At 33.9% G+C, this 72,089-nt stretch overlaps 4 protein-coding genes, 1 long non-coding RNA gene and 1 pseudogene across 5 annotated transcripts; 3 read left to right on the forward strand and 3 right to left on the reverse strand.

Moving 5' to 3' along the window:
• The first annotated feature begins 2,704 nt into the window (after positions 1-2,704).
• Positions 2,705-30,362, forward strand: LOC120129389. The gene is made up of 4 exons (XR_005516732.1): positions 2,705-2,714; positions 7,901-7,908; positions 18,808-18,818; positions 30,234-30,362. It is a non-coding gene; the product is annotated as an uncharacterized LOC120129389 (long non-coding RNA).
• Positions 29,255-31,602, reverse strand: LOC120129378 (protein PLASTID TRANSCRIPTIONALLY ACTIVE 16, chloroplastic-like). Its single transcript, XM_039146898.1, has 5 exons — positions 31,057-31,602; positions 30,477-30,929; positions 30,275-30,343; positions 29,963-30,021; positions 29,255-29,886 (listed from the first exon to the last, which is right to left on the reverse strand). The coding sequence occupies exons 1-5, from the start codon at positions 31,501-31,503 to the stop codon at positions 29,325-29,327; spliced, it is 1,590 nt and encodes a 529-aa protein (XP_039002829.1). The 5' UTR covers positions 31,504-31,602; the 3' UTR covers positions 29,255-29,324.
• Positions 31,603-48,422: 16,820 nt separating this feature from the next.
• LOC120129395 (transcription initiation factor IIA large subunit-like) lies at positions 48,423-57,465 on the forward strand. The gene is made up of 11 exons (XM_039146910.1): positions 48,423-48,790; positions 48,979-49,152; positions 49,246-49,395; positions 49,543-49,600; positions 49,674-49,732; positions 49,964-50,089; positions 56,168-56,320; positions 56,475-56,538; positions 56,630-56,799; positions 56,919-57,002; positions 57,133-57,465. The coding sequence occupies exons 1-11, from the start codon at positions 48,668-48,670 to the stop codon at positions 57,154-57,156; spliced, it is 1,185 nt and encodes a 394-aa protein (XP_039002841.1). The 5' UTR covers positions 48,423-48,667; the 3' UTR covers positions 57,157-57,465.
• A 665-nt stretch (positions 57,466-58,130) lies between these two features.
• Positions 58,131-58,490, reverse strand: LOC120130179. Its single transcript, XM_039147488.1, has one exon. The coding sequence runs from the start codon at positions 58,488-58,490 to the stop codon at positions 58,131-58,133; it is 360 nt and encodes a 119-aa protein (XP_039003419.1).
• Positions 58,491-61,779: 3,289 nt separating this feature from the next.
• Positions 61,780-62,515, forward strand: LOC120128838. Its single transcript, XM_039146464.1, has 2 exons — positions 61,780-62,130; positions 62,222-62,515. The coding sequence occupies exons 1-2, from the start codon at positions 61,822-61,824 to the stop codon at positions 62,381-62,383; spliced, it is 471 nt and encodes a 156-aa protein (XP_039002395.1). The 5' UTR covers positions 61,780-61,821; the 3' UTR covers positions 62,384-62,515.
• Positions 62,516-64,944: 2,429 nt separating this feature from the next.
• Positions 64,945-72,089, reverse strand: part of LOC120130189 — a 10,207-nt pseudogene continuing 3,062 nt past the window's right edge.

Raw genomic sequence — 72,089 nt, forward strand, 5'->3', positions numbered from 1 at the left:
GATGCCCCCATTGACACTATTACTTTTGAATACTTTTGGTATCAACCTGATAGGATAATCAGTGACCAAACTAGGTTGATTCTTTACCTTGAACTCTAGAATTCCATAATCCAAAATACTTTGAACTCGATGCTTGAAAGTGATGCAATTCTTAATGGAATATCCTTGAGCCCCGGAATGACATTCACAATAAACATTGACATCATACCAATTTGGATAAGGAGGTTGCCACAGTTTCACATAATGCGGAGACATTTCTTGCACTTTTAGTAGCTTTCCATACAACTCCTTATATGATATACGGATATCATCAAAATAAAAACCACCTTTCTTCTTGGATTGATCTTGAGTTTCCGATGTTAGGAAAAGACTCTTAAATACCGACGAATTCTGATTGCATGACTTCTTTTCATCTCTGGGAACTTCTACTGTTGTCACCATTTCCTTGGTATCTCCAGACAACTTGTTGATACGAATAATGATTGTGTGTAATATCTCAAATTGGTTAGGATCAAAAGTCCCTTGTATATATGAGATTGCAGGATTATGTTCATTGAGCTCTCTCTCTTTTTGTGCAAGAGTCTCTTTTCCTTTGGTCAAAACAGATATTTTATCCATCATCTTGGACATTTTCTCTCTTATCTCTCGTATCTCCTTTTTCTCTTCGAAAGACAGATGATCATTGGGTACATAGCCCTCTTCTATCCTTGAAGCTTCCTCAGAATGCCATTCCTTGGTTGCATTATAGTTTACTTGATCATGAAACCCTTTGTCCATAATGAAAATCTTTTATTTTGATGACCACTCTTGAATCAACACCCTTGATTATGCCATGATTATGCAATGCAAGTAAAAAAAATCAATATAAACAAGTTAGAAGAAAATAAAATGTATTTATAGAATATATAAGATAAGAAAAATGGTTAATAATATTTGGAAAGGAAAATATTATATGCATCCTAACCTCATGTTTCCTAGTTTCATACTTGTTTAGAAAAATAACCTAACCGCATGATTTCTAGTTCGCATGTATATATTTCGGAAAATAAAACAATACTAAATAAATCAACATGTTTTTCCTTGTATGCTAACATTACGAGAATTATTTGGGTCAGATTCTACCTAGACTGGAGCTCTAGGTTTACTATATGATGATTTATGGCTCTAAGGTTAAAAGGGTCAACGAATCGTCCTTTATTGGTGCCCCTTGGACTGCCAAACCCTCAATCCTGGTCCATTACAGACTTTCAGATCGAGTTCAATTCGAAGGAACACATTTCCTTATATCCATACGGAGGTGAAAAATAAGGTGTGAGCTCAAAGAATGGTCCCCTATCCCATACGGAGGTGAAAACCACATGAGGGAATAGTTTTTCATTCAAGCTAAATAGGATAAGAGCGGGGTTTTAGCTCATGTCATGAATGCAGTGCACAATATGTGAGCAAAAACATAAAAAGAAATAAATAATGTACCACACACAAATATAATCTTTAAATCTAAAGAAACAAATAATGTACATCAAATAAATTTATTCTTTCAATATAAATACATATAATTAAACCTGAAAACAATAGCAAACCAGTTCGTACAACTATTTATACAGAAAATGGTTATTAAAATAATCAAGGAATTAAAACAAAAATAAAACAAATTTATAATTTTTTATTGCAATGACAATTAATTAATAAATTGGTGGCTCAACTCTCTAAAAATATCCCCAGCGGAGTCGTCAAGCTATCGAGACGGTATTTCACCCGGCGAAAACAAGTGTCGTTGCTTTCTAAATCTCGTCTCGAAAAAGTAAATGTTTTTCTTATGGCATAAGATAAAATACAATTTTGAGGAGTAGCCACCAATCATTTTATCAATGTGTGATTAGTCACCAAAAATGCTGTTATTTTAATAAAATTTATAAAAATAATATTAAAATAACATAAAAAGGGTCTTTTACCAGAAAATGAGTCCGGGAGTCAGTTACGTATGGGGAATGATTAGCACCCCCACAACGCCCAATCATTATTCCATATTTAATCGCATAATTTTATTTAAAGAAAATTATAAGAAAAATTTAAAAATTAAATATCAAAATAAATATAATTAAGTTAAACATATTTTATTTTCTAGGTTTTTATAAACAAAACATTTATTCATTTTTAAATATTAAAATATGACATATAGTTATGTTAAGACAATCCTTTCTTAATATTTAAAAATAAATATTATCATTTAATCAAATTATGAAATTGATCAAGTTATGCTTATGAATTTTTCATATATATTCATAGGACTAAAATAAGAAAAAGTAATAGTCAAAGTATCAAATTTAAAATATTAAAACATAAGGATAATAATAAAAAAATAGAAAATTAAAGGTGTTAAATTAAAGGATTGCAATTAAATAAATGAAAAGATGCAAAGCTGAAATTAAAATATAAAGTAAAGAACTAAAATAAAAGATATCAGAATATAAGGCCCAGAATAAAATAGTTTAAAAGATTAAAATAGAGAATTAATATAGCTAAAACATAATATAGCAAAGAGATCAAAAAAAAAATATAGTAGCTAATTTCGAAATAAAAAAATGGAGAAATTAGGAACTAAAGTGTAAATATGCACATAAATTAGAGGGATTATTTCCTGATTTTCCCTATTTTAAGTGAATAAAGTAATGGACTCCCAAAGTGTAGGGACCTGACGCATGGTTTACCCAAAAGTTTTATAAACTTAAAACTCGTCTTCTTCTTCTTTATTTCACACGCAGAACACCCTAGAGCTTTCAACTCTTCTCTTTTCTGTTATTTATTTATTTATTTAACTTACTTTTTTCGAAAATAAATAAAAATAAAATATAAAGTTGAAAAATTAAAATCAAATGTAAAAATAACCTTTGTAGTGCTTTTTTCTTTTCGATTTGCTCTGTATTTCTCTTGATTTTTTTGTGTAAATTTTACATATTGTTCTGGGGGGTTTATAGCCCCAGTTTACAAAAGAAAAATCAAAAATGATTTTTCCGTTCTCATTGTATGTGTGGTTGTCGTAGAGGACCAACTGTTGTTAGTGGAAGCTGCTGGAATTTGTTGTGGTGGAGGGGGCTGCTGGGTTACTTGAAACGTGGAGGGGCTATTGGGTTGTTTGAAACGTGGAGAGGCTGTTGGGTATGAAAGGTAAAAATGGTGATTACAATGCCTACATTCTAATTTTAAAAGAATTGGTTTATGTCAGATTTTGTGAATGTTTTTATACGCAAAATTAGTATATGATTTTAAACAAATCCTATATTGTATGAGAATGACAGTTAGTGGTACAATACTATGTCATGAGGTGGATTGATATTTATTATCTAATTAATGATATGATCCGGTACATTTATGTATATATGTCCGGTACATTTGAGAGACTCCCTTATTTTGTAACTCGAACTACGATCTTTTATTTACGTTAAGACAAATGATTATCAATGTTTTATAAATTTTTTTAAAGAAATTTTTAGGTTGACCATTTCGATGGTTCCTTGTGGCATCGTAATCTATGGATCTTCGGGTCAGACTGGATTAGGGTGCTACATTTAGTGGTATTAAAACGTCTTGGTTTATTCGTTCCTAGGACCTGTGGGTCAGAGTCAGTAAGTGTCTGTGTGAGTAAATGCCCCTAGAGTGTCAAGAATACTTAAGTTTCTGGAATGGAGATATTGTTGGGACCGTCGGCACACCCCATGGCGCAGCGGAAACAAAACTCGACGGTCTCACCAGCGATCCAAGTACGAAAAACTGAAATCGGGAAAAAAAGATGCGAATACTTACAGCGGGTTCCTTGAAAAATAGCAAGGAAAGCAGTGAATTCTGGTGGTGTAGATCAGTTCAAATCGTAAGCCTCCACGAAATCACGTCTCGGCCTCTACTCAGTTCACCCGATTGAGAGCAATTTTGTTTTCCCCCAAAACAATTTTGAGAGAAAGTGGCTGAAAGTTTTGTGTGTTTTCTTACACAAATGGCTGCTAGACCTAACACACCCTTTTTATAGCCAAGCTGCACTAGTCATATTAGGGTTTTTATTATTTCAAATTAATTAAATCTATATTTAATTAATTGGAATTTAATAATCCTTTTATATCCAAGTTACCCTAATCATATCAGGGATTTTATTATTTCAAATTAATTAAATCTATATTTAATTAATTAAAATTAAATATTCGGGATTATTAAAATATATACTTAATTAACTCTAGATATATTTTAGTAACGTACAACAAATTGTACATCTTTGCTCGTTTCAATCTTAGGGTGTGACCCTGTACGTTCTTGTAACATTAGAAGTAATTATTAGAACAATTCTAATATTACATACAATGAGTGACATCTAGCAATATATCATTGTCACCTAAGTTACAAGAAAATATGATTCGGCATATCATCTTGGTGATTAACTCTTTTATGTATTATATCCTTATGTCCTTTATATCTAGAATAGGCACAAGTCTTGGAATAGTCACACTTGTATAGCCCATCTATTGTTTCTTTATTTCTAGAGTAAAATTTAATTAACGAATAGTTTATTATATCTCATATCAACTTATTCGAGCATGGCCATGCGTTTCTAGTCTTACTCAATCAAGTGGCCGGTGATATATTTCCTATTATGTAGGAAGGATATCCTATCTTAATCATACACACCCACTACATATATTGAGATATATTCAATAACAGTCTTTATAGAGCAACCAGTTACGGAGCTTGTTTAGCTGCATCAAAACATACAATAATATATGTTGGGATAGTATTGATCTCAAGTCTAAGGATCATACATATAGTCATCACCATGAGCAATGTTATGACTGTCACATAATAATCCAAGACATATGCTCATGGTGGGTCAATCCAATTCATTGTTCTCTAACAATATAATCATGTATCAATTCTGACATCTCTATGTCAATGACAACTCGTTGTCATCAATCAATAACATGTTAGTCTTAAGCGTATTATTATTGTCCATGCCCATAATAATACTTGACTAGGGATCTTTTAATAATAACAATTATGCCATTATATGGACTTTATTATCTTTCAGTTTATGTTAAACACATATATAACTGAAAATAATAGCGGTAATGCCTTTATTCAATAAATCGGTAAATAAAAGTATTATTACAATCATCATATGATTGGTCTTTGGGCATACTCTAACAGATATCGACCTCTCTTTCTTTTCTAATTGCAGACTTAGATCATGGCTGATGACACCATTCCTAGTCATAAGGGTCAGGAAAAGAGTCACGCCTCCCTTTCTGGAGATTTTGATGACAATTTTGCCCCGGACTCAAGAGATAAGGTACTTGTGGATGCAAGAATTGAGGTAACCTTCTTTCTTGATCTGACTTCAACCCTTAGGAAGATAGTCCGTGCTATTTTGAACCCATCAACTATGTTACCTCCCCCACTCGTACTTCCGGTCCAACTTGTTGTGGCACATTAGGAGTCCTCAGTTGAGAGGTTTCATAGATATAGGACTACTAACTTCTATGGATCTGGGGACGACGATCACATTTCTATATAGCAGTGGCTCAATGAGACACTCTACACCTTGCGACAGTTGCATCTCACTCCTGACGACAAGATAGAGTGCGTCACCACCCTTCTAAAGGGTGATGCGAATGACTAGTGGAAGACCGTAGAGTTGGCGATGGTTCCAGAGTAACCCACTTGGGAGTACTTTTTGTTAGAGTTCAGGGAGAAGTACATAGGAGAGGCCATTATAGATGATTTTAGAGATCAATTCCTATACATGACCCAAGGTGATAGGAATATACTAGATTACGAGAAAGAGTTCCTCAGATTGAGCAGAGATGAGTCATAGCTCATTTCGACAAAGGCTCACTATTGCAGGATGTTTAGGGAGGGCATCCACTTGGATATTCTCACTCATTTGGCAACCGACCTTCCTCGTGTCTTTGTAGAGCTAATCTGACAGGCAAAAGCAGTAGAGAGGATTTTGTGTAAGAAGGATCAGGCGATGAACAACTTAGTAGGTTTGAGCCAGAGTTCTCCAAAGGCAGCGAGGTTGTCACAGTAATCAGTAAAGCAGGCTAGGGTCTAGAGTTCAGGGAGATAACTATCAGGGTCGTCTAGAAGAGCAACTTAGAGTTCAAACGGTGGAGGTGGATATGGCTCTCGCAGGAGATCTTTTTCATCAGCTACTGGTTCAAGTGCCAGTAAGTTTGAGTGGACACCAGTTCACCCAATGTGCTCGACCTATGCAAGGAGGCCCCCAGAGATTGTAATCGAGCAATTGGAGATTGTTTTAGCTATAGGTCCTTGGACCATTTTGTTAGAGACTATCCCCGAGCTTAGAGTTCGACCATCTCATCATCATAGAGAGTTGCACTATCTATTCAGCGAGACTGAGGGTCATCTAGGGGCGGAAGAGTTATTTCAAGGTACTAAAGTAGGGGTACCGCCAGATCCAAAACTGGCTAGGAGCCTAGAGTAGCCTCACGCCAGTATGTCGTACAAGCCTAGGAGGAGTATGCTATTGCTGATGTGATTTCAGGTATATTTATAGTATTCTCAATTCCTATTACTAAATTAGTAGATTCGAGTTCCACCCACTCCTATGTTTTATATGACCTTGTCTAAGAGAGAAATATTACAGTCAAAGATTTATAGAAAGGGGTCAGAGTGTCTAGTCCCCTAGGGTTAGACGTCTTTCACCATCGATGCCCTACAGAGCTTCAAGCTGAGGTATTCTTAGCCGACTTGATGAACCTACTATTTTGGGAGTTTAATGTGATAATAGGCATGGACTGGCTTATAGAGAAAGACACTAGTTTGAGGTGCAAGGTGAGGTGGCTTAAAATTTTCAAGGATAATGTTACTAAGGTAGTGATAACCAATGAGAGATCAAGTTGCACTACCAAAGTGGTTTATGTAGTTAGGGCTTGAGATTGTTGATTCAAGGGTACGAAGCCTTCTTGGCTTATTTGGTAGACACCCGAGCTTCTACTGTAATGCTTAAAGATATTCATATTGTACAAGAGTTCTCTAATGTATTCCGAATGAGATATCAGGGTTACCACCTGATCGTGAAGTTGAGTTTGGTATTGAGGTGTTTTCATGTTCATCTCCAGTGTCAATTGCTCCTTATCACATGGAACCGACAGAGCTAAAGGAATTAAATAATCATATTCAGAAGTTATTGGAGAGGGCTTCACCTGACCGAGCATGTCATGTGGGGAGGAGCAGTTCTTTTTGTTAAGAAGAAGGATGGGTCGATGAGGTTGTGCATGACTATTGATAACTGAATAAGTAAACCATCAAGAACTACTACCCTCTCCTTAGAATAAATTATATGTTCGACCAACTCAAGGGAGCATGTGTGTTTTAAAATATATGCTTGAGGCCATGGTATTATCAATGAAAGTCAAAGATGTCGACATTGTCAATACCACTTTCAGAATGAGACAGGACCATTATAGTTTCTTGTGATGTCGCTTGGACGCACCAATACCTCGACAACTTTTCTAGATTTGATGAACTGTGTCTTCTATCCCTATTTAGATCATTTTGTGGTGGTTTTCATCTGTGAAATTCTTGTGTACTCTCGGTCCAAGGAAGAGTATGATCAGCACCTCGTATTTTTTTACAGACACTTAAAGAGCGTCAGTTATATGCCAAGTTTGGAAAGTGCAAATCCTAGTTAACCAAAAATATATTTTGGAGGTACTACTTGTTTTGGGAGAAGTGTCACATCTTTACAGAGCACAAGAGCCTTAAGTGTCAATATTTACGGAACACAAGAGCCTTAAGTATCTCCTTACTCAGAAAGAGTTGAAGTTGAGGCAGCGAAGATGGGTAGAACTACTAAAGGATTATGATTGTGTGATCGACTATCATACGGGCAAAGCGAACATTGTTGCAGATGCGTTGAGTAGGAAGATTGTGGCAGAGTTGTTAGTTTTTCTAGCGCGATTGAGTTTGACTGATTTGGGTAGTTTGTTAGCAGAACTGCATTTTGAACTGAGTTAGTGAGTGAAATTAAGAGATTGTAGAGTTTGGATGACCGATTGAAGGCCCGAGAAGAGCAAGGCCTTCGAGGAGAAGCCCCGGATTATGAGTTGCATGATGAGAGCACATTATACTTTAGAGGACGACTGTGCGTTCTAGTCGATAAGTAGCTTCATGACAAGATCCTTTATGAAGCACATTGTAGTCCCTCTTTCTTTCCATCCGGGTAGCAACAAGATGTATCAAGAGCTCTAACCATTGTATTTGTGGTTGGGCATGAAAAGGGAAGTGTTCGAGTTTGTTTCCAAGTTCTTAATATGCCAATAAGTCAAGGCAAAACACCAGGTTCCCTCAGGATTGCTGCAACCAATTTAGATACCACACTGAAAGAGGGAACGAGTGACCATAGACTTCGTAACAGGCCTACCGATGACAAGGTTTTGGCATGATGCAATGTGGGTTATAGTAGACCATTTGACCCAATCTACTCATTTCCTTCCGTTTAGATTGACTTCATGTTAGAGATTGTCATAGTTGTATATCCGTAAGGTAATGAGATTGTATGGAGTCCCTATCCCAAACATATCTGACAAATCCGCACTTCACCTCTCAATTCTTGAAATCACTACATGGAGCTTTGGGTACTATATTGATATTTTAATCCATAGAATTTTTATGGATCAGTGGAAGTTGGTGAAATTTCCATGTTAAAGTGGAATAGTGAAATTTAGTAACTAAGTTACATTTTTAGAAAATTGGAAGAGCAAAGAGGAAAATTGATCAATAGGATTTGTATACTTATTCAAGGTTATTAAAATAGAGGTAAAAAGGATGACATGGAGGTAGATATTAGGATTCATTAAGGGAGATTTTTTACTTTTGGACCAAAATGAATTTTAAATTAGATTTAATCCAAGTGTCCCCAAGATTTTTTACATATAAAACTCAAGAAAATCCTCTATTCTTCTTCTTCAATTGCCATGGGTCTCCATAGCTAGGTAAGTGAGTTTTTTCCATTTTTGATCCATTTTATTAGGATTTGGACTAAAGTGTGAAATAGAAAAATATTCCCCATTAAATTATCTATCATTTGGTGTTAATATTTCATAGAATCCTTGCTTGAATTGTGAAGTTGGTGATTATGGTGGATGAAGGGGATATTAAAATCAATGAATTAATGTTAGATTTTGATGTTGGGAGTGTTATGGAGTTGTATAAAAGCATAAAATTGATTGGAAATCATTAGGGGGACTATTGTGCAAATTCAATTATTATATGGAATTTGTGGAAAATGTTGAAATTGATTGTTTCGACATGGAATTGATTAGAATAGTTGAAATTCAATGGAAATGAATTTTAGATGATGAATTCATGCTAGAATCAAAGTTGAGACCATGGGAATTTGATCCCTGAACTTTCGACCATTGTGATAAAGGGAAATTTACAAAAATTTCTTAAGGCTTAAATTGAATGTTAGAATGTATACTTGGAATTTTGGTTTGGGTCAAATTGAAGCTTGATTCAGTTGTTAGGGACCATTTTGCAAAATTATAAAATTGATAGATTAATAAGAAATTGTGGAAAAGTTAGTGTACTATGCTGGAAATTAGTTAGAGTGTTAGAATGTTGATTTTGGATCAATATGAAAGTTTTACACGATTAAGGATTAATTTGCAAGTTGTTGGAAAGTTTGTTGTAAAATAGCAATTTTGCAATGTTGAGGTATTATTTTGGAAATATTGTGAAATTTTTTGACTATGATGATTGATATGGATTTGAGTGGATATTAAATGACCACTTTGGAACATTTTACGAAATGTTGGGTTTAATTGGAAAGAAAAGTTTATTAGTGACTATTGTGAAATATTGAAAAGTTTGGTGAATAGTTGTGAGTAACGATTAATTTAGTGATTTTAAAGGTTATTTTTATTGGGGTTTAATTAGTTCAATTTGGTCATAGAATTTGTATCAAATATGCGTTAATGATATTTTTAGAAATTTTTTTCGAATTCGAATTATTATATTAGTTGAAGTACTAATTCATGTTCGAAATTGTTTATGGTGGGGGAATGGATTAACATGTAGATTGTGATTGAAATCAAGCTCATAAAGAACTAAAAGAAAAGGATAAAGCCGAGAGTGAAGTGATCCTAGGAATATAGCGTAATGAGGAAACATGTGAGTGCAATTATCTTTTTATAGAAAATAATACGAGGACGACTTGTGATGAGTAATCCTCGATCGATTTAAAAAAGAAAATATTTTGAAATTGTATTTTGAATATATATTTATCATTGTTTTTTTTAGCATAAGAATATTTCTAGTAGAAATGCCCATATTCTGATTTTAATAGAATGTTATGTCAGATTTCTGAATATTTTTATATGCGAAATTAGTATCTGATTTTAAACAAAGCTCATTGTATGAGAATGACAGTTAGTGGTACAATGCCATGTCATGAGGTGAAGTGATTTATTATCTGGTTGATCTGATATGGCACATTTATGTACATCTGTCTGGCACTACATGTGCATTATAATATTTATGATGTTTTACGTCGTGAATTATCATATTGATTCTGATTTAGTATACTGATATTGTTATATAAAATAACTATATTTTGTTTAGCACTAAAAGTGCTATTTGTTACTGGAAGTAGATCTGCATACGCACACAAACTTGTTATATGATTCGTGTACCATATATTCTCATGAAAATAGTGGCGATGATATGATCTGAAATAAAAAGTATAAATCTGAAATAATTTAGTACAATTGATTTATAGAATTTTTATAGAAATGTTCTTATTATGAGCATTTGTTTGATAATTATACATATTTTATTTTTATAATGTTTTTATGATATCAATTATTTTATATGTTAAATATCTATTTATATTATATTTGTTGCCTCACCAAATGGAAAGCTTAGCGTTTTAATTGTTTTACACGTAGGTAAAGCAGAATCAAAGAAGTAGAGAGCCAGGACAGACATCCCATATTTTGTGAACCAGCTATGATATCCAAAGTCAGTATGACATCTTTCGAAGTTTTTTTTTTTTCTTAGTTGCACGTAATTTTATTTGATGCTCTGATTCAATATTCTTGAATTGTTTTTTTATTAAATTATATACATGTTTATTTATTAAATGAATAGTAAATCATAATTTATTTTAGTATAGTTATTAATTTGACTTGTAATTTTAATATTTTAATTATAACAATTGATTTTTTAAAAAAATTTTTTTATTTTTGAAAATATTTTTATTTTGAAATAAATGTTGTATATGTCTGATGAGATATTGACTTGTACGATGACGTATAGTTAAAGGTGTTACAGAAACTCTCTAGCCTTTCTCAATTTTGCTTGGAAATAAGTGAGAAAAAGAGGAAAGGAAATGTTTGCTACCAAAAAAATATTTGGAGACCTTGCAATTTGTGTTTATTTCTCTATATTGCTCTTATTTTTTGGAATCAAATGAGAAAAAATTCCTTTGTATTGCTTCACAGGAAAATCGAGGAAAAAGCCCATTACAATTTTTTGTGGGTTTTTCATGGTTTTCAGAATCGGATCGGTTAGCGAACCGGTTATGCTATCGATTCACTGGTTCAACCGGTCAAATCGGTCCGACCGGTAAGAACCGGACGACGTCATAATTATTTAAAAAATTAAATCAAAATACTAAAAATTTAAAAAAAATTTTTTATATCACAAGTCATATTCAAAGCAAGTCATAACATATATAAGTTAAACCATAAAATCAAGTGAAACAAATGATTCAAATTAACTACAACATAATATTTAAGGTAAAACATATTGAATAAAAATAATTATATAACTATAATTAAAAAATAAATTTGAGGTTAAAAATCATAACAAAATGATATTGTTTGGTTTAATTTTTTTTTAAAAACATCTCACATGGCTAAGAAACATAGAAGCATCCAAAAGTCTAAAGAGTAAAAATATGAGAATAAAACAATCTCACATTGCTAAGAAACATAGAAGCGCATCACAACTAACTTCTATAATAATAGAGGTAATTTGGCATTCAAAATCATGGAGCCTTTTGGTGAGCATTGATGAACTATTCTTTCACTTCAATTAAGCTCGAATTTTAGCTTCAATTGAGTTCTAATTTTTTTTAGTTTAAGCCTTTTTGAGTTCAAGTTTCAATATTATATTTCGAGTTTGAGTGAACTTGATAATTTTAGCTTGTGAGTTTGAGTTAGTTGAGCTTACTTTTAAAGTTTCAAGTTCGAGTCGAGCAGCAATACTCGAGTTCGACTTGGCTCGTTTAACAAACGACGTTGTTTGGTTTAATTTTTTTTAAACAAAAAACAAAAATCCTGATTTTTCCCGATTTTTCCAGTTTTTCCGGTTTTTAGCCGGTCCGGTTCGAACGGTTCAACTGTTATGGCCGATTCACTAATAACGATTCAACCGATTTAGATTAAACCGGACTAAGCAACAGTTCCCGATTGAACTAGCCGGTTCGGTCCAATTTTCAAAACAGAGGTTTCTTTATACCCACTTATTGTTATCGTAAATAAAAAGAAAAAGTCAAAGTAAAAAAATGCATTTCACTCATTTTTGTTTGTTTCTTTATATGTATGAGTAATCTGGAGCTGTTGAGGAAATGGGACATCTAGAATGCTTCTGGAAGACCAGTTGGTGTAGAGGAGTTGAGGTTACTGGCGTGGCTATAGGAGATTATGGAATGCTCAGTTGGGGCCACAGGCGCAAGAATCGGTTACTCATGTGAAAGGTAGAGGGACGTGGCTCGGAAGACCATGGGACACTGGCGGCGACTGAACCTTTGATGAGAATCAGGGTTTAGGTATAGCCAAACCTATCCTAATGTTTGGCTCTATGGGCCTCAATTCGGTTTCGGTTTTGGCATATAGATCAAATTGGCTTGGCTCTATTGGGCTTAAGGTTTAATTGTATAAACGGGCTAAGGATTTGGGCTTCAATGAAATGGGTCTGATGGGTTTATGTTAATTGGGAGTAATATGTAATAGCTTGAACCTGAAATGGATTGGATGGTTGTAAATGGACTTTATGTGGTCATTTAAATTTGGGAATATATTAAATTCTCAGCTAATTGATTTTGGTTCAAAAAGAATTTTAGTTTCAATTTGCCCCTTGCCGATCAATCGTTCGAACGCAAATGGGATCGTGACTTTATCTATTCTCTCGTCTCATCATTTCAAACTTCGTCCACACCAATCGGATTAACTTAGCACTCGAGTATGAATATTCACAAAATTAATTATCACTTGTCCTTCCACTAATTTAAAACATCCAGATAAAATTTGTGAATTTGTTAAATAATCCTTAGCGTGGAGCTAAGGTACTGAATGCAGACCTGATTTAGAATTCGAACCACTATGAATTATTGTGCCTTATTTTTCATATTCTTTCTCCTCAATTCTCAATTTTTTCAAAAACTAATTCACTCTCTCTTGGCTAAAAATTGGCTGTTTGTGGAGACTAAAAAACCCAATAATTGGTTTTAGAGCGGGTCACAATCGATGGTTTGACAATCTTGTGAAGATCCAAGAGGCACTTTATCAAATACATATTCAATCGAGAATATAACTTCACATCTTGCTCATACTACCTTGAGGATTTGCACTCTATCACTAGGCCACTACTTCAATGGAGAAATTATTCCTATTGGAAGAATATGATGATGTTATTCATCCATGCCACCGACATTGCGGTTTGGGATCCTATCGTTGGCGGGTCTTCTACCCCTCCAAGAAATCAATCGGAGTGGACAATATAGGAAGCTTGCCCAACTCAATACCAAATCCATGCACTTCTTCTTTTGTACTATTGGCTCGGACGAATATATAGTATTTTCATGCTCTAATGCTAAGGAGATTGAGATAAGTGGGGTGACCTATGAAGGAACAAGCCAAGTGAAAAAGTCCAAGATTGGTATTCACACTCTCAACAAAGAGAACTTCAAGATGAAGCCCAATTAAGAAATAAAGATAATGTTCAGGTCAGTTTACTTCTATCATAAATGAGCTTAAAGGCTTTGGGAAAGCTTATCTCAATGAAGAAGTAAAAGAAATGATCTCTTCGTTGTCATGTCTTGGGAAGGAAAGGTTATCACCATCGAAGAAGCTAATGATTTGGAGTTCCCTCTTAACGAGATCATTGGTTCTCTAGTCACCCATGAGATGAGACTCCAAAATAAAGAAATAAAAATAAGAGAAAAAGAAGAAAAATAATGAGGTAGGAATCAACTTCAAGTCCACCAATGAGTAATCAAAACTTAATTGAAGAGGTGGATGAAGACGAAGAGATGACCAAACTCTTCAAACAATTCACAAGATTCATGTCTTCTAAAGAAAAGAATTGAAGCATGAATTAAACAAGAAGAAAAATCCCTAGGTGCTTTGAATACCAAAGAACAAGACATGTCAAGTATGATTGTCCCCTCCTAAAAAAGAAGGGATCAGAAAGAAAAGACATTTATGGTTGCTTGAAAAGATGAATAAAACTTTAATAATGAAGAAGTAGCCAACCTATGTTTTATGGCCATCGAAGAATATTCAAGGTTAACTTCTAACTCTTTGATTTAAATTCTTATTTATTTAAAGAGTTACAATATGCCTATGATGAATTGTATTGGAATTTGTTAAGATTTATGAAGCTCGAATTAACCAAAATTGTGCCAAGAGGGGAATTGGCTTTTTGATAATTTTAGGGAGTAAGTAGATTTAAGGGATATAAATTATGCACAGGGATTTATATGGTTCCACTTTCTCAACCAAGTCTTCATTCACTACCTAAGCTCCTCACTTAGGATTTATAGAAAATCCACTAATTTGTCTTTCTTTTCAAGGATAAAGAGATAACCTTTACAAACTCCCTAGCTTTCAAAAGGTTTAGACAGAACCAAACTGTAACCCCCCTGATCCGTACCCGACTCGAAATACGAATCTGAGGTACACATTGACTTTTCCTCCTAGGCGTATCGTTAGGGACTACAATGTGCTTCATACAAATATCTCGTCTCAGCTCACAATCATTAGGGACATACACACGATTTTTGAAATAAACACCCATTCACTTAACCTCGAAATCTCTGAGTCCACCTTTCTCTACTTGCTCGAACCATTAAGCATTTATCATCTTTCTTCTGTAACTCCTTAATCCACTCTAACAACAATGGTTTCATCCTTAACTCATCCATAATCACCATTTTCTTTTAACACTATTCGAGGTCCAAACTACGCAAAGCAGTAAAAGTCTTCCGACTAAGAGCATCTGCTACTATGTGCTTTGCCGGATAATAGTCAATGATTGCATCATAATCTTTAACCAACTCCATCCATCTTCTTTGTCTCAAATTTAATTCTTTTTGCGTCAACTAATACTTCAAACTCTTGTCGGTGAATATAGCAACGCTCACCATACAAATGCATCCAAATTTCATGCAAAGACCACAGCTGCTAACTCCAAATCATGCATCGGGTAATTCTTTTCATGAGGCTTCAGCTGTCTCGAAGCATAAGCAATTACCTTCCTATCTTGCATTTAAAACACAAAACCAAACCATAATGGGAAGCGTTGCTAAATTATGAAATCCTTGTTTGGTTCTGGTTACACCAACACCGGAGCTTCAGTCAGAACTTTTTCAATGTTTCAAAGCTCTTCTGGCAATCAGGATTCCATTCAAAATGTCATCATTTCTTAACAATTTGGTTAAAGGCAGAGATATCATCGAAATGTTTTTAACAAACTTCGATAATAACTGCTAAACCTAAGAAACTTCGAACTTCTGACACATTCTTCTCGGAATCTCCCATTCTAGCACAGCTTTAACTTTTGAGAATCCACCCGAATCCCCTTAGCATAAACTACATATCCAAGAAATGTCACTTCCGACAGCCAAACTCACATTTTGAGAACTTTGCAAAATTTTCTTTCCCGCCACATTTGAAGAACTATATGAAGATGGATCATGCTCCTCTTTCGTCTTAGAATACACTAAGATGTCATCAATAAACAACCACGAACTGATCAAGGTACAATTGGAAAAATCTATTCATCATATCCATAAAGCAGTGCATTAGTTAACCTGAATGGCATTACAACAAACTCATAATGACCATATTGAGTCCTAAACGCCGTTTTTGGAACATCTTTTTCTTGAATTTTCAGCTGATGATACCCAGAGCGTAAATCTATCTTTTTAAAACACGACCACTCCCTTGCGTTGATCAAATAAATCGTCTATCCTTGGAAGAGGATACTTGTTCTTTATGGTCACCCTTGTTAAGCTGACGATAATCTATACAAAGGCGTATGAAACCATCTTTCTTCTTTATGAATAACAATGGAGCACCTCAGGGAGACACACTAGGTCTAATAAACCCTTTATCTAAAACTCCTGCAACTGAGCTTTTAAACTCTTTCAACTCATTCAGAGCCATCCTATAAGGGGCCATTGAAATGGGTGCTGCTCCAGACATCACTTCAATCTGAAACCCAACCTCCCTGTCTGGAGGTAACCCTGGCAAATCATCCGGAAATACGTCTAGAAATTCTCTGACTGTCGGAATTCTTCAAGCTTACTTTATTTAACTCTTGTATCGATTACATTAGCAATGTATGCTTGACTCATTGTAGCATAACTTCTAAGTTGACATCACAGATATCACATTAGCTAAAGGATGGATTCGCTTACCACCCTAACTTCCAATCCCTCAATATTTGTTAACTGCACTCGCTTAAGTCGGTAATCTAAGTTGGCATAATAATGATAAAGTCAGTCCATCCCCAGAATAACCTCAAATTCATCAAAGGGTAATTCCATTAGATCAGCAGGAATTCAATTCCCTAAATCTTTATGGAACACCCTTTACATACTTGTCTCACCCGAGCACTATTTCCTAATGGATTCGCCACAATCATCTCACTACGAATAGGCTCTAATGGAAGGCTCAATTCTTTAACCAATTACTACTGACATAGGATAATTCGATCCCAAATCAATCAAAACTAAAATAGATTTACCAACTATCTGAAACGTATTGAAATAATTTATGGATCATCAAATCTTCACTAGTCTTCAGATTGTAAACCCGAGCGGTAGAAAGCACTTCAGGTTGAGCAGTAGACTCGGATTGATTTCTTCCTCTTCCTTGACCTCTTCCTCTCATTGGTGCAACTATGGATCTATTTGGGTAGGCTCTCTGTCATCATTGGGCAATCTCGAATAAAATGCCCTAAATCTCCATATTTAAAACAAGCTCTAGAGACCCGTTGCACACTCCACTATGGTTCTTTCCACATACTGACATTGTTTTAGCTTGTCATTCCGGATTCCACCGAATATGCTTGTCTTGCTCTTCCCTGATTTGATCCTCTACCTGAGGATGCTACGGATTTTGCTCTAGTCTGAGGTCAAGAACTCGAATCTATACTCTTCTTTGATTGTGAAGCAATTGGATGACGCACTAGATCTCTTATTCCATTGCCCTTTGCTCCGCAAATCTCTCCTTTTGAGCTCATTCCAAAGCTTTAACTCGATTCACAACCTCTTGAAAGGAAAGAGATTAAGTACCAACAACATTGTTTCAATATGGGTCTTAAACCCTCCACAAACCAGTCACAGGAGGCTTTCTCTGTAGGAACTAACTTAGCAGCAAATCGGCTCAATTTGTTGAATTCGCACTCAAAATCATACACCGTGTGATTCCCTTTTTTAAACTCATAAATTACTTCATCTGTCAGATGACTGATCCCTATATATTTTTTTCTTAAACTCCTCCGAAAGAAGGTCAAATCACTTGATCCCTTGAAGCTCTTATAGTCACGTTCGACCACCAAATTCTAGATTGACCTTTCAGGATCACGTTCAACATCTGAAAGAAAGTCCCCTGATCTTGAACAGGCACTCCAGGATGTGCTTGCTCCTCACCCTGCCTGCTCGGGGCAGGTGAGTTACTACTCTCTTCCATCCTATCTCTACATCACCTCAGGATTCTTCAAAGTTTGACATCTATTAAGATCAATTACTAAATGTATTAGCGAGGATAGCATATTGATCCTCTATCAGATCAAAAAGACTTATTAATTGGCATGTACACTTTTAAGACCAAAACGACTTTATTTCAAACTTAAAACCACTTAAACGATGGCTCTAATACCATTAAATATAACACCCTTGACCAGTACCCGACCCGGATACGAATCTGAGGTGTCACATTGACTTTTCAAAACATATATAATTAACAATTAAGAATAATTTATATGTTATTATCATGATAAAGAGGTATAAACCTTAACTTATATAAGATAAACATATCATATTCATGTTTGCATAAACCTTGATGGTTTACAAAATACAATATATATAAGTTTACAAAAACGATCAGAGCATTTCAAATTAAACTTATAATACATGCCAAATGTTTACAAAAATGAACAAAAACCTATATTTAATTTGTTCTGATCTGATCTTCTGAAGTGTATGTTATCCTTGACCCAAATCAATCTTCAGTTTTCTTCAAACCTACGCGTGAGAAAACATACGCTAAGTCGATGACTTAGTGAGGCAAATAATGCTAACTTAGTAATTCAAAATTTTATTTGTTTTATTCAAAATATTTTACAAAGAGTTTTCATTATTTTTCGTATCAAAATATACTTATTAATAGTTTCACTTAGTATGTCTTTGTTCCAAATGCCCAAGTATACTATTGAGAACGCTAGGTATTTGAGTACTATGAGGTTGTGCACTAATGTTGTCACCACAGCTCGTAATTTGCACCGAAGTGCCATATATTGTCTCAAAGGACCATATAGGGTTTCACCAAATGCCACATATTTATCCCGAAAGACCATATAATTGTCTGAATGACCATATAGACCCTCGACTCTTGGCATGTCAAGTATACCTCTAATCCTCATACATATACTTTGGGCTATTAATCACATAATTAGGTTCAATCCATAGTCGAAGTGTTTCTTATTCATATAGTTTCTATCTCAGAGTATGTTCCCACTTCCATTTTCGAAGTTCACATTTCCATATTCATAAAATATAACTTGAATAATATAAATTGAATAAATAGAATAAAAAATTGAATATAATAATAAGAAATTATAAAGTTTTCGATCGAAAACACGAAGGTTGTCTTATCGCAAGCCTTCCTTAATTCTATTACAGGAAAGAGAAGTTTCACTCACCTTTGCCTCACTAAAGTCTAATCCAACTCCTTTCGAGTCAATACTCAAAATGTCAAACTGATTGGAAGTCAATTACGTTCAATCACTATACAAAACAATCTAAAATCAATCTTCTTAACTCAATTATATCGAATCATAATAACTTAGGATGCAAGAAACACTATATTTCATTTCATGGTTATAGGTATTGATACTACCCTAATGGTATCGATACTACCATTCAAGGGTATCGATACCTCCTCATGGTATCGATACCGAAATAACATTCGATGTTTCAAGGGTATCGATACCACCTCAAGGTACCGATACCAATCTGGCATTCGATGTTTTAAGGTATCGATATCATCCTTAAGGTATCGATCCTTAAGGTATCGATATTACCCTTACGATATTGATACTCTATCAACAGGTATCGATACAACCCTCTACAATTACTCATATTTAACCAATGAGTATCGATACATATTCATAAGGATACCGATACTCTAAGCCCCAGAATGGCCATTTTTCATCCCGAAAATACCTAAAAATCCTCCAACACTCTCCTAAACACATACTTTAAGTTTATAAACTCACCTTTATACTTCCAAACCAACTTGTACAAATTTACTACTCTCAAACATCCCAAATTATCGTTTGAACACTTAAATCTTCAAATCATACTAAAATTTCAACCATTTTATTAACCATTCTAACACTCCTAACCCTTTAATTGGCCTATTAACAAGTCAAATATCCAATTAAAAACTTCAAAACTACACTATATTAACAATTCATCTAAAACCCCATTTTACAAATCCATCTCTAAAACACTCATCTTGATGTTTTAATTCTATATAAGCTTTCCTTAAGATTATATAACATCCAAGCTTCCATTAGCCAACCAAAATTCGAAGAAACCAACATATTTGAAAAACTTACCTTTGGATGAGGGAGTGCACGACAAGAAGAAGAAAGAAAGAATTACAGATGCCTCCAAAGCCATGCTTATCTCCTAAATAAAGGAGATAAAAATCCTTTATTATCAAAAGACCATATTTCCCTCTCAATTATAACAAAATTGCTCTTCGCCTACATAAAAATTCCACCATAAATCATTAAACTTATCATTTATTTTAATTTAACCACTGAGTGTAAAAGTCTTACATTTTGGTCACTGACCCGATAATTGGTTTGTTACAAAAACCCCTTTACAAAAGGTAAAAATAAAGTAAACAAAGGAAACTCTAAAAGGTAGGTGTTTACAAAATTAAAGCTCACAAAAACCCAACTATTTATAAGAGAAAGAAAATAAAGAGTGAAAAATGTTTCTCTTGTGTTTGAATGCTTGGATAGATGTTCTAACCCTTCTTCAAGTGTCTTGATCTTGTATTTATATGTTGGAATAAGGTTGTGGTCGTTTCTAGCTGTTGGGGATGATTTTTAGTCGTTTGGGGATGTTTTCTCTGCAAAATAAAGCTGCCCAGTACAGGGAGTATCGATACTCCTTTTATGGGTATTAGTACTTCCTTTATTATTTTTAAAACTAGTTGTTACTAGTTGTTGGGCATGACGATATCGATACTATGACCATGGTATCGATACTACTATGTAAAGTAGTATATGTACCCTTATGGGTATTAATACCTATTTTTCATTTTGAATTTGAGCAAGGTGGTAGTATCGATACTACCTAGAGAGTATTGATACTTCTCTTACCTTTGGTATCGGTACCATATGAACAATATCAGTATTGATCATATAGTATCGATACTATAAGAATAGTATCGGTACTTCGTACGTGAAAAACTATTTTTGCTCAAATTCTAGTTTTATGGACTTTGAATTATTTTTGAAAACTTTTGAAACTTTGAACAAATTCAATTAAGTCCAAAAACATTTTTGCCTTAATTTGTTATATTATAAAACATGGTTCAAAATGCATAAGCATTTTTGGATAACTTTATGCATATGCACTTAATTTCAACAATTGGCAACAATTGGTATTGCATAAAGTATATTCGACTTGGATATATTGAATTTCATGTGCCACTAACATGTTTGTTCATCTTTTTTGAAATTAAATGTCTTTTAAGTGTCATGATCTTAAAGTCAAGTCTTTGTTTGGAATGCTTTTATTGAGGGGGAGCTTGATTTTTCAAATGATTTTTTGTCAATTTAACACTTACTGTCCATTGTTATTTTTGAACTTCAAATTTGAATTATTTTTTATTTAACAAAAAAAGGGAGAAATATGAGTTTAAAAAAAATCAATTTCAAGAATGAAAAAGGGGGAGCTTTAACATTTTCCAAAATATGTCTCTTTTTCATTAAATGTTTTATTAAGGAGGAGTTTTACCAAAAACAATTTTTTTAAATCTTTTGTTATATAAAAAGGGGGAGATTGTTGAACCACGTTTTATAATATTTTGATATAACAAATTAAGGAAAAATGTTTTTCAACTTAATTGAATTTGTTCAAAGTTTTCAAAATAATTCAACATCCATAAAATTAGAATTTGAGAAAAAACATATTTTCACGTACGAAGTGTCGATACTGTTCTTACAGTATCAATACTATATGAATAGTACCGATATTATTCATATGGTACCAATACCAAAGGTAAGAGAAGTATTGATACTCTCTAGGTAGTATCGATACTACTAGCTTGCTCAAATTCCAGAATGCAAAATAGGTATCATACCCAAAGGGGTACCGATACTACTTTACATAGTAGTATCGATACCATGGTCACAGTATCGATACTGTCAGACCCAACGGCTAGTAACGACTAGTTTTATTTAAAAATAATAAAGGAAGTACTGATACCCATAAAAGGAGTATCGATATTCCCTGTACTGGGCAGTTTTATTTTGCAGAGAAAACATCCTCAAAGGCTAAAAACAACCACAACCATATTACAACATATAAATACAAGATCAAGACACTTGAAGAAAGGTTAGAACACCTATCCAATCATTCAAACACAACAGAAACATTTTTCACTCTTTATTTTCTTTCTCTTGTAAATAGTTGTGTTTTGTGAGCTTTAATTTTGTAAACACCTACCTTTTAGAGGTTTCTTTGTTTACTTTCTTCTTACCTTTAGTAAAGGGGCTTTGGTTCTAGCTAAGCCTTTGGAAAGCTAGGGAGTTTGTAAAGGTTATCTCTTTATCCTTGAAAAAAAAAAGAACAAATTAGTGGTTTTGTTGGAAAATCTTATGTGAGGAGCTTAGGTAGTGGATGTAGACTTTGGTTGAGAAAGTCAAACCACTATAAATCCTTATGCATCATTTTTTCTATCTCTTTAAATCTCCTTACTCCCTAAAATTATCAAAAAGTCAATTCAACCCTCTTGGCACAATTTTCGGTTGATCTTCGAGCTTCGTAAATCCTAACAGAATTTGAGACCATTAATTCCAAATATAAGAAATTGATTTCTAAATTTAAAAATAAAAATGATTTCGTTTGAAAGCATAATTGAATTTTGAAATTCAAAACAAAATTTTGAAAAAAGAATTGAGCTTTCAAAAAAATTTGAAGATTTAGAAAAAGAAAAATTAAATTTAAAAGTTAAGCTTGAATGTTTAACAAAAGAAATTATTTTTCAAAACAATTCATCTATTTTAAAAATGGCAAAATGGTCACGCTGTCATTTTCATAGTCACAATGTACATCCTTGTCCTATAAAGAAAAGAAAATATTTTAAAATTAGACTAGTGTGAGTTCTAAAGGGAACTAGAGACAATGGTACTAACCCTCAAGGACCTAAGTAATTTGGATACCAAAATCGAATGAATGTCTCTTGTAGGTGTGTTGGAGCAATGATGATAAAGGTTAATATTTTCAAATGCTCTATCCACACAAGAAAAAAAAAGATGAGTAACCTCTAACCTTAAAGCTTTTTTTATTTTGTTTATTCATTGTCGATTTCGTTTTATGCATGCATGAGTATCGAGCATCAATGATTATATGTTATTCATTTTTAATGCATATTGAAATTGTGTTATGATGAACATGTTCTGAAGTTATTTTTTTAATGTTTTAGTTTATCATAATGATTTTGATCAAGTTGTGTTTTTTTTTTAAATAATTTTTTTCCTCACCTCAATTTGAATGTTTATGCATGTATTTTTCACCTAAGTGATATCTCTCTAGCAATTGATACCAATTTTTAAAATACTTAACATTTTGTAACGCTTTGTGCATTCGAGTTTTGATGACTTATTTCGGTATAAAGTATGATAACCTTAGATTTATTGAATTTCATTTGTTACTAAAGTATTTGTTCATCTTTGTTGAAATTCAATATTCTTTTAGTGTTAAAGTTTTTGTGTTAGAATTTTTTGGATTACATTTGTTGAGGGGGAGCTTTTAAATTTTTCAAATGATTTAATGTTGAAATTTCTACTTACTCTCCATTTTTATTTTTTAAATCTAAAAGTTTGGATTATTTTTATATAACAAAAAGAGAGAAATATTAGTTTGAAAAATTCAAATTCAAGAATGAAAAATGAGGATCTTTAAATATTTTTTCCAAAATATTTCTATTTTTCATGAAATGTTTTATTAAGGGGAGTTTTGCCAAAAACCATTTTTCAAATATTTTGTTATATCAAAAAGGGGAGATTGTTGAACCTATTTGGATATAACAATATTTATAGCAAAATGTTTTTGGACTTGATTGAATTTACTTAAAGTTTTCAAAAACAATTTAAAATCCATAAAACTTGAATTTGAACACAAAACAAATTTTTTGATTAAGTAGTATGGATTCTATTCTTACAGTATTAATATTGCGTGAACAGTACCGATATTGTTCTTGCACTACAGATGTCAAAGGTAAGAGTAGTATCGATACTACCTGTTGCTTTCCAAAGTGTTAAAATTCCAGTAAGCAAAATTGATATTGATACTCAAGGAGTACCGATACTACGTTACATAGTAGTATCGATATTGGTATTCCCAACGGTCTTTAACGGCTAGTTTATTTAAAAGTTATAAGAATCACGAGTATTGATACTTAATGTACTGAGCAGTTTTATTTTGCAAAAAAAAAATCCCTAATGACTTCAAAACATCTCCAACGGTTAGAAGCGGCTATAAACTCATTTTATATATTAAAACAATTCTAAGACACTTGAAGAAGGACACAACACCTATCCAATCAATCAAGATCAAGAGAAAAGTTTTTAATTCCTTATTCTTTATTTTCTCTTGTACATAGAGTGTTTTAGTGAGCTTAATTGCATAAACACCTACCTTTGTGAGATGTTCTTATTTACTTCTTTATCCATTTGTAAAAGGGGAGTGTTTATAGTTTAGCCATTGAAAACTAAAGAATTTTGTAAAGGTTACTATTGAGCCTAGAAAAAGAAAGAATAAATTAATTTGTTAGAAAATCCTTTGTGTAGTGTAGAACTAAGGTAGTGGATGTAGACTTAGTTTAGAAACCAAACCACTATATATCATTGTGTCTTATTTTTCCTGTATTTTCTCCTCATTTCTCAAATTTTAAAGGGCAAAGAAAAATAAATCTACTATCATAGGAAACTATACAAAAGAGCTATTAATTTAACACCAATTAAAAGTAAGATAAGAGGCTACAATTAAGAACTAATCATTGTAGAACTTTTTTTTTTGGGTAACAAAAGATAAAACAAGCCTACAGACTCGGCCCAATACATGTGTCAGATAGGTCTTAACCCAGGACAGCATGTTTGAGGGGGGCATCAGCATGTGGGTTATAGATTCATTATTGCTGGAAACGTATTGGACTTGGACGACTTTTTTGTTGATTCTGGTTTTATGTACAAAGAAATCATTTTTATTCAGAGTTTTGAATTGCTGATTATAGGACTACTTCATTCTTCAAACAGATTTGAATTTGTTTTACTTTATACGTTGTACAAGCTGCACTGTGAAGGTAGTTTTAAACCAACTTAAAGGGCAATTTGACTTGCCAAAAACTAGTTTTCCTTTTCGATACAAAGGTGTAAGCAACTTGGTGTATGTGTAATTTGTGAAGGATATTCTAGTGCTCGAACTATGGCATGCTGTAGATTTTTATATGCTTCTGATAATCAACGGATACTAGTAAACCATTATAAATGAAGAAGCTTCTGATCATGTTGAAGAACCGGTTTGTTAGTTGAAAGAGTACTTACCCTCTATTCTTAGAACCCATATCATAATGGTTAGAAAATGGGTTGTTTTTTTCTCCTTTATCCCTTAGGATACCGTATATTTTAAGGTGGATTATAAATATAATAAATAAGTGTAGGGTAAGAGTATGTCCATAAAAAAGTTATTTATATTTTTGTCTATTATACGGTATAAATATAAGGGCATAAAATTATTATCGCACTCGGACATTACAACTCATTGGACGGGCCTGCAGGCCTACAACTTGAGCCGAAACGGAAACAATCAAATCTCAATGCAGCCAAAGTCGCACCTCCGGATCATTGTAGAACCTTTGAATCCATCATAAAACTTTTTCTTTCAACAATAATTATTCATTAAATAAGTAATTCCGTATTTTTTTAAAAATCAAATTATTTAAAGCAATCTCGCATCTTTACTGAAGCTGCATATAAAGAATATAGCTAATAAAAAATGGCTCAACTGAATTTTCATGAAGTTTTTTTTTTCCGAAAGAACATTACACACGTTAAGCAAATTATAACATTGTATTTAGGCTTAAATATACAAAAGATGTTTAACCTATGTCTCTTTTTCTAGTTTAGTGCCTAATGTTTATTTTGTTCTAATTTGGTGTCTAACATTTCATTCCGTTACTCAAAATGGGTCAAACCGTGACAGACCATTAAGTTTTGCCGTTAAGTGACACGTGTCATAACCTGTGGTAATTTTTAAAAAATTATTCAAAATTAAAAAATTAAAATTATATATATATTAAAAAAGAAAACACAAATTTTAAAATAAACCCAATACTTTAAAAACCTTTATTTCAACCCCTAAACCCACACCGGTCATCGCCTTTTTCTGTCGACGAAGCTTCACCCGACCTCCCCTCCCCTCGGCGACCAAAACCCTTATGAAATCATGACTGATCAACGGTCGACCGGCCATCGAAATCGCGTGGGATAGTGCAAGCTATAAAATGTTGATCCGTCATCGATCGGCCGTTGATCGGTCACAATTTTATGGGGTTTTGGTCACCAAGGGAAGGGGAGGTTAGGTGGAGCTTCATCGACGTCAAATTGTGGCGGTCGGTGTGGGTTTAGGGGTTGAAATGAATATTTTTAAAGTTTTGGGTTTATTTCAAATTGTGTTTTCTTTTTGAAGAATATATATATAATTTTTATTTTTATAATTTTAAATACAATTTTTAAAATTACTAGGTTGTGACACGTGTCACTTAACGGGGAAATTAACGTCGTTGATAGCCTGGGCACCGAAATGAATAACGGAATGAAACGTTAGATATCAAACTAAAACAAAATAAACGTTAGACACTAAACTGGAAAAATGGACATAGATTATGCACCTTTTGTATATTTAAGTCTTGTTTTTATAACGCCCCCAAAGTGTGTGGTGGACTTGCTCAACCATCTGTTAGTTGCTTTGACTCCATGCATTACTTATTGGATTGAGATTCACTTGTGATGTGGGATGGACGGATGTTCATTTTGAAATTGACTCATTGACACTTGTTCACAAGATTACAAGAGATTCTGATAATATTTCGACTCTTGGTGTTTTTGCGCAGGAAGCCCGGACGATTTTTCGGAACTATTATCAGTTTTATATTACTTATGCTAGTCGTTCTTGTAATCATGTTACTCATCAGTTAGCTAATTGGGCTCTTAGAACTGGTGGCCAAGGATTAAAAAAACGGCCGTGTAACGGCATAACGACCGTTATATCGTGGTATCAATGGCTTCCGTTATTGATATCAGCCGGAATAACGGTGTGAAACGGAATCACACCCATAACGGCTGATAATAACCGTAATTTAACGGGTAACGGTTCGATCGCGGCTATAACGAATTGTTTTTTCCGTTAATTCCCGTTACAACACCAAACATCTTGGTGAACTTTGGAAGACCCATTATCGGTCCGAGTCTTGGGGTCTGATTTCCGAAGCCTTTTGATGATGATGATAGACTTGGATCGGCGACGAACAGGCCACCGGAGGAGAGAAGAGACGCTTGATTCTCTTGTTGAGGAGTTTAAGCATGGTGGAGAAGTGGGTTGTGATTTGTGAACGAAATGGGTTGTAAAGCTTTTGAAGATTGCATGAGAGAAGAAAGAGTTACACAGAAGTTTTCAAAGAGTTTGGAAGAAAGAAATAATAAACAGTTTAATGGCATAAAGCAAAGATTAGGTTATAAAACATGGCTGGTTGGTTTTTGCTAGGAGTGGAAGAGTAAAAGGTGACTTCCAAGAAAGGGTATGCTGACTCGTGACAGTAAAACAAGGGTTAAATGTGACTTTTCATTCTTCCAATATAGTGAGCAGGGTAAGGAAACATTGCCAACTGCTCCCCCATAAAATATATATATATATATATATGTTGCAATTTGTAGGTCTTTTAATTTAATATATATATTTTTGGCAAGTGAAGTTAAAAATCTTTCTCACTTTGGAAAGTTGTTAAGTGCCTTTAAATTACATTCATTAAAATAAAATAAAAAAGAAATAAATTTGTTAATTCTTTTGTGAGTATTTTTAATTTTACAGCCAATGTATCTTACACTATTTTTTTTTATCAAAATAAGATTTATAATAAGTAAGTTCAAATAGTTAATATAGTTCATTATTCAAATTAAAATGTTTACTTAATCTTTTTGTTTAGAAAACATTTTAGGTTAAACTATATTAAATATATGTCAATTTCGTTTAGAAGATATTTTAAAAATCATTAAAAATTATTTCTTATAATTATAATTATTTTTATTATGTTTTAAGATAAGTTGTGCAAAATTTAAAAAAATTTACAACCGCGACACCCGTAGTGACCGCGATGACATCCGTTATGTCTGCAACCGCGATAAACGCGATCGAAAACGTGACCGCGAACGCTATTTAAAACCCTGCTGGTGGCTCTTTATTCTTTGATTCGGTTTATCCTAATATTATTGCTTATGGCATTCAAAACGATGTACTTGGTACTTGATATTTGAATTATGGTAATAGGGCATTTTCCCTTTATTAGGTTTAGAATGAGTTTTTAATGAGGCTCATTCATGTTTTTTGCTATAAAAAAGAAGAAGGAACTTATAGGGTTATGATGTAGCTTCTCGAATGAATAAAATTTTGTTTACTTTTAAAGAAGAGAACATGTATTTGAGTCATCATTCATGTTACGCATAATATTCTTATAGCATCATCTTAAATGTAATGTTTCAATCATAAAGTTTTTTGGGAAAAATATATAAATGGTCCATGAATAGAGTTTTATTTGAATTATCTGATTATTAAAAGTTACAAAATGACCTCTTAATTATACGATGTCACTTTCTTTAATCCTCAACTATTAAAAGTTATAAAATGATCACATGACTATTTATATTTTCTAAACTTGTCTTTCTTTCGTTAAAAATGATAGTCGTCTGAGCTGGATGTTAACCTATTAATTGAGATTCAATAAAATAAGATCCCAGAATCGTTTGAAATAGCATAGCCGTTTGAGATTCTGGGATCATATTTTATCAAATCTCAATCAATAAGTTAACGTCCAATTTAAACGGCCATCAATTTTTAATGAAAAATGACGAGTTTGAAACATATGAATAAACATACAATTTTGTAACTTTAAATAGTCAAGAGACTCAACAAAGGTAGCACCCTGCAATTGAGAGATTATTTTGTAACTTTAAATAGTCGAAAGACTGAACAAAGAAGTGTCCTATAGTCCAGGAATCATTTGTATAGTTTACCCAAAACTGCATATTCATATAATGTATAGAATTGATACAAAATAGATACCGATATATTCTTATCAAATGCATTAGCCTTAAACCGGTACAAGTTTCTTAAATTTGAAGCACCTTTCAACAATTATTACACAAATATTACACAATATTTGCACAAGCACAAAAAAGTCATCTTAAAAACCGACAAAGTTATTGGTTTCAAATGTTTTTTTTTCCCCTCAGTCATCATCTACATAAATGGTTTCCTGCTGAAACAGGCCACCAAAAACCTTCCTCACTTCAGTTTTATCTGCGTCTTTTACAGTACTAGGCTTTGGTGCCTTTGGTTTGGTCTTGGGTGCTGTCTCCTTCGCCTTTGGGAAAAACGATGTCGTAGCTTGCTTAACATTGGCCTTCTGTGAAGGTAGATTTCTAGCCTTGGCTTGTCCCCTAACAGTGGCAACCTGCACTTTAGGCTGCTCTCCATTAGGACTCTTTTGAACCGCAGTGGCTATTTGTAAACTGAATTTTTCCCATGTAAGTCCTGTGCTGAAGTCTTTTGCTTTACTCAACAGGCCCTCCACAGAGGCACCTGCAGCCTGTGCTTTCTCTTGTGCTTCTTCAGCTAGAGTAGCTGCCCTCGCTTCTTGCTCCGAAAGCTTTTTCACTTCCTCTTCCAGCTTCTTCGCTGCATCGGCTGCGTCCCGAGCCTTCTCGGCGGCTAATATCGCCTCTTCTTCGGCTTTAGCCTTTGCCATGGCTTCGGAATACGCCTTCCTTCTTCCATCCTGAGGAATACCACTTCAAAGCGAGTAACAAGATACTTGAGTTCGAGTAGGATAAATAAAATTCATAAACTAACACCAATGCAATGTACCTGAAAAGCTCATCCACACCCTTTAATGGAGCTGACGGACTAGTAGACACTTCTACAACCTGTCTCATTAGCAACCATTAAGGTATATAAGTAACCGAAAATCGAACCAGAAAGATAATCCTACTTCAAGCAGGCTTTAAATACTTTGATTCATGCAGAATTACAAGTTTTTATATAAACCAGACTCACATGGGATCAATCAATGCTACATTAATTCGGCTTTGTATCTCCGCTTAGATTGATTTGTTACCGACAAACTCCGGTAACGAAGGATTTAAGACGAAGAAGAATGAACAGATTGAATGTGTGTACCTTGTTTTCTGCCACGGCTGTGTTGGAGAAAACATCTGCCACTAAAGATGCTACCTGGGATTTTGCAACCTAAACAAAGTGTTCACAAATATTGAGCATTAAGGCAAACAAAGATTCTGATCAAGAAAGAAATTGTTTTTTCTTTTTCTTTTTTTACAATGGAACAGAAAAAAACTGCATACATTACATTATGTTACATTACTTTGTAGTCGTTTGCACCAACGCTTCCTTCGGCTGACACCACAACATTGTAAGAGCTCTCTGCCGAGTAATCTTCAGTCAGGGTTGTCTTTAAGAATGTGTAGCTAACGTCAGTTTCTATTACTTTTTGTAAGAATTCCGGCAGACTTAATGGTTGAGATTGAGAGAAAAGGTTACTAAAGAACGATGTGATGCCGTCGAGCACGTTGTAGGTAGACATATTCCCGGCGTTACCGTCGTAGACTATTGCAACGTGACCTACGCCGGCTAGTTGAGCGGCTTGAATCACTTGCACTGCATCTGATGCGGAGACCGCAGAAGAGGGGCCGTTCTCACCGGGGCCGATCGTGACGACGACTTTGCTGGCATTGCCAATGGCTTTGGCTATCGATTCTGCATCTTCGAATGTGGATTCGACAGCATTTAGGCGTTTCGACTCTTCATTCGATATGATCTGTAGTAAGAAAAGATCAATTTTAACTTTTAGCAGACAAAATTCAGGTCTATGTGATGCATAAATGTATCAATTAGACATATATATACATGTGTATCATCTTCTTATGATACTGCAAAGTGCTAACCTTGTATTGTGCAGCAAGTTGAGCCAACTCCTGAGCAGCAGCAAGCTCCGGCACACCGGCACGTACTGAGAAACCCTGGCGCAACAACTTCTGCGCAATGCGAATGCCGGCCTGCCCCGTTGCGCCTGCGACATACACGGTGTTCGGATCTTTTCTTCTAACGTTCCCAAACGACAGACCGGTGGAAGGATTAGTGACTACGGGGACCAAGGTTTTCACATCAGGTAAATTACCAAAATTGAATCGGAATGGGCTAGAGTTGCCCGAGTCTTTAGCTTGACCATCTTCAGGGTTGTCTTTAGCTTTCCCGAGCTGAAACGAAGAGAAGGGTCCGGACCCTTTGGCAAGCACTGCGAGCCTTGGAGCCTTGAGGGTTAGCCTTGACTGGGGCGTTGTGCTTAAGAGAAACGAATTAGAGGTGAGAGATGGAGCCATGGATATGCTCATGGAACCAAAAAACAATCTCAAATGGCGCCTCTCCCCTTCAATTCAAGTCTTTTTTTTCCCTCTGTGTTACAGATATCTAAGGTCCGTATAGTTTATTCATAGTCCTCATTCTATGTGGCTAATGGCAATCGAAATTGCGTTTTATCCAGATCGGAATGGCGATAGAAAGCTGGCAAATAGAATTGAGCCACGTAGTCTGAGTTTTATCTACTAAAAGAAATTGGACACCAGTCATTAAGAAACATATTAGATTATAGGGTAACTTATATATTAAGTCATCTAACTATCACTTTAGTTTCATTTTGGTCACTCAACTATTTTTTTTAAATTATAAAATATCAAAAAAGGCCTCTAACTTTTGACTAAATAGTTACTTTGGCTCATGATGAACATTTTGGGTTTCTTTTGGTATTATGCATTTTTTAAATTATCACTAGGGTTATGTTTTGCTTTTATTTTAGTCACCCAGTGTTAAAAAAATAACAGTGACGCTGGCATGCTATTATAAAGTAATGTTATATCATCATTAAAAATAAATAAATAAAATATCACATTATCTGATTTTTTAATGACCGATGATCAAAATAAAACCAAAATATAACACTAGTGATAATTTAAAAGAATTTAACTGAATGATCAAAATTGAACTAAAATGATAGTTAAACGGCTAGATACATCATTTATCCTAAATTATATATGTGGAACCAACAGAAAATGACAGATCCGACCGTCAACAGTTACATGTTTCAAGCTTCATCTATCCACTCAATAGGATAAGCGTGGTCCACATAGCCAGAGGAACTGCTTTAAGCTTGATGAAATCCAGATTAATGAGGACTGATCCAGAAAGTTTCAAGTTTCACCATTCCCTACATTTTAATCGAATGAGCAGCCGAGAGCTCAATGTGGGTTAAACAAGGTTTTGGTGAATAGAAAAGATAGCCACTAAGAGAGCTTTTCCGGTTTCAATTTTAGGTTAACGAGTCTAATATGGGTTTCCAAGAATTTATAGAACAAAACGAAAAAGATAAAAATAAGAGTCCGTTTCGTTTAAAAAATATTTTCTATTTTTATTTTCAGAAAATAATTTTTATTTTTAATTTATTGAAAATTAGAAAACATCTTTAATTAATAGAAATTAAAAGTTGAATTCATAATAAAAATAGTGAAATTATATTTGGTATCTAGTTTTAAAAAATAGAAATGAACAAATAGTTATTAAATAATTATATTAAAATATAATTATTAAAACATTTCATTAAACATGTGAGTTATACAAATATAAAATACTAAAATTGATAAGAAATATCATAAATAAAAATTACTTTAGTTTACATTAAGAACATAACATTAATGCATATTGAAAATTAAAAATACACAAAAATATTATTTTCAGCAGGACACACAAAGTGTCATTCAAATAAAAAAAATGTTTAGTGATATTTAAGACCCTATACCTCAAAAACTAATATAGTCCGAGAATTTTTTGACACTAAACGCAACCCTTAATCTGAGAAAAAAATCAATCTAACCTTTTGAACAACTGAATCAAATATTGATCGTCATGACGCTTATATGATAGTTCACAAACTTTTATAGTAATCTATCATATTGATTTGACAGTTCACGATATTATTGTGATAGTACACGATGAACAATGATTGATAGATTGACTTAATTGATTTTTTGGCTAATTGCGAGGGTCTATAAAATATAAAATATAAATAATTATTAAGATATTAAAAATTATTAAGAAATTATTAAAATTTAAAATATAAAATATAAATAATTATTAAGATATTAAATATATTAAATATAAAAATACTAAAAAATTCAATTATTAAAAAATTCAATTTAAAGACCATATTGACTATAAAAATTTAGGGGCCACATTGATTTTTTTTTTTAACTTTGAGGGTACCATTAAGTCAAAAAAATTATTGTTAGAAGGATTTGAACATATGTAAGTTAAGTTAAAAATCTAGATCTTGTGTTTCCTATTTTTCAAATTTCCAAAAACAATTTTAAACACTGAAAACACTTTTTTATATTTTCATAATTTTTTATTTTCATTTTTCAAAAAATCATTTTCTAATTCTACAACCAAATACATTTTATTCAATATTTTATATTTTCTAAGAGAACGAAAATAAAAATAATCTACAAATACATTTTATTCAATATTTTATATTTTCTAAGAGAACGAAAATAAAAATAATCTATATTTTGTAGAACCAAACAAACCCTAAACATTATAACTCTAGCATTGCGTATTTCTTTGTCTCAATGCCACCAATAGAACCTACACAAAATGAGATTGCATTTGCATAAGGGCACCCAAACGTTAATTCAAAATTGAGATATTTTTTTTAATACAAGAGATATAAAACTGAAAGCCTCAACTACAGGCGGTTGGGTTGCTCATGGCCTGCTGCGAATGATTCCATCAGCAACTCACGACAATCCGCTGGAGGTTCTTGCATCAGCACCAGTTCAAACGAATGACTCCACGCCATCTTCGAAGGCTTATCCACAACTGAGTTACACTCCCGAGGCACATAACTAACGTAAACCTCCCAGTCTCGTCGGCAAAGATCACGCAAATGTGGAAGCAACGAAGAGGCTCCCGTACTCCAGGAGCATTATTTAACAGACCAGCAGCTTCCTTGCAGTCCGTCTCTACCAAAATCCCCCTAATTCCCTTTTTCCTAGCATCTTGGAGTCCTTCAAACAAACCCCATAGCTCTGCATCCAAAGCTGAGCAACATCCGACAGTCCTCATGAAACCCGATACCCATCTTCCCACGTGATCTCGATTAAATTCGTTTTAATCCTAAAATAGATTAAATTTATAATTATGATACCATTAAATATAATATATTCAATTTAGTCTGAAAATCGAACCCAATTCAGAGATACAACAATACTAAACTTAAAAATATAACTTATATATTTAGTCCAATTTTAATTTTTTTTACAATCACGAGTTATTCAATTTAATCATGTTATGAAGAAACGATAATCATCCAAGTATACTCCTACAACTACTTGCATATACAATATTCACAAGAAAATTTCAACTATTAATAGAAAAATTACATCGTTAAGAAGGAATTCCCTCACATACTATCTCAATTTTTCCAAAGGTTAACTTTTCAAAAGCATGGGAAGACATTTGAATATATAAGTAAAATATTGTATTCATGGTAATAGTATCGGTATTCAAATATAAGTATCAATACTGAATATCAGTATCAATATGAGGTTCGAAAAGCATTTTAATTTTCAAGGTAGCAATAACCATATGCAAGTATTAGTACCCTCTCTTTATGTGTTGATACTCATCTTAAGTATTAATATCAAAATAAGACTCGATGTTTGATAAATCTCAACTGGTATTGATACCCCACAAGAGTATTGATACCACTCCTTATAGTATCGATACACACCTTAAGTATAGGTACTAACTTGAGATCCGAAGAGCATTTTAATTTTCAAGGTAGCGATACTCATAAGCAAGTATTAGTATGTACCATTCCTTAAGTTGTTGATATTCATTTTAAGGGGTCGTTTGGTTCACGGAATGTAAGATTATTTTTAGGAATAATATTACTGGAACGTAACATTAATATGAGAATGTTATATTACCTTATTTGGTTTTGTTTTGCAGGAATGTAGGATTACAGTATTTGGTTGGAGGAATATAAAATTACTTAACTATATATACTTTACCAAATTATCCTTGTGGTATATGTTCTTAAAAAAAAGTTAAACTTTAATATTAAATTATAAATATTTGAATGAAAATTCATAAAAATATTTTAATTGTTATACTATCTAACTTTTGAGAAAAATATATTTAATATTTAATTAGTGTATTAAACTTATATTTTTAAATAATTTTCATAAGCATCATATTTATTTAATATATAAATATAATATAATATAAAAAAAATATTATGATCTCGAGCAGACAATGATATTATTTTTCAATGTATAAGATCTATTTTTTTAATAATTTAAAGTTAGAGATTATATTTTTACAATCATATTATTTTTTATCTCATAAAATTAAAAATAATTAATATATTGAATATTAAAAATATAAAATAATTTTAAATACTCAAATTTATTAAAATTTTTACTAAATTAAACTCTTTGTGTATTATTATTATATTTATAATTTTGACTAAAGTAAAAAAAAAATAAGAATTGAAAATGATCATTATAAAAAAATTCATTAGTCTAACGGAATTCTTGTCCAAAGTGGTGGGAATTGTCAAATACCTAAGAATTTGGAGGTAATAACATTCCCACCATTTTAATAAAAAAATGCTACTACTGGAAAAAGATTATTCAATGATAATAGTCTTTTCTGTAAACCAAACATAGAAATGCAATCCCGAAAAAGATTATTCCCCTCGATAATATTATTTTCCCTGAATCAAACACCCTTAAGTATTAGTGCCAAAATAATGTTTAATAAATCTAATATGTTATTGATACCCTCACATGATACTGATATAACCCCTTATGGTACGGATACTTATCTGAGTATCAGTACTAAATGTAACTTTCAAATTTGAATAATAATATGGTACTGATACTGTAGGGGTGTGTATAATCAATACCAGAGGAACAATAATGATTCTACTAAAACAGGTATCCACAATCCCCTCTAAAAAATTTAATTTTTCCTTAATTCTTATGATATTGATATTGATATTGATATTGCAATAATAATACTCATATCAAAATGCACAAATAACCTAGTTTAGCCTAAAATGCACTGTCACATCACTCATAATAGTCTAAAGTTATCTAAGAACCTTTCTGGGACCTAGTCACATGCCTTCTGCCCTCAGTAAAGCCATTACCAATCTATAGCTCAAAGGATCAGTTCAAGACTAGGCAATTAAAGTTTGTTATTTTTGTTAGATAGTAGTTAGCTTTGCTTCTTAGCTAGTGCTAGTGTGAGTTGTATACATAATGTATTATCTCTATGACTTCATATATGAATATACGAGTACTTTTTAGTATATTGTTTGTTTACTTTTAATATGGTATTAGGCTTTTCTCGATCCTTCCAGAGAGTTTGTTTTTCTTTTCACGCTTTCGTCCTTTGGTTGGCCCATTTCTCTTTTTTGGGCCTTAACTCATTTCTTCGTCCATTGTCTGTTTGGTTTCTTTCATTCTTTCTTTACTCGTTTTTTTCTTCTTGCTTTCTCACCGGCGATGGAAACTGTTACCGTTGATTTCAACAATTATTTGTTTCTCCATCTGTCGGACACTTCGGGTGTGTCTTTGATTTCTCATTATCTTTCTAGCATTAAGAATTACACGATTTGGAGTCATTCCATGATGATCGCACTTCTGACGAAGAATAAACTAGAGTTTGTTGATGGGAGTTGTTCTCGTGATGATTATAATGATTCTGATATGATCCTGGTTATGTGATTCGAGTCATATAAATGTTTACCCGATAATGATTCTAGTAAGAAACTTTGCGATGCTTGTGAATGACTTCTGAAATTGCACAATCAATATAACAAGTAAAAAAATAAATGTATAGAGAATAAAAATGAAAGGGTGAAGGATATGTTGAAGTGGTAAGTAGACGAAAGAAGTATGGTGCTGATAATGGTTAAATAGATGTAATGAAATTGGTGATGGATGGATGTATTTGGTGTGTCCAACGAAGGAATTCAAAGGATGGATTGTGACCCTCTAACTATAAACCAACAATATAACAAAGTGGAAAAGATAGAAATGGTAGGGAACGTAAATGAGACTCACTAGCTATAAGGGAGCTAGGAACCAACGTTATAAACAAGTGGAATGGATGAAGACTATAAGATAAGTCTTGAAGCCGATAAAGTTCTACAAAGAACAAGAATGAAAGAAAAACTCCCAAAGATTTCTATATGCATAAAAGTTGTGTTTACAATGCAATGGAGGTGCCTATTTATAGTGTTGATAGGCACCATACGACTGGTTACAAAAAAAGAATGAATTCTCATCTTAAAGGACTTGAATGAGCTTAAATGACTTGTCCTTTCTTATCTACAAGCTTGGCTTAATATTCTAGACTATTTGGTGATGAATCTAGAGATTTTTAAGATGAATTTAACCTCACTTTCGTCCAAAGGGATGAAGGACTCTTGGGCTGCCTTACTTTGTTTGCAAGTGAAAGAAAAGAGGATAAATAGGGACATAGGATGAATGTGAACATCCTACATGTCCAAATTAACTTGTCTATTCAAATTCCGTGCTAATTTTATCACTTAATTTGGTGATTAAATGACATAATATCAGCTTTCATTGCTTGTACCCTTGTAGAATATGATCAGCCTTCAAAAGATGATAAATAAAGGCTTTGAATGCAAATACGAATACTGGTCATTGCATGTCCCATTGTTTGAACATGAATGCCATTCAATGGTTGATAATTTCAGCCTTGAATAGGTGAATTATGAAGCTTGAATGCATTTTTAACCCAATAAGATGAACAATCCTTGGATTTAGATAAGAATTCAGCCTTTAATTGCCTTGATTATATGAATAAAGATGGCCTTGATTGCATGAATAAAATCAGCTTTGAATTGCCTTGAATAGGTGAATAAAGAGGGCCTTCAATTGCTTTTATTTTGGTTGAAAATGAAAAGACTCCTCCTTGGTTCAATATTTATCCAAATCATCCATGCATAAAATTTCCGTAATGAAAATTCCAGCCTATACTGTCTTCGGTAAATTGATCATATCTCAAGCTCCCGATATCAGATTGAGGTGATTCAAAAGGCGTTGGAAAGATAAGAGATATAGTAATAAAATCCAATTGATTTCAGGAACCAAACACGTATGTATCACATCCATAAATGTAAGACATTATGATTGATTTGTTATGACTGTTCAACTTCTCTCATGCACCTATACACAAAAGTAGGTTTTATTCAAACATTTAAATAAAAACATATGAAACAATTATGAAATAGTTTGATTATTGAGCTAGTTAAATGAATAAATAGTTTAATCAATGAAATCATTTATTTAAATGACCCAAATGCATGAATGAACTACTTCTCTAAATGAATTAAACTAGAATGCAGTGCATGCTTTTATGAACTAGATGTTAAATGCAATACACGCTTAAAGAACATCATGCTTATTTATTCTAGAAAATTTAAGACATGCAAATGATTAATACTCATTCAAATTCATGCACAAGTAAAAATATGGATAAGGAAGAGCTCCCTTAGAATTAGCCTTGAAGGTCTTCGACAATGGTGGAGATTCTTCTTTCGGGTTGAAATATGATTTCAAGACTTCAATCTTGCCTTGAACACCATAGATTAAGCTCGGATGAAATTCTTGATGTTTCCCAAACATGATTAATTTACCTCTATCAAAGGGTCTTAGAAAGGTTTCAAATAACCTAGCAATGCTCATAACCGTGCTCACATCAGAATCTCTCAAAGCCCAATGGGATCACTGCAATATTGTGGTTATTTCTTGGATAATCAATTCTGTCAGCAAGGATCTTTCTACTGGAATAGTGTTTGTGTCAAATGTTGCTTTGGTATGGAATGATTTGATGGAAACATTTGACAAAGTCGATGGCTCATGGGTATTCTTCTTTCATATGGAAATCTCGATGCTTACTCAAGTTGAAGATTCTATGTCTAACTATTTCACGAGATTGAAGTTGCTCTGGGATGAATACAATGTTTTGGTTCATTTTTCCACTTGTTTTTGTGATTTATCTCAACGAAGTTCGACACATATTTCCCAACAACGTTTGTTTCAATTCTTGATGGGTCTTAACGAAACTTATGCCATTCTTCGAAGTCAAGTTCTGATGATGCAACCATTATCTTCCGTTAATCAGGCCTACTCAATGATGGTTAGAAAAGAGTCTCATCAGCTTCATTTATCAGGTGTTGTTCCTTCTATGGATTCTTCTGCTTAAATACTCTTATGTTTCTGGGTTCATCGTAAGTTCATAGGGATTTATGAATACTGCAAAATTAAAGGCCACAAGAAGGAAAACTACTATCACCTCATTGGATTTTCGGCTAACTTCAAATTTAATAAGAAGAAATATTCTCCTTCAGTTGCGGCTGCTGTTAATTCTGATGTTACTGATGGAGTTGGATTTGATATGATTTCTCCCAGTTCAAGTTTCTCAGCTATTTGCTCTGCTCAAGCAACCTTCACCCCAGAGTAATACCCTCAAATATTGGGGCTTCTCAATAAAGCTTCTGTTGCAGATTCCTCTGTGAATCTGGTAGGTACCTTCCGTTCTCTTGCTTAGCATTCGATTCAATAGAGCTTGGATTCCGATGCGATGAATCATATATTGTCTGATTTCATTGGTTTGTCTAATCATATTCATTGTTCCTCTTGTTTTTCAGCTCCCTAATGGTAAATCTTCTCATGTCACTCGTATAGGATCTGTCATGTTGCAAAATGGCCTATGTTTGTCTAATGTCTTGTTTGTGCCAAGTTTCACTCACAATCTTATTTCTATTTCCATGTTAACTCATGACCTAAATTGTTATACTCTCTTTTATTCTGATTTTTGCTTACTACAGGATCTTTGCAGCGGCAAGATGAGGAAGATTAGTAAGGAATCTAGAGGTCTCTACTTATTTCATTCTACAAGAAATGCCAACCTTTTTCTTCCACTATTTTGCCTCCAAGTGTTGATAATGTTGTTCGTATGGTCTCTGATTCTAATAAAATAAAATTTTGGCATACTAGATTGGAGCATGTCCCTGCTACTAAATTAAATAGGTTGCCTATGGTACTTCTATTAATAGAGATTTTGTTCATGATTGTTCCATATGACCTATTGCTAGAAAATCTAGGTTATCTTTCCTTACCAGTACCTCTAGAGCTGAAAGTCCTTTTGCCTTATTTCACCTTGATATATGGGGTCTTTATCGAATCTCAACACATAGTTGTCAACGTTACTTCCTCACAATTGTTGATTATTTTTCTAAAATGTCATGGGCGTATTTACTGAAAATGAAGAGTGATATTGTCCTTTGCCTCAATTTGTTTTTTGCACTTTGTCAACACTCAATTTGTTGCTACTGTTAGGACCATTCGTAGTGACAATAGTAATGAATTTTTCAATACTATATGTTCACCTCTTTTTTCTTCTCTTGGAATTTCCCACCAAAGTTCATGTGTCCGAACACCCCAACAAAACGGAGTAGCTAAATGTAAACATAAACATCTCCTAGAGGTAGCTCGAGCTATAAAAATTTCAATCTAAAGTTCCTTCAAAATTTTGGGGGTCAGTGCATACTTACTGCCTGTTATATAATAAACAAATTACCACCCTCAGATTTAATCACCATATGAGGGTTTTTTTAAAAAAAAAAACCTCCGAATTTATATCATTTTCCTATTTTTAGCTGCCTTTGTTATTCTAGTAATCTCATTAATACCAATAAATTTGCACCTCGAGTCATTCCTTCGGTTTTTCTAGGATATTCCTTAACTAAAAAATGATATCTTCTTTTCAATTTAAACTCAAAGTCTCTTTATGTTAGCCGAGATGTTTTTCATGAGAACCAATTTCCTTTTCATGACCCACCACCCTTCTTAACTTCTTTTTTTCCACTTATCTTTTTTTGTGGCTAATTCTGATTTTTTAATTTTGACCACTCCACTATATGGCTCACAATCATCATCACAGCCATAATTACCCTTATTACAACCTCCTTCCCTACCTTCTTCTTCTTTGACTTTGTTATCTTTTTCACCCTCATTACAACCTCTTTCCACATCTTTTCTTTTTATTCGAATTTGCCATCTTATTCATCCTCTTTACAACTTGTTTTAGCTTCCCCATCTTCCCCATCATTGTCTCATGTTATTCGTGACTCAATTTTGGTAAATACACCAATTCCTAGGAGATCCAATAGAGTTTCAAAACCTCCTTCTTTGTTACAAAACTATACTTGTACTTGCCAATCTTCTTAATCTGCAGGTCGATCTAGTTCTTTATCTTACTCCAATTTATTGCATACTCAAGTTTTTTTACCTCTATTTTTAATGTTCCTAAGCCTCACTCTTACTATGAGGTTGTTAAGTATCCTTATTGGGTCCAAGCTATGTCTAAGGAAATTCAAGCCCTGTAATCTAATAATACATAGATTGTTAAGCCATTGATCTCTAGGAAAAATTGTTATTGGTTGCAAATGGGTTTATAGGATCAAGTACAAAGCATCGGGTGAGGTTGAAAGATATAAAGCTCGCCTTGTTGCCTACGGTTACAATCAAAGAGGGCATTTATTATGTTGATACATTCTCTCCGATTGTCAAGATGGTCACTATCCAAACAATTTTGGCCTTAGCTAATTGGCCATTATTTCAAATGGACGTTTTTAATGCTTTCTTGTAAGGTGATATTCTTGAAAATGCTTATATGGACTTACCTAAGGGTTTTTGTAGCTAGAGGAGAAGATAGTTTGAAGGCTACAAAAATCACTATACGAGCTTAAACAAGCTTCAAGGCAGTGGTATTTAAAGCTTACTGAATCTTTGGCGTCTACAGGATTTGTGCAAAGCAAGCACCTTTATTCTTTGTTTACTAAAAACCAACAAGACAAGATGGTTGTTTTATTGATCTATGTTGATGACTTGATTATAAATGGGAATGATAAGGCTTTGATCAATGATCTCAAACAGACCTTGAATCATAATTTTAGAATAAAGGACCTTGGAGAATTGAAATATTTCCTTGGAATTGAAGTCCTAAGATCAAGGGAATGTATTATGTTGAATCAAAGAAAATATGTTATTGAATTTATCGAAGAAACTGGTTTAGGGGGAGCAAAATTAGTTTTTACTCCTTTAGAGCATAATCTAAAGCTGACTATAGTAGAATATGACAAAACTATTTAGCAGAATGGTGAACATGAACTATTAGAAGACAAATCAGTGTATCAAAAAATGATTGGCTAGTTAGTATATCTCACATACACTAGATTGGATGTTACATATGCAGTGAATTAATTGAGTCAATTTATGAAATGTCCAGAGAAGTCTCATATGGATGTTGCTGTCAGAGTTATTAGATATAAGAAGAAAAAACCGAGACAAGGCATTTTGTTGCCATCACTTAATGATTTACAAATCATAACATATTTTGATTCATATTGGGCTTCTTGTCCTATGACAAGAAGATCAATAACTGGTTTTTTCATCAAGATTAGAGGATCTTTGTTTTTTTTTTGGAAATTAAAGAAACAAAACGTGATTCTAACACCCCAAATTCTAAACTAGTAGTATCAGGTTTATCCGATAGGTATGTGGACCCTGTGAATTTTATAATTTAAGTTGTTGAGTTTAATTGGGTTATATTTGGGCCCAATTAGCCATAAAAGAAGAGGTTTGTGAATTTTATAAATATGAGAAAGGACTTTTAGTACAATTTTCTTATTTTGGAAAGATTGAGACTTTTATCTCTTCTATCTCCATATTCTCTTCATTTTTCCTTTCTTCTCATTTTTCTTCCTCTCTCCTCTCCAAAGGTGATAGCTCAAAGGTAATACTTAAACCTTTTTCATACTTCATTTTCATCCTAATTACCCCTTAGCAACATCATTTTGAAGATTCAAGTTTTGAGTTTTATTTTTACAAGAAAAAGAGGGGTTTTTATCAGCCAAGCCTAGAGGAGAGTGGTTGCTAGTTAAAGGAGCTTCATTTCAAGACCCTAGCATCAAGGTAGTGTATTTCTAATCCTTTGGAGTATTAAGTTTTCATAAATTTATAGACTTTGATAAGATTTTTTTGATTTGAGTATTTTAGGGTTTATCTTTGGTTTCTCAAGCAAATTATGTTTTAGGTGTTAATAATTCATTTTTATGATACCTTAAGACCCTAAACAACTAACTAAAGCTTCAGAATAAGTTTAGAATCCAAACCAAGTCATTTGGGATGATTTTTGAGTTATTACTGAGCCTAAATAAACCATTTCAGGGTTTTAAGTATCAATATTGAGATGCAAAGTATCGATATTGGTTAAATTAGGGCTAAAATTAAGGATTTTAGAAGGGAATATCGATACTGCCAAGGTAAATATCGATATTTCCCCTACAGTATCGATACCCAGGGTGACCATATCGATACTGAGGCATTTTTTTGCAACATAATACATTTTTGGTACCAATACTCATAGGGGTATCGATACTTGACCCTAGAGTATCGATACTGCAAGTAGAGTATCTATAATACTCACTTTTTGATGGTTAGATTTGACCCGTTTAAGGCCCATACGAGCTAAGCACAATCCGTAATAGTAAGACTTAGTTTGTGAGGGACGTAATTGACCAAGATACCTAAAAACATTCGTAGGAGTGGGGTACATAAGGTGTAACCATATTAAGCGTAATAAGCTGAAATATCTTCAATTGAGGACATATATGAATAGTTGGGATCAAGGATCGTTACAAGAGATGTCTGATAAGTTGTACGATGAATATATTAGATTCAGTGGTAGCGAAAAGCATGAGCTTCGAGAATGTCAATGAACTCAAGAAGAGTAAGTCGTCATTTTTAGATCAAGAGGTTCTGAAAGGAAGTATGATAAGGTTGAATAGATTATTGCTACTAAAAAATGAACCCGAGCCAGATACTGGCAAGCCAATTCCATAGTTAATAAATAAGCTTTCGTTTAACATTCTAGATGAGAGAACGAGCGAGATAGCAGTGAGATGATGAATTCACTTCAGTGAGTCCAATTATGTTAAGGTATACCCATGTTACCTTAGTTGCCCCAGTAGGGTATTGTAAGTGTGCGAGGCCCGAGCGAAGAGTGGGTTAGCGATATCAGTGTTATGTGACTTGTGGGCCTTAGATATGCATGGGTAGTTATGTCAGTTCAGTACAGTCAGGTAAGCTTTTGATGCAGGTAAAATCTTATTCTTACCCCTAGGCTATTCCGTATTCAAGGTAGGTTGGGGTGTTGTTCCGAGATACACATAAAATTCCTCCGACCACACCATTAGACCTACCTCATGTTTGTTTGTTTAAATCATGTATGTATAGTCCCATTAGTCTTGTATATAATATCTATTAAAGCTTGACTTGAAGGCTATGTGAGACCGAGCAATGCCTTAGTAATGCGAGAATTGCACCGATGTTATGTGACACCGGGTTCCCCTCAGTGATCTACCTGATGGCTATGTGAAACCATGAGATCATTTAGTATATTTTGTGGGAATTGCACCGGTGTTATGTGACACCGGGTTCCCTCAGTTAACTAGTGTCTGATGGCTATGTGAGACCAAATACTAGTCAAATTTGCATTCAGATAATGCACAGTATGTTCAGGTTTGTATTTAGATAATGTGTATTAGTACAATAAGTAAGGTTAGAGACCCTTTAGAGGAGTACTCATTGTGAGGCCCTTAGTAGAGGATTAAGAGAAGCGTGAGACCCCGACTTCAGTGATAGAGTAGTAAAGCCTTAAGTAGGTAGCACTTGATCTAGGTCATGCATGTACCTACTGCTTAGTATCATGTCTTCAATATGCTCATGTTTATGAAGTTCTTATGCTACTCTAGATTAGCGATTATATTATTGGGCTTTGTAAGCTCAACCTTCGGATGTTTTCTGTTGGCATATCAGTAGCTTGAGTAGTTCGTAGAGCACCATCACAGCAGGACTTCCAGTATCTCCGACAGAGTATTGTACTGTAGCTTTAGTGGGTATATATATTCATAGAACCTTACTCGTGTATTCAGTTTATGAAACTCAAAGTTTGTATTATTTTGGTTTTAAATTATGTGTCACGGAGCTCTGGTTTTGTAGAATGTTTTATATCAGTTATTTATGTTTTATTTATGATACCATTCAGTGTGTTTAAAAGGAAAATGAAAAGGTTTTGAAAATCAGGGTTTACCACGGTAGCCCAATGTGGTAGTTTAGGCCCAATTTGGGTTTAGGGTGTTACAATGATTGCGAAATCCTTGGCTGAAGTAGAATACAGAGCCATAGCTATTGTCACAGCTGAGATAACTTGGTTAAAGGGTCTTCTTGATGAATTGAACATAAGAGACTTATTGTGACAGCAATGCGACACTTCAGATTGCAGCCAATCCAGTTTTCCATGAGTGGACAATGCACATAGAAATTGACTGCCACTTTGTACGAGAGAAAATACAAGTGGCTGACATTATGACCAAGTTCTTGAGGCAACAGCAACATGAATATTTAATTTCAAAGTTGGGTATTAAAAACGTGTTTAGATCCCCAACTTGAGGGGGAGTGTTGAAGACTAGGCAGTTAGAGTTTGTTATGTTTGTTAGATAGCAGTTAGCTTTGCTTCTTAGCTAGTGTGAGTTGTATAAATAATGTATTATCTCTATGACTTCATATATGAATATACGATTACTTTTCAGCATACTCTTTGTTTACTTTTAACAGGATCAAGCATGTACTTCTAGAAATATGATGTCAAACATTCATACTTGAGCTATCTGCAACACATGTTAATTTAAAATATCAATTAAGTATGAACATATGAATGAGTTGCATGTCATTTAAGTTACCAATGAGTATTATATGTAAAAGGATTTGATCGCCCACAAAGTAAACTAAGCATACCAATAAAAATTCTACCTTGTCATCCTATTTACAAAATAAAAGCCCTCGGGGATCATACAATTTAAAAATAATTAGTTATACTAAGTGTCTACTCTATCACTCATATGCATGTCACTAATGTATTTAAAATATACAAAATAAAATGTTTACTATGAATAACTTATAATGACCCTTGAACGGTGATGTAACATATAAGACTAATTAATGACAAGGTATGAAATTTTGATTGAGAGAAAAAAGGAATTAATGAGAAATAATAGGGGAGTTTGTAGCAATAATTAAAGAATGGAAGAGAAGATTTTCGATTGGAAGATGGAGAAAACTGAGAAAAAAATGATTGAATTAAAATGTGTTTGGATGCAAAATGAATCTGATGAAATAAGATAGTTAAATCAATTTAGAAGTTAATTATTAAAATTAATTAAATTTTGAATTAAACTAAAGGAAAGCAAGAGAAGTTCACGGCAAAAAAATTGGTTGAAAAATGAAGGAAATTTGATTTTGGAAAAATAGTTTTATAGATTTATAAATTTTAATCCTTTGATAATCTAATCATTAAACTTTGAATTTTAACAAAATCCAATTCAGTCTTTTCTTAAAAAATCACATTACACCTTGTAAACTCATATTTTAGATTTCCAAAATGATTTATTATCACTAAAAAATATTTCAATTTACTCAAAATATAAAATTTTATTCGATTGCAGACTTGATTTTACTAACTCGGATTTTAAGATGTTACATTGTTCAATAGACAAATTACCCTCTGGGTCCCTCTCATTTCAAGTAAAGTTCAAAATTTTCATTTTACCTCTAATTGAACTAATTTCTCATCCAACTAAGCTCGAATTCGACCCATTTAACTTTCATACTCTGATTAATTTATTCAACTAAATCCCAGGTCAAAATGCTTGAATGTTGACTCAAATTTTTGGGTTGTTACAGAGTTGGTTAACTAGGATTTGGTCTCTTTTAATTCATAATGTTATTGATAAGATTAAATTCTAGAAGCGTCTCTATGAGATTATCTAATCAAAAGGGATATAATTGTTGAAGTGTCTCTTTGATTATCGATTAACTAAAAAGAGAGTAGGCTATTAGGATATTCCGAGTAACTATAACCAACCTATTCAAAAAGAATTTAGATAATCTTAAGTTAAAATTAATGATGAAATCATGAACTAAATTATGTGATTTACCTTATCTAAATATCTTCTCATCATTGAATTCCAATTCATCTTTAATTGTTTTCTTTTCAAGATGGAGCCACATGTTCACATGTCAAGATGGATTACATGACATATATAGATGATGCATTCCATCTTTCTCATGTCTTCATAATATATGAATATAAGTTCCCTTCAACTATACATGAAAGAGAATGGAATCATGTCTTGACTTAACCTACAATCTTACATGATCCTGAAGAGAATCTTTAGATCGTCTGAAATCGATAAAATTTATAGTGTATGGATATTAGAGAGAAGACTAGATAACCTATACAATATGAATGTAGAAACGTAATCCTTATAGAAAAATATCCTCTTTTAGAATCTCACAACTCTAAACTATAATTTTCAATACTTATCGTTATAATTTTTCTTCTATAATAATAACATTTTTAATTAAATCTTTCTTAGTAGTCTGTATCTTCATATACAAAGATCTTTTTATGTTTAAATAACATAAATTCATATGTAAAATTAAAACCTAAAACTTTAAACCATCACCTTTTAACACAGCAACATACTTTGAATAACATTATCATACAAAGTCCTAAAAATAAAAATACTCAATAACCAGTCAAATTTTTTAACCTAAAAACTATTCAAACCTAAACCTTAAATCAATGAACTAAATAAAAAAATTAAAAATTATAAACACAAGAAATGTGCATTTTGTAAAACATAATCTTTTTTATGATCGATTTATGTCACGTAAAACAAAGATGTAACATATAAAATATAAAATGAAATATTCCCATAACAAAATGAATAACAAAACATAAGGAGAAGATTAAGGGTGAACGTTCTATCAAGTCGAGTCGAATTAAAAAGTTTTGAGTTATTTAAATTGATGAATCCTATTCTATAACTCAAAATTAACTTAAAATTTTATCGAATTGAATAAGAAAAACCAAATTTTCGAATGGAGTTGAATTAAATTTACCTAACCCCTAAACAATATAACGAGATGCAAGCAGAGAAGCCATGAAAGAGGTGTTGAGATTAACCCCACGTGGTGTCGGTCCTTATAATCGGATGCAAACCTATTTATATTGTACTCTTTATTCTGCTTTTCTCGTCCGCTCCTCTCTCTCTCTTTTCTTCTCTCTTTCTCAGCTCCGATTCTTTAAATCCCGAACTTCTCTCCTCTAATCCCACCCGATCCGACGGATCCGATGCTCCTCTCCCTTTTCTCCTAGAAATTTCCCATATAAATCTGACATTCATTTCTTTAAATGGAATAAGTCAAAGAAAAATCCGAGGAGGAAGAGGGGGGGGGGGAGGAGGAGCTTTAGATAGAAGAATATTCGGGGGGAATGGCCTCGTCCACAACGAGTTCGTTTTACATCCACGTCATCGAGGACGTCATCAACAAGGTTCGTGATGAGTTCATCAACAACGGTGGACCTGGTGACGCCGTCCTCAACGAACTCCAAGTAGTAAGATATCCTTCTCTTATTTCCCTTTTACTTATGTTCTTTTGAGTTTTTAGGGTTTGATTTATTTATATTAGGGGAAAAACATTTTGGGTCTGTGTTTGAACTGATTAAATTGCTAGGGTTTTAGATTATGTTATTGCTATGAAACTGATGTAGTTGAATTGAATGCTTGCGACATTGGGTTTTAGATTTGGGAAACGAAGATGATGCGAGCGGGAGTAATACTGGGTCCGATAGACAGGTCTTCTGGCCAGAAACAGCCTATTCCCGGTAGCGGAATTACTCCTGTGCACGATCTTAATGTTCCTTATGAAGGGACAGAGGAGTACGAAACTCCTACAGCTGATATGCTTTTCCCTCCGGTAATTTAGTTCTGATTCAATTATTTTGAATTTAGGAATTGTAGTGGATGTTTTTGTTCTGTGATTTTTTTATGTGGGCTTTTAATTGCCTAGACTCCATTGCAAACGCCTGTTCCTACTCCATTGCCGGGAAGTGCAGATGGTTCTATGTATAACATCCCTACTGGAAGTAGTGATTATCCTACTCCCGTGAATGATAGCAGTGATACTGATGTAAAAGGTGGAAGGCCAAACCCATATATGGTAAGCAGTGCTTTGTTTGTGCAACTTCCCTTTAGGCAGCAGCGTGTTCTGGTTGTTGCAATTTTCTACTCGCCACAAGGAACTAACCTGTGTCGGGTTGTTGTGTATATTTTACTGATATTTTTTCTTCTTTTATTCTTTCTGCAGCAATCTCCTTCTCCTTGGCCTAATCAAAGGACTCCACTAAGTGTTGATGTCAATGTCGGTTAGTATGGCATTAAATTGGCAATATGTTTTAACCGCTATTTCTTGTTAATATTCAACCTATTTTCTTGTAGCTTATGTGGAAGGGAAGGAGGAAGTGGATAGAGGAACATCTCATCAATCCATGACACAGGTAACTCCTGTTATGACTAATATTAAAAATTTAAAACCACATAATGATGTATTTTTTTCCTTTTCTTTTTTCGTTGGTTTGAGGAAACCTCATGGGTCATGGAGAAAGGATTTTATATCCCAATGCTTTGAATCTTTGGGGATATTTTTCCTTCAGTAATCCTTGATCTCATGGAAACAAACTGATATTACCTAAATTGGTGATTGATTTTAATAATGGATAAAATTCCAGGACTCCTTTATGATGTCTTCTGGAAAGAGAAAACGTGACGATTTTGCTACACAATATCAAAATGGCAGATACATACCCCAACAAGATGGAGCTGGAGATTATACATCTGAAGTTGCAAATGCAGAGGTTAGTTGTCTTCTTATTTTGCGTCTATCTATCATGGTTGATGTTGTTTGTTGATCATGGATTTTCCTTTCTTTCCCAGAAAGATGTAGAACCCTTTTCTTTTCTTTTAGTTTCCTCCAGGGCAAGAACAAGGATTCTTGGATCTATGTAGTTGAAGCCTAATAAAAATAATATCATGGTAATTCAAACTGTTGATTTGATATAGGAACTTGGAATTGCGGTAGTTACATGCTTTCTAAGAGCGATTGGCAGTTATGACTGCTGCGGGTCTTATGCAGTTGAGAGCTTTACAACTTATTAATCTAACATCCCTTGATAAACTGTTGACAGATGGAAGAATCTCAGGTTATTAATATAGGAAACTCATCAAAGAGTCTTAAATCTCTATAAATAGGAATGATATGTCTTAATTTATTACTACAAGTCGTCCTCTTAAAAGAGGTTACATAGGTTTTATTCTTGTAAAGTGAGAAACTAAAATTAAGGACTTTGTTCTTGTAAATAAGACACTAAAATTAAGGACTTTTTTTATTGCAATAAAATACTTTCCAAGTAGGAATATTTAACCAAAAAAGCCTTCCATAACATTCTCCTTCGTGACGGCTTCATATTCCTTTGATATTTGGTAGGAAAGTGATTAGTTTCTTCTATTTAAATGGAAACTAACGGATCGATAAGTTGATTACTAGTACTTGACATAGGAGATCAATCTCACCATCCTGGAATGGGTTGTATCAGAGTTATGGTGGTCTTATGTTTAGGTACATGTTTAAGGTTAGTTATGAATCAGGAAAGAATATTCTAAAAAGTCAAATAATGTACTGTTGAGTATAGTTGAGAGAATGTTCACAAAGGTTAAAGGTCTTTGCAGACATACATGAAAGCACTTGAAGATCAGTGTGATAAGAGGTCTTTTATAAGAATTCCCTATACCTGTTAGCCTAAGTCGTTTCATCTGTTATGGTTGTTGTAAAGTCAAGTAAATTGGGCTAGCAGCCGGCTGTTATAATAGTCTAAGGTGGTTGCATAATTGTGTTGAAAATGGTACTGGGTAAAGTGCACTTTAGTCATTGCACTTTAGGGTATTTTTAAAGATTAGTCCCTAAGCTTCAACTATAAATACCCTAATTCATTTAACTTCAAAATCATTCCAAATCATTTCTTTCTCCCAATACTAGAGAGTTTCTTGTGAGTAGTAAATGTTTTGTAAATACCTATAAATTCTTTCTTAGTAAAACATTTGTAGTAGTCCGAATACGTAATCACAATTGGCTGAACTCCGTTATCAATTTCGGGTATTATTTTGCTGCTTTTATTTTGAATTCTCACTCATCTAGTTACAGGAAAATTACTCGTACTCGGTTATTTCCTAACAACTAGTATTAGAGCTTTTGGTTGGGAATTTTGTCAATTTTTTTGCGAGATTACTATTCATTACTATTCACGTGAATGGTAAATTTCGTGAATAGTAAAAATTTTGTCAGCGATACGAATTTGTCGATGGAGATGTTCTAATACACGGTGGTTCGCAAGAATTGTTAGAAACGATCCAAACGAAGCCAGATTCGAGTGGGAGCGATGGCTGTAGACGAAAGGAAAGTGAAAATTGAGAAGTTAGATGGTGCAGACTTTGGCTTTTCGAAGATGCAGATTGAAGATTTTCTGTACCAGAAAAATCTATATCAATCTCTCTTAGTAAAGCAACCAGAGGGCATGAAGAATGAAGATTGGGTTATTCTCTTCTCGACAGATAAGCTCTCGGAGTTATCCGACTGACGTTGTCCCGAAATGTTGTTTTCAACATAGCAAAGGAAAAGACCACGACAGGTCTTATGGCGGCTCTCTCCAATATGTATGAGAAGCCATCGACCTCAAACAAAGTTCATTTGATGAGACGATTATTCAATTTGCGGATGACGGAAGAGGCATCAGTGGCTCAACACTTAAATGAACTCAACACAATTACAACTCAGTTGAGTTCCGTGGAAATTGAATTCGATGATGAAGTTCGAGCTTTAATTCTCTTATCATCTCTACCAGACAGTTGGAATGCTACTGTTATAGCAGTTAGCAGCTCGTCGGGAAATAGTAAATTGAAATGCGACGATGTTCGGGATCTGGTACTAAGCGAAGAAATTCGACAGAGAGAATCGGGTGAAGCATCAACCTCCTCAGTCTTGCACACAGAGTCCGGAGGGAGAACTTCAGAAAGAAATTCAAATCGTGACATATCTAAATCCATAAGAGGAAAATCAAGAACGGAAAAGAAAGATTTTACCTGTTATAACTGCGGCAAGAAGGGTCACTTTAAAAGAGATTGTCGAGCACTGAAGAAAAATACCGGCTCACAGGAATCTACTAACGTGACAGAGGAGACAGGTGATTTCATAATTCTAAATATCAACAGTCCGATTGAATCATATATCTTGGATTAGGGGCATCTTTTCACTTTACCTCATGCCGAGAAATCATGGAGAACTATGTCAGTGGTGATTTTGGGAAGGTTCATCTAGTTGATGATGAAACCTTGAAGATCGTCGAAAAAGGTGACATCCGATTAAAGTTGCCAAACTAGACCACTTGGAAGCTGACAGGAGTGAGACATATTCCTGGCCTCAAAAGAAATCTGATATCTGTTGGACAACTTGATGGAGAAGGATATTGTACATCATTTTCAAGCTGTGAATGGAAGATAACCAAAGGAGCACTAGTCATTGCTCGTGGTTAGAAGACTGATACTCTATATGTAACCTCTAATTTAGAGAATATCATTGCAGTAGCAGATGCTGATGGAAAATCAAACCTATGGCACCAAAGGCTTGGCCATATGAGCGAGAAAGGGATGAAGACACTTTTGTCAAAAGGGAAGCTGTCGGATCTAAAGAATGTAGATGTCGGACTATGCGAGGATTGCATCTTTGGTAAACAAAAGAAAGTCCGCTTTGCAAAGATTGGCAAGACACCCAAGGCAGAAAGGTTAAAGTTGGTTCATACTGATGTATGGGGACCATCTCCAGTTCCATATCTTATAGGCTCATTATATTATGTCACCTTCATCTATGATTCTACGAGGAAGGTGTGGGTTTATTTTCTGAAGAAGAAATCAGAAGTCTTTGATACCTTCAGAAAATGGAAGGCCATGATAGAAAATGAGATTGGTTTGAAAGTCAAACGGTTGAGATCTGATAATTGAGGAGAATACAAAAATAGTAGATTCATAGATTTTTGCGCAAACAATGTGGTCAAGATGGAGACAATAATTCTCATGACATCGCAACAGAATGGCGCAACAGATCGAATGAACAGAACTCTGAATGAACGTTCCAGAAGCATGAGGATACATGTGGATTGCTCAAATTTCTATGGGCTAAAGCTATCAACACTGTAGCTTACCTGATCAACTGTGTGCCCTCAGTTCCTTTGGATTGACAGAATACCAGAGGAAGTTTGGAGCAAGAAAGAAATAAACCTTTCGCACTTAATAGTGTTTGGTTGTATTTCTTATGTACACATAGATTCTGCTGAAAGAAGTAAACTTGATGCCAAGTCCAACAAATGTGTCTTTGCTGGTTATGGTGGTGATGAGTTCGGTTACCGATTTTGGGATTACGAAAATCGGAAGATCATCAGAAGCAGAGATGTCATTTTCAATGAGAATGTGATGTACAAAGACATGTTAACCATAGAATCAAGTAGCTCCAATACCGAAGCTGAAACAAAAGAATTTGCTGAGTTCGAGGAGATTTCTGGAAATTATGTTCAGATCAATCCTGAAGCAATTCAAGAAGAACCAAACACACCAGAACTGAGACGCTCCTCCAGAATTCCTAAACTAACCCAACGTTATTCGCCTTCTTTGCATTACTTGTTGCTGACTGACAATGGTGAACCAGAGTGCTATGATAAAGCAATGCAGGTGGAGGATTTAGTCAAGTGAGAGTCTTCCATAAAAGATGAGATAGACTCGCTTATGTCAAATCAGACGTGGAAATTAGCTGAATTATCACTGGGCAAGAAAGTGCTCCATTACAAGTGGATTTACAGGATCAAAGAAGAACACGATAGGAGCAAACATTACAAAGCAAGATTGGTTGTCAAAGGTTTTCAGCAAAAAAAATGTATTGACTACAATGAAATTCTCTCCAGTCGTGAAACTGTTTACAATCAGACTGGTGTTGAAAATTGTAGCTGCAGAGAATCTACATCTTGAGCAGTTAGATTTGAAGACAGCTTTCCTTCATGGTGTTTTGGAGAAAGAAATCTATATGAGACAACCAAAACGCTTCATAAAGGCAGACAAGAAAAACCTGATATGCAGGTTGAAGAAGAGCTTGTATGGTTTAAAACAAGCTCCTAGACAGTGGTACAAGAAGTTCGATAGTTTCATGAGTAGCAGTGGTTTTATCAGATGCCAAGCAGATCATTGTTGCTATATCAAGAGGTTCGACAACAACTTCATTATTTTATTATTGTACGTTAATGACATGCTCGTTGCAGGCTCAGACATGCAAGAGATTATAAACTTGAAGAAAAAATTGTCGAAGCAGTTTGCAATGAAAGATCTGAGCACTGCAAATCAGATTCTAGGGATGAGGATTAAGAGAGACATAAAGTCGGGGACTTTGATGTTATCACAGATTGAGTACATCAACAAAGTACTCTCCAGATTCAACAAGCTAGATGTTAAACCAGTAAGTACACCTTTAGGTGTTCATTTTAGACTCTCCAAAGAACAGTCACCAAATACGGAGGAAGAACGTGCACACATGGTGAAGGTGCCGTATGCCTCAGCAATCGGAAGTCTGATGTATGCCATGGTTTGTACTAGACCAGATATTGCTCATGCAGTGGGAGCTGTTAGCAGGTACATGAATAATCCAGGCAAGGTACACTGGGAAGCAGTCAAATGGATCCTCAGATATCTGCGGGGTACCACAAACAATACACTTTGTTTCAAAGGTAGAGATACGATACTGACAGGCTATGTAGATGCTGATTTAGCCGGAAATGTTGACATCAGAATGAGCACTATAGGGTATGTCTATACTCTAGGAGGAATCGCGGTGAGTTAGGTTTCTCAACTACAGAAGATAGTTGCTCTCTCCACAACTGAAGCAGAATATATCGCTGTTACGGAAGCCAGTAAAGAGATGGTTTGACTCCAAAGTTTCTTGGAAGAGTTGGGCAAGAAACAAGAAAATAATGTCTTATATTGCGATAGTCAAAGTGTTGTCCATCTAGCGAAGAATCTATCTTTTCATTCCAAGACGAAGCACATACAATTGCGATAGTCAAAGTTTTCTTTTATAATTAAACCACAAGGGCATGTTTCTACAGAGTTAATGTTGGGATATTTGATTGAATTTGTAATGTGTTATACACCCCTTAGGGGGGTGTTTGGTTCAAGGATTGTGGGATTCCCATGGGATGAGAATCCCACATTCCCATGTTTGGTTGGCCGGAAATCTCATTCCCGGTAATGTTTTATTACCAATAGTAGATTTTTTGGGGTATATTACCGGGAATGTCATTACCTCCCTTCCCTTAGGTATTGTAACATTACCGGCGTTTTGGACTAAAATGCCCTTAAATTTTTATTTTTTTTCAAAAATATCATTCTTCTGTCATTGAATAATAAAAATTCTACGAAGGTTAAATTAAAAATTTATCCTTAAATTATTTTAGATTTACAAAAAAAATGTCTATAATTAAAATTTTATATGAAGTTTAGGGGTTAAAATTTTTTTTATCCTTTCATTAAACTTTTTTATATTTTTAATTTTGTAAAAAAATTTATATAAATATTATGAATTTAATTTTTTAAAGAAAATTTATAAATATTTTACAATTTGTAATATTATACAAATATATAATAAGGACAATTTGGTCAAATATACATTCCAATAATCTTTTATGCCTTTAACTAAACACGGTAATCTTACATTCCTGCTAAACCAACCAAACACAAAATACAACATTCCCAGTAATCTTATTCCCCTGGTAATCTTTTATTTCCACTTGTAATCTTACATTCCGTGAACCAAACGCACCCTTATAATCATATATTTCTAAACTCAGGGAAGTAAGGGTTGTAATATCCTGGATAGATGTGACTCAACAACCACTGCAAAAAACAAGATCTTAACACACTTGGCCACGCTATCAACAAAGATTCCTCAACTGGATGGACCAATTCCCGACCCATATGAAGATATGCTTTCTACTCCCAACGTAAGTATCATATAGTTGGATCAATTCCTAATCTTGTTTTGTGTAATTCTGCAACTTAGTTTTATTTTGTGTATATGGTATGGAATGGGCCGTTTTCTATGTTTCCCGTGTTTATCATTGGAGAGTTGACAGACTTTGTGCTGTTGCCTTGATGATATACAATTATCATGGAGTTGCTAATGAAGACTACAATGTAGTGAACACGCCGGCTCCAAATGGTAACTTTAATCGGTGGAAGAGCTGAGGATTGCATCTTATCTATGCACCTTGGTTTTTTTGGTTGACCAGCTTTTCTTGTTTCCTGGCCAGACCTTCAGGCTGCAACTCCTGCTCCTGTTCCTGTTCCCAAAAATGACACAGGGGATGATGACGACGACGAGCCATTGAATGAAGATGATGATGATGAAGATGATTTGGATGATGTGGACCAGGGGGAAGAGCTGAACACACAACATTTAGTTTTGGCCCAATTTGACAAGGTGATTTTCCTATTTTTGCATTATGCATCATCGTTTCCCATGACCTATTCATAATTTGTATTTATACAAGTTATGATGGTCTCCTATAGACAGATAATGATATATGCTTTTGTTTGTAGGTGACTCGTACCAAGAGCCGATGGAAATGCACGCTGAAGGATGGTATCATGCATATAAACAATAAGGACATTCTCTTTAATAAGGTATGCTTGTCACTGAATGATATTCGACATTCTTTTTTACTGTTTAGTACCATCACTTTTATAATTTCAATGCCATTGTTTATGAACCTTAGTTTTTGCGTCGGTTGCTATTTATCATTTTTTTTTGCAGGCAACTGGCGAATTTGACTTTTAATTTTGTTAGATAAATGTGGTCGCCTTCATATTGCAGCAAGTCAAGGGGTGTTATTCAGTGTTTCGTAATTTCTCGGCCTTCCGTAAGACTTGGCTTCTGGTTGTATTGTACACAGAGGAAGAGCTATTTCGGCCTTCCGTAAGACTTGGCTTCTGGTTGTATTGTACATAAAGGAAGAGCTATTTCGGCCATAGGATGGATGACTTGGAGACTGCTTCATGTTGTTTTATAAACTATCTCAATGGCATTTATACTTGTTATGCTTGAGGCATTTTGGTTAGCATCTTGGAAAAACATTGCCTTCCTTTATTATCTCAACTTCACTAATTTTTTTTTAAATCTTTTAATTCAATTTGACGTTAGAAAACTTGACTTGTACTTTCATGAATTCGAGTCGAGTCCCTCTGTATGATATGAAGAAATATATATATATATATATATATATATATATATATATATATATATATATATATATATATGCATATTATTTTTAAAAGGCCTTTTAAATTAGAATTAATTGATACTATAATATTATAAATATTATAATTAAATTTAAATAAAAGTTTGAACAATTTGATTTGACTTGAAAATTTTAAATAGGAATTGTTAACTAATAATTAAAAATAATTGACTTGATTTATTGAATACTCGCCCCTATCTCATTCAACTCTTAAGCATAAATTCAAGCATTTAATTTTTCATTGAACCCTAAACGTTTACACACACATTTGTCAATAGCCAAATAAAAAAAAAATTGTAATTCCATAGAAACAGCTTGTTTTTCTAAAGCGAAAAGATCGTAAGACGTTAAAAAATTGCATAATTGAACGTTATACAAGCGAAAGAAAAATAAAATATACATAAGCTTGCCTTCATGGAAACAAAAAAACATGCAATGGAGGAAAGAATGACGATCAGAAGTGATTGTTGTAAGGTTCGAAATGATTGTACAACGCAGAAGAACAAGCATACCATCATTTTGCACCATTGACGAGAACACATTTGTTTTGAAACAGAGGTAAGAAAGTGTAAGCCTCCACATTAAACCCTGCCCCAACTGCTTGTTTCTGCCCAGACGATGTTGGTGTCGCAGCAGCATTCACGTCCTTTGGTGTCGGAAACATGAACTCATCCGTCTCCGGGAATGGACTCGGCGATACGGTGAGCGGCGTGAGCAGCGGAATCGGAGATCGAGCTTGGTCAACGTGAGCTTTCATTTGATCAAGCTTAAGAGATTGAGGGGCATGCTTTTGTAGCCTGGTGGGTGGCTTCCCTACTTTGGTTTTGCTTGTCCCAATTACGCCTCTCTCAAATATGTTCCCACTCTCCTCCATTTCTTGAAATCAATTGTCTTCTTTTCTCTTCTCTCTCTCTCTCTCTCTTTGCATCAATGGTTAAGCATATGCATGGCAATGGGAGGAGACATATTAAAGTAAAAAAAAATAGTTGAAAAATAGAGAGAGAGACAATGAAGGCCTTGTTTTGGAAAACGGAAAAATAGGGATAAAAAGTCGTTATGGAATGATAAATTTTCAACAACAGTTATTTGTGAGGCTATTTTCTCACGACACTTGAATTTCTCCAAGTAAAACACAAAAAACATGATTATTGTTCCATTTTAGGGAGAAAAACATTGTCTTCATCCGTTGGATCAGAGATTTTGTGAAGCTGGAAACCCGAGACAGCTCTTAAACAACCATAACTGAGTCATAAAAGGTTGTTGGGTTAGCTGGTAGAGAAATAAAACTAAGAGGGGGAAAATGAGAAATTATCGTTGCAATGTTAGTTAAGTCAATGGCAAACCTAACCTATTGAAAGTAAATAATTTTATGATAAATTATCACTTCCGTTTTATAAGTGTTTATTTCTTATCAATAAATTTAAAAAAAATAAATTTTGATCATTTTATTAAATGGGTAAATTAAGCGTTTAGTATATAAACTATTGATTTTGATCCGTTTTAATACCTAAACTTTCAATCTTTTAAAAACCAGACCTAAAATTTTAGTTTTTGATTCGTTTCAATATATTGTCACTAAAAACTTTAGTTTAGTATCCACGTTCAAAATTTAATGTTAAGCTTTGAAATTAGATACTAAAATAGTCAAAAATTGATAATTTATGTACTAAACGCGTTAAGTTTTTAACGGTGGATACTAAAATAAAATGAAAACTAAACATTAGATATGATTTTGAAATAATTAAAAGATTAGATACTAAAACGGACTAAAATGAATAGTGTATGCAATAAATACATAATATACCCTTATTTAAATATTATTCCAAGTCTATTACCCATCTCTTTTCCAATTGTCGGCTTCGGTGGCTGCCAAACTAAACAAACTCACCGCTAAATTGTTGTGGGGCTCCTGTAACGGTAAGGGCATTCACTGGGTCAAATGAGACAGCTTATGCAAGCCGAGAAATCAAGGTCTTGGAATTTACGATTGAAGGCTAAAGAATAGGTCGCTATTAAATAAGTGGATTTAGAGGTTCTGTTGTGACGCTGAAGCTTTTGGAGGGAAATGGTGGTTGCAAAATGGGGTTTTGATCGTAATGATCTACTCCCAAAATATTTTTCTTCAATGAAACCTTCGTGGGTTTGGAGAAACATAGAGCAGCCTTTATCAAACCAAAATGACCCATTCTCTAAGGACCTAAGAGTTGCCTTGCGTGATGGTAGTCGCACAAATTTTTGGGAAGATTTTTGGACTGAGTTTCTGTCTCTAAAGTTGGCTTTTCCTAGAATTTATGCTGTGGTAATTAGAAAATCTAGGAAGGTCTCCGACTTCGGTTCTAAGATCAATGGTCTCTGGGTTTGAAATATTGAAATCAGGAGAGTTATCTTCGAGTGGGAGTTAAGCATTTGGGATAGTTTCATGAACACGATTGATAGAGCAGCCAGGAGAAGCTTTGAATCGGATAAATTGAGGTGGGTAGGCTCCTCAAATGGGTTGTACTCCCCTAGATCTTCCTGTGGTTCTATTATCCAAGGAGCTTCTATGCAGGATAAATTTTGGAACCTAGTTTAGACGAATTTAGTCCCCTTAAAAGTAGTGGCATCTGTTTGGAGAGCTGCTCGACAGAGGATTCGTTGAGCTGTTAAACGTGCAATGGGCAATGTAGATTCTGTCCATTGTGTACTACGCAAAAAAGTTCCTGAAACTTCAAATCATTTATTTTGTCAATGTGATGTGGCTTGCAGAATTTGGCAAATATGGGCCTCCGATTGGAATATCTGTTTTGTTTGCCCAGGTGACATCAAATCTTTTACTTACAGCGTGGGTGACTTTGTTATCGAATCGTAAGGGTAAGCAAATTTGGCATGTAGGTTTTTTGGTTTTGTTTGGGCAATATTATTGTATAGAAATGAAGTGATTTTTAACAAAAAGACTTGGTGTGAAGATCTAATTTATAGTACTGCTTTGTTTAATATTGGTCTATGATGTAAATTCAATTGGCCATTTTCTTGTCCTTTGCCATCAGAATTAGTAAGGTGTCCCAATGCTATTGCTACGGTTTCGTAGAGGATTTGATTCAAGTTTCATTTTTTTAAACGCTTGGTTAAGTCTAGCAGGAGAGTTTTATGGTCGTGCTGCTCTTATGATGATTTTACTTCTCCTTTTGGTTTGGGTTTCCTGATTGGCTAGGAGTGGAATTAGGAGTCTCAATCGTTGGCTCATTGATGGTCTTAGTGTGTGAGATGTTCGCAGTTCTTTCTCAGGGCATGTGACTTCAGTTTGATCAAGGTGAGTTTTGTTGTTAGCCGTTCATCCAAGTTTCTGAGTTTCAGGCTATTCTATCAGACCTGCGTCGCTCGATGTGTCTATTTGGCGTAGTTTTAGCTAATTGTATGTAGCTTGGTTGTGATGTTTATTTGGTGTTGCTGGTTAATTGGAATGTGTTTTTGTCTGTCACAATTTGTGGTGAATTGCTTGGGTTGTTTCTAGTCATTCTGCTCAGGGTACCTTGTTTTTCGGTTGTTGGTTTGTATCCAAAATTGTATGTGCTTAGGTTGGATTCAATTGTGTGATGGTGCTATTTTGATCTTCCATATGAAAATCAAGCTGACTCGAGTTTAGGGGTGGCTTCATCCGATTCTAATTCGACCTAATTTTTTAGATAAAACCCAAATTCAACTCGTTCTGGCCCTAAATAAATATATTTATAAAAATTATTATTTTTATTCAATAAAAATAAAGATCTAATTGAAAAAATAATATATATAGGATTATTATTACTATTATCTCTAAATGTATAAAGTAAATTTACATTATTTTTGGGTATGATCAGTCATATTTTTCACTTTAAATCCAAATTCAATTCAACATATTCTCTGAAAAATACAAATCGTCCCAATCTAAACTTAAACTTTAAAAAAAATCTGATTCAAACTGATTGATTTGAAACCCGTCGGTTCATGTACCGTGTCCATCCCTAATGTAGGGAGAGAAAAGAGTGATGGACAGTTAAACCAAAAAACTCAAATTGGGCATATTAGGATTGAAGTGAAGCCTATAACAGCCAGAGTCATATGGAGAATGGTGAAGCCCGAAACTTGCATCAGCCCAAATGCCTTCCATTCTATCTCTAAAACCCGGTGGAGGGGCAGCCTTGGGCCACGGAGGAGCTAACACGAAAGCAGAGCAGAGTTTGTGATGAGGTATGGCTTCAATTTCCAACATCCCCGTTTCTCTACCTTCCCTTTCCAAATCAAAATCCCACTTTTTTCAAAATCGCTCTTTACTCTTCACTCCTCTCTCCTTATTACCAAAACCCATTCCTTTTAACGACTCAAATAATCGTAAGAAGAAGAACAAGCGCGGCAAATTCTGGTTAACTTTAGCCACTCCTGAAGAGGTTCTTCCATCAGATTCCCAGCAGATTGTGTCCACCACAGGTGATGAAAGCGTTTCCACTGTTATTCAGGCTCTTCTCTTTGTTGCCTTTTTGCTTACTATTCTCACTATTGGGGTAACTTTACATCTCAAATTGTGCAGCTTCTTTTGCATGAATTTAACATCAAATTGTGATTTTGGACTGAGGGCTGTGCCTGGATTTGCAGGTTATATACATAGCAGTGCAAGATTTCTTGGAGAAGAGAGAGATGGACAAGTATGAGAAAGAAGAGGCTGCCAAGAACAAGAATGGGAAAAAGAAGAAGGTGAGAGCTAGAGCTGGGCCTAGGGGATTTGGTCAAAAGATCGATGAAGATGATGATATTTAGGTTACCAATTTCCTTGTAAACTTTACATTTTCATTGCCCCTTCTGAAGTTTGCCTGCAATACATTGTCCGGACAATATTTGTGTTTCTGTGCGTGCCTTTTTTTTGTTAGATAAACAACCTTATTTAGTCCTTCAATTATTATTACATTTCTATTTTAGTTACTTAATTTGTAACATATATAATATTTAGTCACTAATGTGACCTTTTCAGTTAATTTAATTTTGCTTAACGAAAACAACTATACGATAGATATAATTAGGGGTTCAAAAACTTTCAAATTATTTGAGTTGACAAGTTTTTATGACTTAAATTTTATTTGAAAGATTTTTAAAACATATCAACCTATTCAAGTTTTTATTTGAATTTAATTATAAATATTTATAATATTATTATATTATTTGATTTTAATTTAAACAGTTTTCTATAATCATATACAATAAATAAAACCTTTAAAAAAAATTTCATATATGATATACATATATTATACAAAATTAAGAGATTCAATTTAAACTTAGAATTCAACCCATTAATTATTAACAAAATTAATTTATTTAAATTATTATTCAAATTCTATTTCATAATTCGACTTAAAATTAAACTTTTTAATCAAATGAAATCAGTTCAAGTTGAACTTTTTCGAGCCTAATTAGGTTAGGAAAAATCATTTTTTGTTTGAATTTTGCTCATACATATATTATACATTTCATTTTGACCACCCGGCTATACCAGAGACCACCCGACTATAGCCCCATTTCATTTTGACCATCATTTTTGAAATCTTGTTAATTTTAACGGAAGTATTGGTGTGACAGTTAATAAAATTGGTATAATTATACATTTGGTCAATGTTACTTATATATTATATCAATTTGGTCCTAAATTAAAATAAATTTGATATTCGAATCATATCGTACCACGTGTCACTAATACAAATATCATGACACATGTCGCCACTCGATTGAAGGATTTAATTTATTTTAATTTAGTATATTTAGTTTACACCAATCAAAGGGTGACAGGAAAGAAAATTAAGAGTGGTAAAGGGAGAGAAGGGAAAAACCCAACCACTAAGCCTAGGCCAAGTTCATTTTTTGGTTTAAAGAAGATTACATATTGTATATATCTTGTTTTCTGTATAATCTTAAATTCTTACCTATAAAAATATGTATTTTATTATTTTTTTAATTTATCGAATATATATATTTTGGTTTAAAGTAGGCTAATAAGAGGTAAGAATATATATTTAACATATTTTAAATATTTAAATTCTTAACCGTAAAATATATATTTTATTACTTTTTCTTAATTTATCAAATATATATTTTTTGGTTTAAAATAGGTCAAGTTTGCTTAATTACCAAATATTTAAATTAAGAATTTAAATATATATTACTAAATACTAAATACCAAATATATATTTTAAAATAGTTAAATTCTTAACTATAAAAATATATATTTTATTATTTTTTTCTTAATTTATCGAACATATTTTTATGATTTAAAGTAGGCCAAGTTTATTATTTAAGTTAAGCACATATATTTAAAATATATGTTAAAATTCTTAATTATAAAAATATATATTTTATTATTATTTTCTTAATTTATTGCATATATATATATATATATATATATATTATATATATTAAAATATTATAAGAATAAAATTTAAATATTATTAAGTTAAGATAAAAAATATTTTATAATAATTTAATTATACTAAAAAACAAAATATATACAATATGTAGTATACTTTAAACCAAAAAATGAACTTGACCTAGTGGTTTGGGCTTCTCCCTTCTCCCACAATGGTTGTTGTTTGAATTCCTTGTGCCCCTTTACCACTCTTAGGAGATTTTTGTTTATTTCAGAATGATTAAGCGCTGAATGATTCAAATGTTGAATGATTCAGAGGCTCTGTATGAATTAACTCTGAATGTGACATGTTTGATAATAGCTCTGAATCATTCAGAATGTACTTCTATGCTTAATCATTCAACACTGTTTTGCTAAATTAGTCAGCACTGAATCATTCAGAGGTGCAAAACAAACGCGCTGAATGTTGAACGATTCAACATTCAACGCTGAATGATTCCATTAAGAGGCAAACAAACAGCCCTTAGTTTTCTTTCCACCAGAGGGTGACATGTGTCACCCTCTGATTGGTGGAAACTAAAAATATTAAATTAAAATAAATTAAACCCTTCAATTGGGTGGCGATACGTGTCATAATATTTGGTATTTAGTGACACATGGCATGATTTGATACGAAGATTAAATTTATTAATTTACTTAATTTAGGATGAAATTAAGATAATATATAAGTAACAGTGACTAAATATGTAATTATACCAATTTTATTAACTGCCACATCAACACTTCCGTTAAATGTTAACTATAAATGACCTAATTAAATGCATTTAAATAATTAGATATGTTGATTGACAAGAATTTAAAATCGATGGTCAAAATTAAAAGGACTATAATTGTAATTGTGTGATCTCTAGTATAATTTACCCAAAATATTATATCATTAAGCAGACACTGAAGGCGTGGCCTCAACTAAAACATCAACAACTCTTCACATGCCAACAACATTTGATTTGTACAGTCACTTTATAGTTCATATTAAACTAAACTACCTCAGCCTTTTAAAAGTTCCTTTGAACACCCTCAAAAACTTGTATGAATCATTTTTATCTCCTCTGGGGCATCAACATCAGCTTTGTTCCAAACTCCATCCTATGTATAAAACCTTAAGCTACACAATGTACAGTTCCGAGAGCAATCAACAATTTTATTTCCATACACCTCGTGCCTTTTTAAAACTCGAACTCGAATCATAGCTTTAAATACCAAACGAAAAGGAAGACGCGGAAGCTCCTATAAGCTTTCAGTTAGCTGTACAATTGCAGGAGTGTTCTTTCCTGCACCGACTAAGCAGCGAGTTGAGTTTGCACGGCCATTCTCCGTTCTGAAAAATGATTAAAATCCCATGTTAGAAGAGTTCAACATACAGAAAATCCGACAGTGAAAAAGGGGCTCGAAAGGAACTTGTAAATATTACAAGAAGGAAGAATCAGTACCCCCAGCAGCAACGAGTTTCTCTACACGTGCAACAATGTGCTTTCCGTAAGTGTACTTCTTCAATGTATTTAAATGGACCTTAATTCGAGAAAGGATCCGCTCGCGTTGCTGCTCCTCGCAAGTCTCGAGTACTTTCTGTACCACATAATTTGCAAACTGATCTTTCATCATTGCCTGTGATGGACAACCAGCTTTCATTAAACGGACTCCTGACCGACATGAAATTTATCAAAACTTCCTAGAGAAAATTAACCAAAAAGTTGAATCCAGAACAATACATCAGCATTAGGTACTAACAATCCAGTATCATAACATCCAATATATCAGTATGATGCCAATTTTGCAACTCAAATTTGATTTTTCTATTTGAAGTTCAAGAATATCAGCACGAACCTGTAGAGGCTTGTTCTCATCCGTTTTTTTTATAGGAATTGAAGGCCTCGTTAAAAACCTCATTCTTGATTAAAGGATCTTGTAAAAAAGCTCCTTAATCAACGGAAGGAGGAAAAGAGTGCCCTAAGATTTCATTAACCATAAGATTCAAAAGATACAACCAAGTCGCCACCCCCAACATAAATAAACAACCAAAAACAACCGAAAAAACCCTACACAACCACACTAACACAGCGGAAACCATCTATGCTACAACAACAGTCAGAAGAATGACTGACCAGACTTAACACCTGAACTTAGCCCGACTTCATTCACCAATAACAGACGTTCGGCAGGACCACCAAATGTTAAGCACTTCTCAACAGCATTAGAGGCAAACTTCTGCTGACTCATCTGGTCAATATTTCCAGCTAACTCCTTTATTATAATTGACCGCTAATGAGGTTTTCCGTGCTCCAGTACGTGCTGTTTAGTAAATGAAAGAGCTCAGTTCTTCCATCAATTAAGCATTATAAGAAATACCACAGCGACACCTAATCATAAGTACAATCGCATTTCGAATCTACACCGTAAAATGACAAATAAGACAATTTTTATCAGCATTTTGTAACAGGAAAAAAGGAACTATAAGTTTCCAGAAAGCACAACAAACCTGGACAACATAATTGCCATACTGGTCTTGTGCCAACATGCTAACAGATCCTAAGATCTCATCCATAACCTTATTCTGTGTTTTTGGGTCCGTGCAGTGCTCCAGTGTCCTCAGGAGGATCAGAAAAAAGTTATACAGGATACACATCGACCATTAGCATAGAACAGTTGTGAAGCTCAAAAGATAAGCAAAACAAAGGTTCCGCACCTGTATCACTTGGCACCCATATGGATGGGTGGAAAGGGTCACAACTTGATCAAAAAATGTTGTAACTATAAATTGAATGAACTCCTCGGGAACACATTCAATACACTTCTGGATGACATGATTGTCATTCTGATCACGTACACAACGCATAACACTACCATCAAGCTTTTGAACCATTTTAATCTTCTGATCCGTATCAGCAACTTCTATGGCCTTGAATGTAATAAAAAGCTTTAATATTTGTCAGAGTGCAAGGAAGTATTCGTCGTGTAACCATTCACAATCAGATTAAAAAACACAAGTGCTCTATGAAAAAAGGAAGATAAAGCAACGAAAAGTTTAAATTCCTATAAATTATTGAAGCATGTAAGCACATTACAAGTATAACTCGACCACAGAAATGAAACTAGTTCACTTAATCAATGAACGTGCTGATCATTTAGGAAGAAACTCATAATTTGTCAACTGTAAAATTATATTAAAGAGTTCGATAAACGAACAGAATCAACAGGAGAAATTCTTCAACATACAACTCCAAGATCATAAGCAAACACTTAATCAATAATTCTTCTGATCTCAATTAGGAAGAAACTCATAATTTGTCAACAAACTGTGAAATTAATATGAATAAGAGTTAGATAAAACGAACAGAATCAATAGGAGAAATTCTTTAACATAAAACTCCAAGATCATGAGCAAACAGAGAAGAAGATAAACTCTTCAAGGAGAGAAACCATTTACTAATACCGTCTGGATCACCCACAAACCATACATTTGAAGGCCAAGTGTTAAAAGTTGAAACATGAAAAAAGAAGATAAACTCTAGGAGAGAAACCGTTTACTAATACCTTCTGGATCACCAACAACCATACATTTGAAGACAAAGTGTTAAAACATGACAAAAGAGGAAGAAAAACTCTATACGGAGAGAAACCATTTACTAAAACCTTCTGGATCACCGACACCCATACATTTGAAGACTAAGTGTTGAAACATGACCAAAAAGCTTGCCCGCAAGTTCTCTTCTCTGAGCAGGAAGCCAATGCTCAAAAACTGTACACAAATAAAGATTTGTCTGGTAAATACAGTAAACAATAGACTTACACAACTAAGCATAGAAGCAACACAGTACAAGGCAGATACCTTTTGAATGACATAATTACCAAACACATCGGTCATCAAAGCAAGTGCTTGAGGCCTTATTTCCTCATAAACCATATTTTTCTCTTCTGTAGTAGCTGTTTCGAGTTTTTGCTGAATAAATCGGCTTCCATACTGATCTGCGCTGCTCACAAAAGCATAGAAATGTGAGGATGGCAGTATGTCAACATATAAAATTATTCAAGAACTGCATAAGAGCATACCTGAATTCAATAACATGACCAGCGATTTCTGAAAGTTCAAAACACTTTAATTTATTGCTTTTAAACTCTTCAAGTAGGGAGAAAGAAAAGCTTTCATCGACATTACAACCTGCCTCAAAATGCAAGGGTCCCTTAACACCCCAAGCAATTCCTCAACCCGGAAAGAAAGAACATATTCTGATCAGCATGTATTATAACCAGTCCAACTGGAGAACTTGGAATAACAGGACTAGCTAAGGGGCTTCCAGGATATGACATGCCACCTCCAAAAGTGGGGCTTCCATAAAAACCATCAATATTAGAACTACCAGATTTAGCACCTAAAAGCACACCACAGGGTGATTTCTGAGGTGATAGCAGAGTTCCGAGATAAGCTTTTTGAAGCTCAAGAAAGTTCATGTATGAATTACCCATATCCATGGAGGGATCATTAAGAGGTGCAAGCTGTGCCACAGAGTAATCGGATGACATCAGATACTGAAGATACATAGGATCAATAAAAGGTGCCTGCACAGCATTCCCAATTATTTGCCTTCCAACTCGACCAAAAGTATGTGACTCAGAAGCAGCATTCAAAATGTTTCGTCCGGATCCAAAACCTCCTCCAAGCACTTTGGAGTCCATTCCAGGACCGTATAGCTGACGAAGCAACACTTCCAAACAATGGTGGCAGATTACCAGTTCCAAGTTGGCTAGCCATCACAGAGGCTAAAGCAGGATTTAAAGAGTAACCACTTAACACATCATACTGATACTGAGCAGGCAAGCTGCCTCCACCATTGAGAGTGGAAGCAGGTGATCCTTTCAAGTAAGAATATTTTGACGGAAGGGCATATTTCTGGAGTTCAGCTTGTCTATCAGAAAGCAAGGATGGGGTTTTCAGGTCTGATCTACCCCCATTACTCTTAGCTGAAGGCATATGTAAATGGCCAGATTCAGATTTCAGGTTTGCTTTCTGTTTAATATGATTCCGACAATCTTGAAGACCAAACAAATAATTCCGGTGATTTTCAACATCTTGTTCAATCTGGGATGGTAATTGATTATCTTCATCTATAACACCATTAGATGACATATTCATGCCTGATAAAGCAGCTACCATATCTGCAGACTCACACTAGATGTGATGCCACCAAATCTGATTGAACTATTTATGCTTCTTTTGTCCGAGTTACCAACTCTGTCTCCTCCAATTGGTGTAAGACAAGAACTACGAGCCCTAGCAATGAGTTGGGGATCAGGAGTAGCACTCCTAGACAAGTAAGCACCTACAGCATCAGTGTGTAACTGTATGAAGAAGGAGGCCCAATGGTATGGACTGCAGATGATCCTTGAAAATTCACACTTGATCGTGAAGTGCCTGAAGAAGTCAGCTCATGGCGCAAATGAGCCAGCTCAGATTCAGCAGAACCTACAGTCTCAAAGTTCTCCTCGAAAGCACTACAGCTAGCAGGACGAGATGGTATCCTTGTGACTGGAGCTGAGGGTCCCAAACATTCTGCAAAAATACTATATATGAAATTACTGAAACAAAAGAAAAAGCCTACTTCCAGAAGCTTTTGCTGTATGGACAAGAACTTGCATGATAATTTCCAGGAAGGTTAAGGAAAGAAGAAAACTTCAAAATTTATACGAAAAAGATTTCCAATAGCATTTTTGAAAAAAACTAGCTATTTATAGACAGAACATGAATCGATAAAAACTTTGCCTACTAGTTTTGTACAATTACTACCTTGGGAAACAAAAGAAAGACAAACAATTGTATCAGTCATACATATGGTCATTTCGTGAGTCATGCAAAGTAAAAATCTCGAGACAAATCACAGGTGGAATGCTAACCATAAAATCCAAAGGAATGAACCCATGAAACCATAAAAGCAAGCACATTGACTTCAAAAAGCCTAAATAATTGAAACTTACACATTCTTAAGAGATGCACCTTAAGGACTTGCAGATGTTACATGTGAAAAAAAGTGAAAAAGTCGCAACAAATAATTAAAGCCAGAATGCAGGATAAGCAAGCCAACCAGCAACAGAAGGCAAAGACGGTTAAAAACTTGAAAACCTCGATACAAGCGGAATTTATGAGCAAACGTAAAAACTAAAACTGGTTATCACGTGAAAAAGTTTTAGGAAGACCTTTCTGTTTGCTTCCAAATCCGATACCAGACAGACCAATCAGTCCATCATCACCCCACTCCGCTGAGCTGTGGACATTCTCTGCCTCTTCTTCATTCTCTTGTTTACCGGAATCAAATCCCGGTGGCGTCGAAAACAACGACCTACCACTACCATTATCAGTCCCGTTTACTTTTTTCTTATCAATTAACCCTGAATTCCCTCCTTTCAACCTATGTGCATACTTCCAATCCTCCTTGGAAAGCAAAGGAGGTGCGAGCCTTGGGTTGAAGTTCACATTAGAGTAATAGTATGAATGATAAGAAGGATCAGACCTGAACTCTTCCTCAGAAGCAAACACATTCACATTTTTCACCTCAGGAAAAGCTGAAAACGGGGTAGCCCCACCACCACCAGCCGTGGCAGCTCCACTGCTGAACAACCCACCGACTGCACTCAGTGAGCCCTTCACGGTAGGAGGCGCAGAACCGCTTCTATACAAAGTTTAGCTCGCGTTCGAGATCATCGGCGTCTTTCCTACAACGCTGTTAGCGGAGCAAAAGGTCTATCTCCGCCAAATCATCCCCAAACGATCCTTCATTGTTTCTTATCATTGGTCTCCTGCCCAATTCAGATACATTCTCAAATAAAGTAAATTTGATAGTACAGCTCTAAACCCTATACTAGTACAGCTAAACGCATATATACACACTGCAAAGATGCTACCTTTAAGCTCCCAAATGGGTCAAAGATGAAAGCTTTAATCCCCCATTGCCTTGCCGTTATCAGAATTAAGATAACAAAAAGAGTAACCAAATTCAATATTCAATTGGATATCAGCAACCGCAAAATCAAAAATTAGAGCAAAAAATAGAGTTGAATAGCGAGGAAAGGCGAAAGCTTGAGTAGAGTGAAAAAGAAGCTTAGTCCTACTATATAAAAAGAACAGACTAAGGTGTGTTTGGGTGGGGAATTTATTACCATGGAATAGAATCTACATTCTCCTGTTTAATTTATCTGTAATGTAATTCTTAGTAATTTTAGTTTTTTTGTGATATATTACTGGAAATGTCATTACCTCTATTTTTTTAGGTATTGTTAGAATACCAACGTTTTAGACTAAAATGCCCTTAATTTTTTTTCCAAAAATATTCTTATTTAGTCATTGAATAATAAAAATTCTACGAAGGTTAAATTATAAATTTATTCTTAAACTATTTTAGATTTAAAAAAAAGTCTATAATTAAAATTTTATATGAAGTTCAGAGATTAAAATAAAAATTTACCATTTCATTAAACCTTTTTATATTTTCAATTTTGTAAAAAAAATATATAAATTTTATGAATTTAAATTTTTTTAAAGAAAATATATAAATATTTTCCAACTTGTTAAAAAAATAAATATATAATAAGGACAATTTGGTAAAATATACATTCCAATAATCTTTTATTCCTTTAACCAAACACGGTAATCTTACATTCCTGCTAAACCAACCAAACACAAAATACAACATTCCCAGTAATCTTATTCTCTGTTAATCTTTTATTCTCACTGGTAATCTTACATTCAGTGAACCAAACGCACCTAACAATTAAGATCAAATTTGGCGGCAATTGGATATTACAATAACCCTTTTTAGGCTTTTGGGTTGTCGATAAGGGATATGCTAGGATTAGATGTGGTAAGAAAAAGCTTTTTTGTTTTTAGTTTTTTTTACCTAAACACTCTAAAATTTAGGGTAAAGTACATAAATAATTCCTGATTATAGAGTAATATTTTGTTAAAACTTTTGACTATTAAAATTTATAGAATAATTGCCCGATATGAGCATTGTTTTTTTGAGTTCCCCAACTATTAAAGTTACAAAATAGTCTCTCGACTATTCA

The sequence above is a fragment of the Hibiscus syriacus genome, unplaced genomic scaffold (assembly GCF_006381635.1).
Source record: "Hibiscus syriacus cultivar Baekdansim isolate YM2019G1 unplaced genomic scaffold, ASM638163v2 tig00001644_pilon, whole genome shotgun sequence".
Classification (NCBI taxonomy): Eukaryota; Viridiplantae; Streptophyta; class Magnoliopsida; order Malvales; family Malvaceae; genus Hibiscus; species Hibiscus syriacus.

What these genes read in the sequence shown, in the direction of transcription:
- LOC120129378 (XM_039146898.1), bottom strand. Translation starts at nt 31,503, where the DNA reads ATGAGCATATCCATGGCTCCATCTCTCACCTCTAATTCGTTTCTCTTA. An exon ending in TTGGTGCAAACGACTACAAA is followed by an intron (nt 30,344 to 30,476) that starts GTAATGTAACAT and finishes CACTTTGTTTAG; the next exon opens with GTTGCAAAATCCCAGGTAGC. An exon ending in GGTGTGGATGAGCTTTTCAG is followed by an intron (nt 29,887 to 29,962) that starts GTACATTGCATT and finishes CTCGCTTTGAAG; the next exon opens with TGGTATTCCTCAGGATGGAA.
- LOC120128838 (XM_039146464.1), top strand. Translation starts at nt 61,822, where the DNA reads ATGGCTTCAATTTCCAACATCCCCGTTTCTCTACCTTCCCTTTCCAAA. An exon ending in TTACTATTCTCACTATTGGG is followed by an intron (nt 62,131 to 62,221) that starts GTAACTTTACAT and finishes CTGGATTTGCAG; the next exon opens with GTTATATACATAGCAGTGCA.
- LOC120130179 (XM_039147488.1), bottom strand. Translation starts at nt 58,490, where the DNA reads ATGGAGGAGAGTGGGAACATATTTGAGAGAGGCGTAATTGGGACAAGC.
- LOC120129395 (XM_039146910.1), top strand. Translation starts at nt 48,668, where the DNA reads ATGGCCTCGTCCACAACGAGTTCGTTTTACATCCACGTCATCGAGGAC. An exon ending in CTGATATGCTTTTCCCTCCG is followed by an intron (nt 49,153 to 49,245) that starts GTAATTTAGTTC and finishes TTAATTGCCTAG; the next exon opens with ACTCCATTGCAAACGCCTGT. An exon ending in CTGAAGTTGCAAATGCAGAG is followed by an intron (nt 50,090 to 56,167) that starts GTTAGTTGTCTT and finishes TTCTAAACTCAG; the next exon opens with GGAAGTAAGGGTTGTAATAT.